Here is a 72,089-nt window from a genome sequence, read left to right on the forward strand (position 1 = left end):
GTTCTTCCTCTCATTTTCCTCCCTAGCATTAGTTGCTTTGGTGGGATTTGGGAGAGAAGGACTTGGGCACTCCGTGTGCCCTTGCCATTGCATTAGTTGCATCGTTTGAGTTCTCCACGGTGATACGTGGAAGTGAAGTTTGAGAAGCTTATTACCTTTGGTAGTTAGTACCCTAGATATTGTTCTTCGTGGATGCTTTGGCGTCCTAGAAGCTTGGTGGTGTCTCGGAGCTCAATCATTGTGGTGTAAAGCTCCGGGCAAGCGTCGGGGTCTCCAATTAGGTTGTGGAGATTGCCCCGAGCAATTTGTACGGGTATCGGTGACCGCCCCCAAGGTTTGCCATTTGTACGGGTTCGGTGACCGCCCTCAAGGGTCCCTTAGTGGAATCACGGCATCTTGCATTGTGCGAGAGCGTGAGGAGATTACGGTGGCCTTGGTGGCATCTTGGGGAGCATTGTGCCTCCACACCGCTCCAGCGGAGACTAGCATCCGCAAGGGTGTGAACTTCGGGATACATCATCGTCTCCACGTGCCTCGGTTATCTCTTACCCGAACCCTTTACTTATGCACTTTACTTTGTGATAGCCATATTGTTTATTGTCATATATCTTGCCATCACTTAATTGTTTATCTTGTTTAGCATAAGTTGTTGGTGCACATAGGTGAGCCTAGTTGTTGTAGTTTTTGTGCTTGACAAATTAAACGTTAGTTTTATTCCGCATTTGTTCAAGCCTAAACCGTAATTATTTTAAAGCGCCTATTCACCCCCCTCTAGGCGACATCCACGTCCTTTCAATTGGTATCAGAGCTAGGTCTCTCTTTATTAGGTTTAACCACTTAGAGAGTAAGGATGTCGACTAGGGGTTTAGGATTCACTAACACTCTTAGTTTCGATGGCACAAATTTTGATGTTTGGGTAATTCGCATGCTTAATCACTTTCGGGTCTTGGACCCAAATTTAGAGCGAATTGTAGATATGGATTTTTCTCCTCCAAAGGATTCTCAAAATATATCTTTAGAGGATGAGAAAAACTCTTATCTCAATGCTCAAGTTTTTAATGTGCTTTTTGATGCTTTGAGCAATGTAGTTATACTTCAACTCATGCCATTCCGGGATGCTCATGAGTTGTGGACAAAGCTTCAAGATAAATATGGTCTGTCCAAGATTTGTGGGAATGATTGTTCTCCCTCCACCTCCGGTCGTGTGGTCTTCTCAACTTCATCTACTTCACCTACATGTGGATTGCCACAAGGTAATGATATGGTGAGTAGTGGTGATAATTGCAACGATGATAGTGGGTTTATTGTTGTTGATCCTTCATCACTATATTATTGCAATGCTTCATCTTTGGGCATTAACACTTCGAGCACTCTAAATGTTTTACATGCTTGTGTTGATAGTCCTTGCATATCATGTAAAAACTGCTTGACTAAATCTCATGATGATATGCTTCCTATATCTTGTTGCCATGATAAAAATGTATATATTTCCTCGAGTTGTTGTGCTAACAATGTAGAGGAAATTCATCACTCCATGGAACAAGATGTGGCCTTGAATTATGCTTCAAGGGATCCTACATCATCATCTATTGTGACTCACTTTTGCCTTATGGCTAAGGCTTCAAAGGTATCTCCTACTTTAAATCCCAATATATCTCATGATGATGATGTTGATGATAATGGGGATGAGAATAATGATGAAGAGAGTGATAATATTGCATCCTTAAAAATTAAGGGTGAGATGATTTTTAAATCTATTTATAAGAATAAACTTGCTTGTTCCAACTTCTTGGAAATCATGTCTATTGCCACTAAGGGCAAGAAATACATTGAGGAGTTGGAAGCTCATCTCGAGGAGCATGAGGACACCATTGAGACAATGGAAGGTCATGAGCGTGAATACGCTAACGAGATCGCGGAGCTATCTCAAGCTCTTGAAAATGAACAAACCACCAAGGAATCTCTTGAGGAAACCTTTGCTATAGGATTATCTAGATTAAAGGAATCCCATGATAGGGCTCCCGAGGTGGCTAATGATTTTAGAACTAAAAACGATAAGCTTGAAGTTGCACATGCTAAACTCGTTGAGGACTATGAGCACCTCGAAAATGGCTCAAAGGATATTAAGAGTTCGCTCATCGAACTCACCGAGTCTCATGCTCAACTTGAAGCTTCATATGCTAAAGATCTTGCAAAGTTGCCTTCTCCTTTTATAGTTAATAATGATGCTTGTGCTACTAATTCTAATTCTTGTGAAGCATCCATTTTAAAGGAGAATGTTGAGCTAAGGGCTCAACTCGAGTTTCTATCTAGCAATTATGGGAAATTGGAAGAAAGTCATGTAATGCTCAAAAGCTCTCATGATGATCTTCTAGTATCCCATAATGTGCTAAAATTAGCTCATGAGGCTATTACTACCAAGGTAACATCGTGTGAGCCTCATGTGGACATTAGCACTACTTCTAGTCAAAAATCTATATTGCCATGTGCTAGTTCTCGTAATTCATCTACTCACAATGTTGCTACATCTTGTGATGAATTACTTTCCATGCCTTGTTGCTCTAACAATGAAGCTTATACTTCCTCTAGTACTTGTGTTGATACTAACCATGTAGAGGAAATCAAAGAGCTCAAGGCCCAAGTCACTTCCTTGAAGAAAGACTTGGAAAAGAGTCATGAAGGAACGACCACACTCAACAATGTCTTGTGTGGGCAAAAATCCCCCAAATGACAAATATGGACTTGGATTCAACTCCAACAAGAAGAATAAGTACAAAAGCTTCAAGAAGAAGGGCCAAGAACAAGTCAAGAATTCGGCCAAGATTATTTGCTTCAAGTGCAAAATTGAAGGGCACCATGTTAGATCTTGCCCACTAAAGAAGAAGCCCCAAAGTCACAAGCAACAAGGGAAGAGGCCACAAGTGCACTCACATACTCAACTACAAGTTGAAGAAAGGCCCCTTCCCAAGAATACCCAAGCCAACACTCCTCAAGTTGAGAAATCAATAGGGAAGAAATTAAAGGGTAGATGTTGCTACTTATGTCGTGAGAAGGGTCACTTCGCTTCTTCTTGCACGAGAGGTAATTTATCCAACCCAATCATTATTGATGATATCTATTCACTTGGGAAGGATAAGGTTGGCAATGTGTTTGCCAAGTTTGTTGGTACTCAACGTGGTGTCAAGAAAAGTAACATTTGGGTTGTCAAGCCTATTGTGACTAACCTCTTAGGACCCAACGTGATTGGGGACCAACAAGCTCAAACTTGATCAATAGGTGTTTGTGGAGGACATTAGAGACTTGGATACATAATGAAGAATTAAAGGGGCCTTCATCATTCATATTTTCTCAAGCCAAGTCATTTGGATTATCGAGTTTATATCATATATGCAATGTGCCTCCTTACGGTAACTTGTACTTAAACTGTTTACATTGTTAGTTTCTTGCCCCTTTGCATGTTGTGGTTTTGTACCTTGCATGTGTTTGTACATGTTGTGCTTCCAACTTGCTTATGTTGAGTAATCGAGTATGTGTATGTTGGTTTGCAAATCATGTACATATGAGCCTTGTATTGAGCCTTTTTGCATCTTGTTTGTATCTTTGTTGGCTCTTCTGAAAGATTAATGGATTATCCCATTTTGGGGGAGTGATGTGCTTTGCACACCTCACAATCCTATAATGTGTGTATACATGGGGAATACCACTTAGGATTGATATTTCAAGATTATCTAGTTTCTATGTGGTATGTCTTACTCATGAGAAATTCAAATTCTATATGGTCCATTAATTATCTCTTGTTGGTTTGAATTTGCCACTTGTTAATTTTGTTGGGTTATCACATTATGGGGGAGTAATATGCTATGTGCATATTACAAGCCTAGAGAATGTGTACATTTGAGGTATTGCCACTTAGTGTTGATATTGTAAATTATCTTGTTCCTTGGTGGCATGTTTGCTCTACAAGTGTCATTTGCTTGCGTTTTATGGGTAAAGATGATCTTGGAAATATTTGCGATCTACCAATGAGTATCATTTCCAAAATACTTCTTGTCCTTGACAATTGGTATTCCCATCATGTGGTAGGAATTGCTAATCGTCTTTACATTGGATTTTATGTTTCGTTTGTCTTCCTTGCCTCTTGTGGATCTATTTTAACATGTCTAGTGTTTTTATAGATATAGAGAAAGTGATGATCCCATCTTGTGCATTTTGTATTTAAATGCAAATTCTATATAATGCACGTCCCTTGGGGGAGCTATCCTATTTTATTTAGAACACTCTCTTTATTCACCCATCATAAAATCTTTTGATCCCCATCAAGTGTGTTTGGATGGGAGGCAAGTCTTGCTCTTTATGATGCTTTGTTCCATCATGAAAATTTGTCCAGGGTTTGGTTTGTTGGAACCTAGCTCTCTTTTGGAAATTAGACACCTCGTGTTTGTTTTCCTTCAATTGGTATCTTGTTTCCTTTTATTTGGCATGTGTCAATGGATATCTCATTCCTTGAGGTATCTTTTAATTTATATCCTTCAAGTGATAGTTTTTTTGTTTGGGATCTTATTATCACTTGATACCTTGTATTTTGGTGACTTATCAACTTTGTGTTGAGTTGATTCTTGAGAGTCTTGAGCATGCATATCTACTATATACAACTTCTTTTGCTTGCTTTCTTTCTTTGACCCAATATATAGGGGAAACTCTACCTTGTCATAAATTGGCTAAAGTGTGCATGAAATTAAAATTCATATCTATATGCACATATGTATGTGGAGTTTGTCCTATGTATTGTTGGTTTTCTAACTCTTTGGTCCCAATGAGTTTGGGCACCATTTTGTTTGTTTTGCTGTTCCAGGAACAACTGGAGATGCATTGGATGCTCGGCTCACCTATAAGGAAGGTGTTGAGACCATGTGATTATTGGAGCCAAGTAAGGATGATCAAAGAACAACTATCTACTACATCAATCTAATGTTATCTCGGTAACAAGTATCCACTTCATGCATTCTTTTCTTGCAAAGGCCCCAACATGTCTTTTCTTTTCCAGGTTGCATCATGGCATGAATCTCTTGATTCGTTCTTGTAGTACTTATTTCCTTTCTCAAAGCATCTGAACGATGATGTCTTACTACTAGTTGGGATGTCTTTGATGTTCGTATGTTGGAAGTTCATATTGTACAATAATAAAATATTAGGCCATGTGCTATGCTTCCAAGCAAAAGATCTTATTGATATATTTATGACTTCCTTTTGGATATCTAGTTTGTTCCTTCTTGTAACCATTTTGTGTGTACATCGTTCTTTGTGGAAATATATCATCATGATTGTCTTCTACTTAGAATCTTTTACACATGAGAGAAGTTACATCTCTAATTGATATCCTCTTTTCTTTCACGTCCACCGTTGCATTTCCTTTTTCAGTTTTTGGTGGCTTCGTGAAAGGATTTGTCTTAAGTGCGTATCTTATTTTCCTACATCTTGATGCACCCTTTGGCCGTGAAGATTATTTTTCCTCATGCTTGTCTTGATGAGGGTTTTGCCATTTCGATTGGTATCCCTCCTCTTGACAAGGTTCTTACTTCCTATCTTCGCCATGGGTTGTCACAAGCATTGGTTCTTATTTTCTTTATTAGTAAGCTTGTGAACCCATTTTCTCGTATGTGTGTGTGGGATTGATATGTCTTGCACTTTGTGTCTCATTTCATCAAGACTATGTTGATGAGTAATGCTCATCCTTATCTTAGTTTTCTCAAGTGATTTGCCATGACTCACACACATTACTTTGGTTGAGCCTATTCTTAAGTTGCTTCTTTTACATGTTGCTCAACCATTTGTTTTGTGCAATTGATATGCTTATTGTCTCATCTATCTTCTTGCACTCATTGTGTGTTCTTATTAATTTCGGGGGAGCAACGATCCTATTTTGTGCGCTTGTATCAAATACAAAAATCTCTTATTAGTACACAAATCATGAGGAGCTTCTCTAGTTTTGATAAAACACTCCTTTGCTTTTATCATAGTATCTTTTATTCATGTGGTTCGAAGGACCATGTGATTGTTTGTTCCATATGGTATCTTTTGATTGCTCGCTTCTATTTTATATGTCTTTGTGCCATACGATCCTTCTTTTTGCAATCTTTGGGTCCTCAATATAGTTTGTTTTCCTCCAACTACTTATCATTGTATTTGTGTATTTCTTTGCACTCATTTGCTGAGAAGTACACACTTTTTGGAGGACCACCTACTATATTGGCTTTCTAAACTTTTCATCCATTTTGGCAATCGATGCCAACGGGGGAGAAGTTTAGAGAGTTTACTTTGGATATGTTTAGAGGGTTTTGCTTTTATTGCGTAAGCATTTACATCTTGCACACATGCCTTATTGCTTTGTATGCGTACGCTTGGTTATGCTTAGCTCCTTACATAAACTCTCTTGAAGTGGTTGTCATCAATTACCAAAATGGGGGAGATTGTTAGAGCATATCCCTGCATATGTGGTTTTGGTAATTGATGACAATTCCTATGGACTAATGGTTGCCTTAAGTTATATTTATAGGATTTGTCCATATGCACTTCTTGAAGTCCATCTGTTGGGTTCAAGGAGTTTATATGATGACCAAGGTGGTATTCAAGGTATTATCCAAATAATGGTCATAGAGACACAAGGTTGATCAAGATCGTCGGACAAAGAGTAAATTAAGATGATCAACACACAAAGCGTACAAGATGTACCGAGAGGGATCATGTGATCCCATGGTATGTTAAGCATTGTCCAGTATGTATTTGTGTACTAACCCATGGTCTTCTTGAGAGTTCTATGTGGGGTTAGGTGTGTTTCCATGGGCTTGCGTCAAGAGGAATATCTCATACAACCCATGGAGGATGACGTCAAGTGATGGAGGATGGTGGCAATGGACTTGTGAAGATATGTTCAAGAGCGGCTCACCCATAGTGTGTATGGGGGAGCAATCAACTAGTCTTCATCAAGCCAACGCAAGCAAGAGTAATATCTCATACAACCCATGGAGGATGACGTCAAGTGATGGAGGATGGTGACAATGGACTTGTGAAGATATGGTGAAGAGCGGCTCACCCATAGTGTGTATGGGGGAGCAATCAACTAGTCTTCATCAAGCCAACGCAAGCAAGAAAGGTGGTCCATCTTGAGGAAGCCAAGATCATCGTCATCTAGCTCAAGAGGACGAGGTGCAAGGTATAGGTTTGCCCTTGATAGGTTTTCTCTTTTAGGATAGATTGTCGTACTGTCAAGGGGGGCTCTCAAGTGAGTAGCTTGATCGAATCATTCGTTGAGAACTCAAACCATTTGCATCCTTGCAACATACTTCTTGGTTCTTGTTTGGTGTTTCTCTTTGTGAGTTTTAGAGCTTATGTTCATCTTCATGACAAGCTCGAGTTCATCGAAAACGGAGTCCATATGCATCTTCTATGATGTTTTCGATGTTGGGAGTTTTTACTGGTCTTATTCCAAGAAGGGTTCTCACCATTTTCTTATGGAACTTTTCTCACTTGATTCTTATTGATATTTCTATCAATACTGTGTTAGCCCATGTCGTTAGCTTTCCAACAAACTTGGTTTCGTTGAATTCGGAGTCCGTATGCGAAAGTTACAACAGTTTCAGTATCCAGCGGTAGTACCGCTCCTGGTGCCAGCGGTAGTACCGCCCCCGGAGAGGTAGTACCGCTCCGTCGAACTGTTTTTGCATACTTTTTGACCTCAGCATGGTTGGTGAACCTACCGAGCGGTAGTACCACTCCATGAGCGGTAGTAGCGCTCTGTGCGGGCTGTGAGGCTTAACGGTTGGATTTTTCACCACCTATAAAAGGTGGTCTTCTTTGCTAACTCTCAATCCCTCCAATGATTCTTGTTAGTTCTTGAGGGAAAAGAGAGAGGAGATCTAGATCCACATTTCCACCAATCACTTTCTCCTCTAAGTGAGGTGAACCCCTTAGGTCTAGTTCTTGGAGTTCTTCGTGTTCTTCTTCGTTCTTCCTCTCATTTTCCTCCATAGCATTAGTTGCTTTGGTGAGATTTGGGAGAGAAGGACGTGGGCACTCCATGTGCCCTTGCCATTGCATTAGTTGCATCATTTGAGTTCTCCACGGTGATACGTGGAAGTGAAGTTTGAGAAGCTTATTACCTTTGGTACTTAGTACCCTAGATATTGTTCTTCGTGGATGCTTTGGCATCCTAGAAGCTTGGTTGTGTCTCGAAGCTCAATCATTGTGGTGTAAAGCTCCGGGCAAGCGTCGGGGTCTCCAATTAGGTTGTGGAGATTGCCCCGAGCAATTTGTACGGGTATCGGTGACCGCCCCCAAGGTTTGCCATTTGTACGGGTTCGGTGACCGCCCTCAAGGGTCCCTTAGTGGAATCACGACATCTTGCATTGTGCGAGAGCGTGAGGAGATTACGGTGGCCTTAGTGGCATCTTGGGGAGCATTGTGCCTCCACACCGCTCCAACGGAGATTAGCATCCGCAAGGGTGTGAACTTCAGGATACATCATCGTCTCCGCGTGCCTCGGTTATCTCTTACCCGAACCCTTCACTTTACTTTGTGATAGCCATATTGTTTATTGTCATATATCTTGCTATCACTTAATTGTTTATCTTGCTTAACATAAATTGTTGGTGCACATAGGTGAGCCTAGTTGTTGTAGGTTTTGTGCTTGACAAATTAAATGTTAGTTTTATTCCGCATTTGTTCAAGCCTAAACCGTAATTATTTTAAAGCGCCTATTCACCCCCCCCTCTAGGCGACATCCACGTCCTTTCACACACATTAGTATGTATTGTTTCCAATAAGTCGGTTGCTCTCTCCTTTATTCCTGAGAATGGAGTCTTAGTAATCTTGCCCATGAGGCACGGTTCGCATGTGTCAAATGATTCAAAGTCAAGAGACTCTAATAGTCCATCAGTATGGAGCTTCTTCATGCGCTTAACACCGATATGACCAAGGCGGCAGTGCAACAAGTATGTGGGACTATCATTATCAACTTTACATCTTTTGGTACTAACACTATGAATATGTGTAACTTCACGATCGAGATTCATCAAGAATAAACCATTCACCAGCGGAGCAGGACCATAAAACATATCACTCATATAAATAAAACAACCATTATTCTCTGACTTAAATGAGTAGCCGTCTCGCATTAAGCAAGACCCTGATACAATATTCATGCTCAAAGCTGGTACTAAATAACAATTATTAAGGTTAAAACTAATCCCGACGGTAGATGTAGAGGTAGCGTGCCGATGGCGATCACATCGACCTTGGAGCAATTCCCACTACAAGAAAACAGACTTGAAGTAACACAATCATGTAACAGATTGAAAAATGTGTTACAAGGAAAATTACGGTAACACAACATTTTGTGTCCAATGACAGGTAGTAACACAGACTATATAAAGCCACAATATGTGTTACATGAATATTATAATTGTAACATATAGATATGTGTTGGTCGAATGTGTTACATAGATTTTTATACGGTAACATATAAATATGTGTTACTGAAATGTGTTACGTGTTAGTAGCACATAATCATGGTTGCTACATAGTGTTACGGGCTCTATTATAGGAGGAACTAGGAAAACTAAAATCAACTACATACATAGATCAGAAATACTTTTGATACACAAGGCCCATGTGCCAACATGATATTTTATAAATATCTTGTTTTTGTAAATAGTGTTTTCATTCTTTGATAATATGGTATGAAAAAACAAAATAGAATATCATATTAACCATACTTTTAAGAAAATTTTAGGATGACTCGATGACCATAAATGTGAAATGCACACTTTAAAATGATCATATGAAATTAATTACTTGACGTCAATACTTACAAAGGAGTGGACGACCAAGGCATCGTCCCTAGTTTAGAGTTTGGTACGTATATATTCAACTAGTATTTCAAGCGAAACAGTCCTTTTATTATTTTTGTAAACATTTTTACTATCGAACGTTTAAAATTATTGACGTGTTATTCTTATGTAAACCATGCACTACATGCACGATTTTAAATCGCCATGATCACGCGCCACTATTTTTGTTGGAGAGCCTCGGCACTATGATAAGGCAGCCGCTACAAAATCCTCATGTGGCTCCCTCCAGCAGACAAGGCATCGGTGTTATCGCTTGGACGACACCAGGACGGGAGCACACAGACCGCTCGCCATCGATCCCCTTCAGAAGGCAACAAACCAAAACGACGACCGTGGAGGTGGCAGGGCGAGGCGTCATCACCAGCAACCATAACCACCAGGCAAGGCGAAGCATTTTGCTGACGATCGTGGCCGCGACCACGATGGGGCGCAGCGACCGTGGGGGCTGCAGGGGGATGCGCTGTTGCCAGCAACTATCATACGGCGAAGCGAGACGATGCACTAATGACTGTGGTCGCAACCACGACAGGTGCGTGGCACTGGCAACCTTCAAATAAGCAGCTTCCTCACATCGACCATCATACTCTAGAGGCTCGCTTGCGTGGGCAACATCCTGTTTGGTGTTGCGTGTGAAAAATGACCAGGTTGGAATGCTATCCAAGCAACAGTTTCAGTTGTATTTCCTTTACACTGGTATATATCTCCCAACAAAATACCCTTGTAAAGAATCACAGGCGGAAAATGTATCCGATATCCCAAGCAGGGCCTAAAGATCACAAGATCGGAAGCGAACAAGATATCAGGCTTGACCATCAGAAACAAGATCACAAGAGAACATGATATCAGGCTTGGCCATCAGAAACAAGATCACAAGAGAACATGCAGCAAAATATCATCAATCAAGAGACCAAATGCAATGATCGAAGAATCACTTGAGTGGCTGGCCTAGCCGTCTTACTTGGATCTTGATAACTCGCTCATTGATATTATAAATATATATCAAGAAAAACCATGGACGTTTATACAAAACTGTTTGTATGTAAAGAGTAACAGAATCTCAAATATGATGAGGACCTGCTGTGAACATGCTACGAATATGTATGTACATTTTTGCTGTCTGCTGCTGTTGTCGTCGCCACCAGAGCGGCTTATTGTCCGAGTCTAGCACTCGTGTAAAAAATAACTTCACGCACACACGCTGGATGATGACGATGATCTGCTGCTCTTGTTAAATCCTGGGGTCATCATTATTAGATGAGTGAGAAGAAATTGAAAAGCAATAATAAAAACAAAAGTTGGGTTTATATGTTGAGTGGAAGACCTCATTCTTTCGAGTTTTTGAAGGGTGTAAGCTCAGCCAACGATCTGCAAGAACATACAATGGTTCTTAGTGCCCTGCAAAATCAGCTTTGACTTCAGATAAAACTACAGTGTATATATAATCATGAAAATGCTGCTCGAACAGAGAAATACCTTTATATGATTTCCCTCCACTATTCTTCATCGATCAAAGCATTAGAAGTAGCATCCACAATTGTTCCCTCAATATCGGATCTTACCCAATGTTGATCTTTCCTTTTCTTTTTAAACATATCTATGAGGTGAGAAACATGGAATGGCTCAGCGTCTAAATCTCGTGTGCATTCATCATTTCCAGTGTCACATCTATCTCTAGGTAGCGTATAATGCATCACCACTGACCAACCTGGGTTCAGTTCGCCTTCTAGGTAAAAGACTTGATCGGCTTGGTTAGGCAAAATAAAAGGCTCATGTTCAATCTTGTCTCCTTTGTGCATCAAATGTGAGAAGTTAAAAAGTGTGTAGCCATACTTGTCCTTTTTAATTCCTTTTAGAGAAACATCAACCCGTTCACACTTAAATAAATCCACCAAAAATTGTCCAGAATAGTTCAACTTAATAATATCTCAATTATCCTGCCATAGTAAGTCACATCACCTAAAACAGGGACCGGATCACCTGGTGCAGCATATGTAGATGTTTTGGCACGTACATCTTTTCTATTTACCTTTCATTTGCGGGGGGACTACATCTCGGGCTGCAGTGACTTGCCAATTTATATTCCTAATCCTTCTGATGTTTGTGTATGCAGACCTTTTAATCTATGTTGGAAAGGTCTGATGAAAATGGAAGTACACTGCAGTTTGAAAATAAATCTTGGTAACGTTTATGGTCGGCTGTTTACTCAATATGTTTTCTCAAACTCTGCTACTGTTAGTGATAAACTGATAACAAGTTCATTAGTTCATATAGCAGTTCATAATTTGCAATTTTGGAACAGAATGACTTCAAAAGGTTTATGATCCCTATTTAACCTACGGATTATACATTATCTATCTAGCATCATAGGAATAATATCTGGTGTCTCTTCGTGATAGGTACATTGGTGATACATTTTTATTTTCATATTGTTTCCTTAGCAATATAGGATTAAATGCATGTCCCTCTGTTCAGATCCTGTTCTATTGTCTATCGACAAGGTGTTTGATGAAAGCCGAAGTAGGCCAGAAATCTTGCTTAAGTATATACAACCATCGCCTGACAATGTTTACTTACTCCGCTGCATAAATGTAAGGAGCGTACTAATTCAGAAATTTCTTCCTGATGCTAAATATGCTGACACACCATCAGGTGTCTGTCGTATGCCAACAGTCTTATTCCTGCTAATATATGGTTACACTACCCTATATCACTTTCACTATCATGTAGATTTGTGTTGCATCTCCCTAGTTCTATTTTCTAGTTCATGTGAGTGAATGATGCATTTTAACAACTCCGATTTGATTGTGCATTGCTACTGTTCTAGGTGTTCTGGTACTCTCTTTGAACATTTTGTTTCATTGATTAGTATTCTGGAGGATCAAGTTGGAAGGCTGAGGATGGTTAGATAATCGCGGCGGCTTGAACTTCAGGAAAATTCAGTAAAAAAGATTAGTACCTGCAGTTCTTATACAGAGTGAATAGCTTGAAAAGTTAGAAATTGATCCATTTAAACAGGGAATGGTAAGAAGTGTCCCAGTATATACGAATTATGATTCCCAAAGATGGTGGCATTGAAGGTCAACAATTTATGCATCAGATTCCTCAGGGTCAACAATTCAAAGTGTCATAGTATATATTCTAATTCATAGACTGTTGATGTAGGCTGCGTCCTTTATCTGAACCTTCTGCCTAATGTCTGAACTACAAAGGATGATCTCATGTTTGACTTTGCAATTCTCATCTCGGGACAAGTAAAAAGACAATCTCATCTTAGGATTCAGTAATGGAGGGGAGCAGCGCTACTTCGCCATTAGGAGAGCCCATAGTTGCAATGGCCACAAGATGTGCACCAGCACCATCACGTGAGAAATCCGTCTAAGAAAATATACGCCCTTATCAACTATCATATCCATGCCAAACCATAGGCACGGAACAAGTAAGGGCTAATGTGAACAACCGAGAGATTTCATGGTTGAAACTACAAGGTCCTGTTGTGTTCTATGAATGTCCACAACCTGTATTTAGTACTATTGGTCCTTATTTTAGCAGATAAGGCCACACGGGACAGGCACGAGAGCAGATAAGGGAGGAGGACGGAGAGCTGAGGACAGAAGAAGGAGGAGGGAGGAAGCATGTACCTTGCAGCGGACAGTCCGGCGACAAGGGCGAGCTAGGGGCAGCGACCAATGGTGGCAGCGATGGCGAGCTCGGGCGGCGACCAAGGGCGGCGGCGATGGCTACCAGGCGTCGGCGTAGCTGGACGAGGAGGAGAGGATCGAGGGGAGACGGAGAGGGCCTCGAAGGGGATTGCGAAGGCGCCAGCACCGGTGCCGGAGTCGAAGTGGATCAGGGAAGCGGCGGTGCTGGTCGTGGAGAAACAGATCGTGGGAGGCGAGGTGTGGTAAGGCAACACTTTACGGGGGGTCCTCGGTGGTATGACCCGGATTTTTTTTCTTTTGAGGAATCCAATTACAGTGTGCACATACCAAATAAAATTATTTTGGGGGTCACTATAAATAAAATTATTTTCACAAAGGAAATAGTATAAGTCTTTTTAAATATTTCACTATGGACTACATACGGATGTATATAGACATACTTTCGAGTGTAAATTCTTTCATTTTGCTCCATATGTAGTTTTTAGTAGAATCTCTATAAAGATTTATATTTAGAAATGGATGGGAGTATATTTTATTAAAAACACGGATTACAATGAGTACACACCATGCCACTGCAAGAGGTGTACATAGATGTCTTGCAGTATTGCATAAAAGACTCCACGAGAAGTAAAACTAGCATTTCACTCACGAAGAATCTTCCGCCACGCCGAAACGTCGCCCACCATCGTCTTCCACGGTCATCGAGGCAACACAGAAGAAGTAAAGGGGTTGCCTTCATACCCAAATATCACCAGATCCGAAGACCGACAAGAAGACCGAGCCACCTACTTCTCAGTGCCGCCCATTAGAACGACATTGAGATGGAGGAAGAGCAGAATCGGATTATTCCATTGCCGTCCCTTCTTCATTGTTGACGCAACACCTCTCACAGAAAACTGTGTCTATCTTATCTCCTAGAGAAGAGAAACTACGAGGGTGGTGAAGCGGCGGACGAAAATGACGAGGACCCATAGTGGCGCTCGAGTCGAGAGGAAAGGCAGAAGATCGCGTGCGATCACCTCTCTGGATCCGTTTCCACATAGGCATGTTTTTGTTGGTATTGTTTCACCGATTCGCTATGGGCTATGGCTACTTATATTTTCGTTCATGGACTCGATTGAACCATGGGTTTAGTAGTTATCCCCTCCCCTTATTCTCTGTCACCATGGGGATGAAAGGAAGGAGGACACTAGACTGATGTGATAGCCTCTCGGATATGGTCTTAAAAATTTGTCGACCATCAGTTGTAGTTGATGCATATCATCGTCGTCACTTTATAGCACCACCGCATGCGTTCTTAGAACCGATCAAAAGTCGCTGGTCACAACATACTCCCGGACTAGTCGTAACTTTTAGCATAGTCGTTACAACACCATGGACGATCGGTCGTAGCTGACGCGTATCGTTATCACCACTTTGTAGCACCACCCCATGCGCTCTCTCTCAGCACCAATCAAAAGTCATCGGCCTCGGTTGTCACAACATACACTCTGGTTGGTCACAGCTTATAGCATTGTCGGTCATAGATTTCTCCCACACCGGTCATAGTTTTCATGGACAGTTGTGTGGGAATGACGTGATGTTGATTGAGGCAACCGATCAAGGGTGATATCGGTCGGTCGAGTTACAATGTTTTTCTTTAACCAGCCAACGAGGTTGCAAGTTTCATTTTTTTTGGTACGAATGCAAGTATGGTCGATTTTTTGAACTGTGTGTACCTGGGATACCCTCCTGTTATGCTCTATCATCATCTAGGTGGAACAAAGGAGGAAACGATATTGATGTACCAACCTTTTGGATATGCCGTTACAGCACCATCGTTCGTCGGTCACAATTTTGTCCCACGCTAGTAGTAGTTTTCATGCGAAGTAGTGTGGAAATGACAGTTCAGATGACCGTTCATGAACGAGATGTTACGTAAAACAATTTTATAAAGTCATTACTATTTAGGTATATCTAATTTCCCTTTGAATCAATAATAAAATAAATATACTATTCTTTGCATGGGAAAAACACTTTTTGAAAAATATCCATGCCAAACAAATTAATATACTCTCTCAGTTTCTAAATATAAGACCTTTTAAAGATTACACTATGAACTAAATACAGATGTACGTAGGCATATTTTAGAGTGTAGGTTCACTTATTTTGCTTTGCATGTAATCTTCTAGTAAAATATCTAAGAGGTCTTATATTTACTAACGCTGGGAATACATAACCAAAACAATTTCCCTCTAGTTCTCCTTGATAAAAAATGGGGTAAATCCAAATTCCCCTCCTCTTCTCGATGGTCCTTTAGCGCAAAATTTACAACTTTCGCGCTTACTTTTCCCTCCAATTACTCAGAAAAGGCTAAATAAATTGGGTCCCACGCCCATCCACATCCAGCCCAACCGCCCATCGTTCGGCGGCTACCTCGCCGCACTCCAACGCCCAGCACGCCGAGCACGCTGCCCCTTCAGCGCCAAGCACGCCGCCCCTTCAGCACCCAGTGCGGCCGCCACCTGCAACCCCTTCCCATCCCAACCTCAGCCCCCATATCGATCTGCCGCTTCCTCAACTTGCCTGCTTTGGCGCCGTTTCCTCGATCTGCCTCGGCGTCGTTCGGATTGTTGCGCCGACGGCTTCATCGGTCTTCAGCTCTGGCACCTACATCCTGAAGGAATACGATCTCGTGGCTGGTATGAATTTGACGCTCACCCTTTCCTGATCTGTCTGTGAGATGCATGCTAGGTAAATCACCACCAGGGCCGGCCCAGAGGGGGGCGAGGGATGGAAGAAGAGGCCCCCGATATGTGCCATGTTTTGTCCATGTACGGATCGACCAGCTATCGTGGCTTGCCGCATGCAGCAAAGCAGCACAGTGAATGTATATTCTCCTCGGCTTCTATCCCCTCTTTTATACGCTGCTTCTGATTGTTCCTTAGTTCGTGAAGGTCATCCTAGTAGTCTCTCTATCAAACATATGCTCGCTTCGCTGCACCAGAAGATATGGCAAATAACCATTTATTTATTTTGACATCATTTTCAGCAAAAAGATGAATACAATTTGAGAAAATAATTGTTTCTGAACAATGAAAATATTATAATATATATTATATATTATACTATGGTAAAGGAGAGTATGAACTAAGGAAAGAAAAGATTCTTGCTGCCAGAGTCAGAAACCAAAAGGTAGATCAAAGTAGAAATCACAGTAAGCACTTTCATATTTGTAAGTTCAAAAGATAGAACAATATGTATGCATCAAGAAGAATTCAAATCTCACGGAAGTTCTATGCCATTTGCCGTTAGCCACCACATGGACAGTACATAACAAGATTTAGCTTAAACTGATAATACACATGTATGCAATTATAGCAATATAGTTTAACAGATCACTTATGGGAAACTAGAAGCTAATCTATGGCAGTGAACTGGAAAAGGAGGAGAAATTCAGAGTACTTTCTATGAATTGTTATTGTTGTCACCTTCAGTGGAATCCTTCTTCTTTAGTTGTCACTTTCTGCGAATAAGGAGCAAAGTTGACAAAATGACCAATTTCTTGGGGGTTTAGTTGGGATGGTTAATTGGAAAGCATGAGTACATGTATGAATCTGAAACGTGCTCATGTTATATTGATGCACAAGTTCTATACGTAAGCATAGACTCGCATTATCTTGAGACTCGGAGTTTGCTAATTCAAGTGCACAAGATTGCAGGCTATATCTATGGCACATAGTATCTTGTCTGCATAGGACTATTATTTTTCCTAGGCATGTTGGTGGCATAATAAAAATCAGAAACGAATTTCCATTTAACATAAACTCTAATATATATATCATGCGTACGTTTTATACATATGTATTTGTTCACCATAGAGCGGCTTCGTGTTGTTCCTACCTAAACTTTTTCTTAAAAAAATATAATTTATTGTAGCAAAAGCATAGTTGTTGACTGAAAGTCAGCTGTACACTCAACCTCAAATTTACAGGATGCAACAATATATTTTGAGTCAAGATAACAATGTCAATATTGCTAAAACCTGAGCGGAGAAACAAACTTGAGGCATAGGAAATCCAAACAGTAAGAGATGTAAGTATAGCTTTTTGGGTAAATATCCACCTGCATGCCTAGTGGACATGGTTTCGATATACTCATTAGCTCCCAAGAACGCATCGTCATTTAGTGGTGGGAGTGTCCTGATTAGTAATAATATAGGACAGAATCCTTCCGTATTTGTAGCAGCTTCCTCACAAAAGTATCAATGACAAATTCCAGCTAATCCTCCGTCCAGCATAAATATCCACGTGCTTTCATAGGTCCAAGTGTAAAATGGAGGTAGACACATGCTTCACTTCAGTACATTAAATTTACTTGTACATATATATTATCCAAAATCAATAAAATGGTTACTATAGCCATCTCATTTTTTGAGCTATGAAGACTGAAGACGATTGTTTTTGCAGCATGTTCAGGCACAAGGCAAACTGAGGAAAAACAATATCGCATTAATCGAATGCTGCTACTAAAGAGTAAAAGGTACATTTAAGAAAGCATAAACAATACTTATGTGACTTAAAACTAAAACATGTCCCATTAGGACAGTAATTTCAAATTATGCTACATGTAAACGGATAAAATAGGTTCAAAATTAAGTAAATAATCAGGTTAAAGGTCACACCGTCTAGGTTGCAAAGAGAGCTTTCACAAGACCTTTTCGGAAGTAATCTCACCAGCTCCTTAATGACTGGAAGCAACCCAGAATGCTGCACAGCGATACTTCGTGTAAGGAAGGGCAACATCAGTTCTGTAGGAGGTAAATATATATCTTCGTTGCTTAAATAGACTACAAAAAATCTGTTCAGTGCTACCCTTGTCTTAAAAGTTGAAATCAAGCATTGATGTCCACATCACATGGTGGTCGTATTTCCTTCTACTCAAGCTGAAACTAATGAATAGTTCAAACTTATGCTTCATAATAATTTGGAGATTAATATTCATCAAAATTAAGCAGGGATATGACCACCAAAGTACATGAGTATTACACCCAGATTTGTTTTTAAAAAGTAATGTACTCACATGAGAAGCGGTCTACTATATGCACCAAGAACTCCAGCCAATCAGGTCGGTAGAGTTCTGTTGGTATGGCAGCTACTGATTTCTTTGCTGAAGTGAGAACATTGATACCTTTTTGGAGTAATTATGTGCCTTTTGGAGAATTGTTATTTTTCTTGTACCAATTATTTCTGGATGTACCGATCATTATCATTCAATGTTAATATTGTTCATAATATAGGTTGATTCCAAAGTAGTTTTAAAGACTTCAATATATCCCAACAAGCGGAATGTTGCGTTTGGTACTATTCGGAGTACTGGTCCAAGAACCAAGGCTGGTGGTATCGAGTTAGGTGCTGAATTTTCCCTTGTGTGCATTGATCAACCTGTTATTGATAATGAGGAGTTGGTAAGGGAAGTTTCTGATTGCAAGGCAATTGGTGATGCTTTCTCTTAAGGATACTTAATTGCCTGGCCTTTAGCTTTTGTAAGTTAAAATCTTCTCTTCTGTATTTTGAAAACATATTTGTGCACATTTAGTCACATATATCTAAGGTGCAATTTTCTTTTACAGATTTGAGAGAAGGACAATTGAGTTGCAGCCGAATTCTTGGATCAAGAAGCATTTTTTCAAGAATTTAGCTACTAATAGTCATAGTTTTACATTGATAGACTCAAAAATGCAATGTCATCCACAAGATCTTTTTCTTTGTTCCAATTGATGCAACTACTATGTTGTAATATTCTCCATAGTTGTGTTTTATATGCTAAAAAAGATATGAATGGTATCTTTATTGTAATGCATATGTATCATACACTCTTGTATATTTGTAATAAATATCTTCATATTTCAAATTTATGTATGTGTTGTGGTTCAAATTTTATATTATTTTGATGTTGCCACATAATAATAATAATATGATTAACTATTTAAGAAATTGCATTTATTTATTAAATTAAATATATTTCATAAATTGGGTATTAAATTTTATGGTTAATAATAAAAACAAATACATTAATTATGTTACCTATTGATATTGTAGTAGTGTTATCGATGGTGTTACTATATTTACAAAATTTGTTACTAGAGTGCTTGATTAACTATAAATTATAGTGTTGCGGTATTTGGATATTATGTTACCGGTTGTCTTTTCATGCTAAAAAAATGTGTTACAATTTGTGTTACTATAGTTACAAAAACATGTTACCATAAATGTTTTACGTCTATGAAAACATGTTACTATGGTGTTACTATAATTACAAAAATGTGTTATCAATGTGTTTGGTAACACACAATACGCATGTTACTAGAATGTAATTGTAACATGTTTTTTAATATGTGGTAACATTTAATATGTGTGACAGTTAACATCACTTAGTAACACGGTCTAACGTAACACATTTCAAACTGTGTTACTATATGGCCTGGTAACACACTTTTGGGCATGTAGTAACACAAGGCGGTGTTACCAAAGCTCCGTTCTGTTGTAGTGTCCCGACGCGCATCGTCACCTCGTCCTTGGCTAGTCTCCGCTTATTCCGCAGTTCCTGCTTTGAGTTGCAAATGTGAGCAACAGCACCGGTATCAAATACCCAGGAGCTACTACGAGCGCTGGAAGGTACACATCAATAACATGTATATCACATATACCTTTAACGTTGCCGGCCTTCTTGTCCGCTAAGCACTTGGGGCTGTTCCGCTTCCAGTGACCTTTTCACTTACAATAGAAGCACTCAGTCTCGGGCTTGGGTCCATTCTTTTTATTCTTCCCGGCATCTGGCTTACCGGGCGCGGCAACGGCTTTGCCGTCTTTCTTGAAGTTCTTCTTACCCTTGCCCTTCTTGAAACTGGTGGTCTTGTTGACCATCAACACTTGATGCTCTTTCTTGATTTCTACTTCTGCAAACTTGAGCATCGAGTACAACTCGGGAATGGTCTTCTCCATCCCTTGCATGTTGTAGTTCAGCACAAAACCTTTATAGCTTGGTGGGAGAGACTGGAGGATTTTGTCAATTATAGCATCATCCGGAAGTTCAACTCCAAGTGAAGTTAGACGACCGTGTAACCCAGGCATTTTGAGTATGTGCTCACTGACGGAACTGTTCTCCTCCATCTTACAGCTAAAGAACTTGTCAGAGACTTCATATCTCTCGACACGGGCATGAGCTTGAAAAACCAGTTTCAGCTCTTGGAACATCTCATATGCACCGTGTTGCTCAAAACGTCTTTGGAGCCCCGTTTCCAAACTGTATAACATGCCACACCTAACCAGAGAGTAGTCATCACTCCGCGTTTGCCAGATGTTCAGAATGACCTGGGCTGCTGCGGGAGCGGGGGGGGGGGGGGGTCACCTAGCGGCGCATCAAGGACATAAGCATTTTTAGCTGCTTCAAGGATGACCTTCAAGTTGCGAACCCAGTCCGCATAGTTGCTACCATCATCTTTCAGCTTGTTTTTCTCTAGGAATGCGTTGAAATTGAGGTTGACGTTGGCCATCTACAATATTTATAAAGACAACTTTTAGACTAAGTTCATGACAATTAAGTTCGTTTAATCAAATTAAGTATGAACTCCCACTTAGATCGACATCCCTCTAGTCATCTAAGTGATACATGATCCATGTTGACTAACCCGTGTCCGATCATCACGTGAGACGGACTAGTCACCATGGTGAGCAACTTCATGCTGATCGTATTCAACCATACGACTCATGTTCGACCTCTCGGTCTCTTGTATTCGAAGTCATGTCCGTACATGCTAAGCTCGTCGAGTCAACCTAGGTGTTTCGCGTGTGTAAATCTGGCTTACACCCGTTGTATGCGAACATTAGAATCTATCACACCTGATCATCACGTGGTGCTTTGAGACAACGATCCTTCGCAACAGTGCACACCTAGGGGAATACGTTCTCGAAATTTTAAGAGGGATCATCTTATTATGCTACCATCGTTCTAAGCAATAAGATGAAAAACATGATAAACATCACAATGCAATCATATAGTGACATGATATGGCCAATGTCATCTTTTCTCTTTCGATCTCCATCTTCACGCATCGCATGATCATCATTGTCACCGGCGTGACACCATGATCTCCATCATCGTTTCTCCGTGAAGTCGTCATGCCAACTACTACTATCACTACTACTATAGCTAACCGTTAGCAATGAAGTAAAAGTAGTAAGCACATGGCGTTGCATCTCATACAATAAATTAAGACAACTCCTATGGCTCCTGCCGGTTGTCATATTCATCGACATGCAAGTCATGAAACCTATTACACTAACATGATCATCTCATACATCATACATGCAACATCACAACTTTGGCCATATCACATCACATATCAAACCCTGCAAAAACAAGTTAGACGTCCTCTAATTGTTGTTGCAAGTTTTACGTGGCTGATTTGGGTTTCTAGCAAGAACGCCTTCTTACCTACGTGACAGCCACAACGATGATATGCCAAAGCTATTTACCCTTCATAAGGTCCCTTTTCATCAAATCCAATCCGACTAGAGTAGGAGAGACAGACACCCGCTAGCCACCTTTATGCACGGTGTGCATGTCTGTCGGTGGAACCAGTCTCACGTAAGTGTACGTGTAAGGTTGGTCCGGGCCGCTTCATCCCACAATACCGCCGTAAAAGAATAAGACTAGTAGCGGCAAGCAATTGACAAATCATCGCCCACAACCTTTTGTGTTCTACTCGTGCATATAATCTATGCATAGAAAACTTGGCTCGGATGCCACTGTTGGGTAACGTAGCATAAATTCAAAACAATTCCTACACATATTCAGATCTTCCTATGAAGAGACCAGCAATGAGAGAGGGGTGAGTGCATCTTCATACCTTTGAAGATCGCTAAGCGGAAGTGTTGATAGAACTGGGTTGATGGAGTCGTACTCGCGGCGATTCAGATTGCGGTGAGATTCCGATCTAGTGCCGAACCACGACACCTCCGCGTTCAACACACGTGCAGCTCGGTGACGTCTCGTGCACCTTGATCGAGCAAGGAGGAGGGAGAGGTTGGGGAAGATCTCCGGTAGCACAATGGCGTGGTGTCGATGGAGAGACGAGGTCTCCCGGCACGGCTTCGCCAAGCACTGTGGGAGGAGGAGGAAGGAGGTGAGCAGGGCTGCGCCGAGAGGAGAAGAAACCGTGTGCAGAACAGCCCCAAACCCCTCTCTATTTATAGGAGGAGGGCAGGGGGTGCCACCCCTAGGGTTTCCCCCTAGGTGGTGCGGCAGACCCCCCCCAGATGGGAGGTGCGGCGGCCAGGGCAGGGGAAGGGGGTGGCGCACCCCTTAGGTGGGCCTTAGGCCCACCAGCGCCTAGGGTTTCCCCCCTTCTTTCCCTCCTGCGCCTTGGGCCTCTTGTGGGAGTCGCACCATCCCACTTTGGGCTGGTTGCCCTCCCCCTTTTGGCCCATTCTACCTCTTGGTCCTGGTGGCCCCTCCCGGTGGACCCCCGGGACCATTTCCGTTGGTCCCGGTGGTCCCGGTACGCTACCGGTGACGCCCGAAACATTTCCGATGTTCGAAACCATCCATCCTATATATCAATCATTACCTCCAGACCATTCCGGAGCTCCTCGTGACGTCAAGAATCTCATCCGGGACTCCGAACAACTTTCGGTAACCTCGTATAACAATTCCCTATAACCCTAGCGTCATCGAACCTTAAGTGTGTAGACCCTACGGGTTCGGGAAGCATGCAGACATGACCGAGACATTCTGTGGCCAATAACCATCAGCGGGATCTGGATACCTATGGTGGCTCCCACTTGCTTCACGATGATCTCATCGGATGAACCACGATGTCAAGGATTCAATCAATCCCGTATACAATTCCCTTTGTTTGTCGGTATAGAACTTGACCGAGATTCGATCGTCGGTATACGTGTACCTTGTTCAATCTCGTTATCGATAAGTCTCTTCACTCGTTCCGTAGCACGTCATCTTGTGACTAACTCCTTAGTCATATTGAGCTCATGATGATGTTTTACCGAGTGGGCCCAGAGATACCTCTCCGTCACACGGAGTGACAAAATCCCGATTTCGATTCGTACCAACCCAACAGACACTTTAAGAGGTACCCATAGTGCACCTTTATAGTCACCCAGTTACGTTGCGACGTTTGATACACCCAAAGCACTCCTACGGTATCCGGGAGTTGCACAATCTCACGGTCGAAGGAAAAGAGACTTGACATTAGAAAAATTTTAGCATACGAACAATACGATCTAGTGCTATGCTTAGGATTGGGTCTTGTGCATCACATCACTCTCCCAATGATGTGATCCCGTTATCAACGACATCTAATGTCCATGATCTAGAAACCATGATCATCTATTGATCAACGAGCTAGCCAACTAGAGGCTTGCTAGGGACACATTGTGATCTTTTTATTCACACATATATTACTGTAAATACAATTATAGCATGAACAATAGACGATTATCATGAACAAGGAAATATGATAATAACCATTTTATTATTGCCTCTAGGGCATATTTCCAACAAAAAATAGTCCGACGGAGCGGTACTACCGCTCCTGGAGTGGTACTACCGCTAGGGAGCGGTAGTAAAAAATTACTACCTCTCCGGGGGCGGTACTACCTCTCGGGGGCCGGTACTACCGCTACAGGAGCGGTACTACCGCTGGCACGAGGAGCGGTACTACCGGTGGATACTGAAACTGATGTAACTTTCGCATACGGACTCCGAATTCAACGAAACCAAGTTTGTTGGAAAGCTAACGACATGGGCTAACACAATCTTGATAGAAATATCAATAAGAAGCAAGTGAGAAAAGTCCATAAGAGAATGGTGAGAACCCTTCTTCTAATAAGACCGATAAAAGCTCCCAACATCGAAAACATCATAGAAGATGCATATGGACTCCGTTTTCGATGAACTTGAGCGTGTCATGAAGATGAACATAAGCTCTGAAACTCACAAAGAGAAATACCAAACAAGAACCAAGAAGTATGTTGCAAGGATGCAAATGGTTTGAGCTCTCAACGAACGATATGATCAAGCTACTCATTTGAGAGCCCCCATTGACAGTACGACAATATATCCTAAAACAGAAAACCTAACAAGGGCAAACCTATACCTTGCACCTTGTCCTCTTGAGCTAGATGTCGATGATCTTGGCTTCCTCAAGATGGACCACATTTCTTGCTTGCATTGGCTTGATGAAGACTAGTTGATTGCTCCCCCATACACACTATGGGTGAGCCGCTCTTCAGCATATCTTCACAAGTCCATTGCCACCATCCTCCATCACTAACCCGTGTTGACTAACCCGTGTCCGATCATCATGTGAGACGGACTAGTCACCATGGTGAGCAACTTCATGCTGATCGTATTCAACCATACGACTCATGTTCGACCTTTCGGTCTCTTGTATTCGAGGTCATGTCCGTACATGCTAAGCTCATCGAGTCAACCTAGGTGTTTCGCGTGTGTAAATCTGGCTTACACCCGCTGTATGCGAATGTTAGAATCTATCACACCCGATCATCACGTGGTGCTTCGAGACAACGATCCTTCGCAACGGTGTACACCTAGGGGAATACGTTCTCGAAATTTTAAGAGGGATTATCTTATTATGCTACCATCGTTCTAAGCAATAAGATGAAAACATGATAAACATCACAATGCAAGCATATAGTGACATGATATGGCCATTATCATCTTTGCTCTTTCGATCTCCATCTTCACGCATCGCATGATCATTATTGTCACCGGCGTGACACCATGATCTCCATCATCGTGTCTCCATGAAGTGGTCACGCCAACTACTACTATCACTACTACTATAGCTAACCGTTAGCAATGAAGTAAAAGTAGTAAGCACATGGCGTTGCATCTCATACAATAAATTAAGACAACTCCTATGGCTCCTGCCGGTTGTCATACTCATCGACATGCAAGTCATGAAACCTATTACAATAACATGATCATCTCATACATCATACATGCAACATCACAACTTTGGCCATATCACATCACATGTCAAACCCTGCAAAAACAAGTTAGACATCCTCTAATTGTTGTTGCAAGTTTTACGTGGCTGATTTGGGTTTCTAGCAAGAACGCCTTCTTACCTACGTGACAGCCACAACGATGATATGCCAAAGCTATTTACCCTTCATAAGGTCCCTTTTCATCAAATCCAATCCGACTAGAGTAGGAGAGACACACACCCGCTAGCCACCTTTATGCACGGTGTGCATGTTTGTCGGTGGAACCAGTCTCACATAAGCGTACGTGTAAGGTTGGTCCGGGCCGCTTCATCCCACAATACCGCCGTAAAAGAATAATACTAGTAGCGGCAAGCAATTGACAAATCATCGCCCACAACCTTTTGTGTTCTACTCGTGCATAGAATCTACGCATAGAAAACTTGGCTCGGATGCCACTGTTGGGTAACGTAGCATAAACTCAAAACAATTCCTACACATATTCAGATCTTCCTATGGAGAGACCAGCAACGAGAGAGGGGTGAGTACATCTTCATAACTTTGAAGATCGCTAAGCGGAAGCATTGATAGAACGCGGTTGATGGAGTCCTACTAGCGACGATTCAGATTGCGGTGAGATTCCGATCTAGTGCCGAACCACGGCACCTCCGCGTTCAACACACGTGCAGCTCGGTGACGTCTCGTGCACCTTGATCGAGCAAGGAGGATGGAGAGGTTGGGGAAGATCTCCGTAGCACAATGGCGTGGTGTCGATGGAGAAACGAGGTCTCCCGGCACGGCTTCGCCAAGCACTTTGGGAGGAGGAGGAAGGAGGTGAGCAGGGCTGCGCCGAGAGGAGAAGAAACTGTGTGCAAAACAGCCCCAAACCCCTCTCTATTTATAGGAGGAGGGGAGGGGGGGGGTGCTACCCCTAGGGTTTCCCCCCTAGGTGGTGTGGCAGCCCCCCCCCCAGATGGGAGGTGCGGCGGCCAGGGCAGGGGAAGGGGGTGGCGCACCCCTTAGGTGGGCCTTAGGCCCACCAGCGCCTAGGGTTTCCCCCCTTCTTTCCCTCCTGCGCCTTGGGCCTCTTGTGGGAGGTGCACCATCCCACTTTGGGCTGGTTGCCCTCCCCCTTTTGGCCCATGCACCTCTTGGGCCCGATGGCCCCTCCCGGTGGACCCCCGGGACTATTTCCGGTGGTCCCGGTGGTCCCGATACGCTACCGGTGACGCCCGAAACATTTCCGGTGTCCGAAACCATCCATCCTATATATCAATCATTACCTCCGGACCATTCCGGAGCTCCCCGTGACGTCAAGAATCTCATCCGGGACTCCGAACAACTTTCGGTAACCTCGTATAACAATTCCCTATAACCCTAGCGTCATCGAACCTTAAGTGTGTAGACCCTACGGGTTCGGGAAGCATGCAGACATGACCGAGACATTCTGTGGCAAATAACCATCCGCGGGATCTGGATACCCATGGTGGCTCCCACTTGCTCCACGATGATCTCATCGGATGAACCATGATGTCAAGGATTCAATCAATCCCGTATACAATTCCCTTTGTTTGTCGGTATAGAACTTGCCCGAGATTTGATCGTCGGTATACCTATACCTTATTCAATCTCGTTATCGATAAGTCTCTTTACTCGTTTCGTAGCACGTCATCTTGTGACTAACTCCTTAGTCACATTGAGCTCGTGATGATGTTCTACCGAGTGGGCCCAGAGATACCTCTCCGTCACACGGAGTGACAAATCCCGATTTCGATTCGTACCAACCCAACAGACACTTTAAGAGGTACCCTAGTGCACCTTTATAGTCACCGAGTTACATTGCGACGTTTGATACACCCAAAGCACTCCTACGGTATCCGGGAGTTGCACAATCTCACGGTCGAAGGAAAAGAGACTTGACATTAGAAAAGTTTTAGCATACGAACAATACGATCTAGTGCTATGCTTAGGATTGGGTCTTGTGCATCACATCACTCTCCCAATGATGTGATCCCGTTATCAATGACATCTAATGTCCATGATCAGGAAACCATGATCATCTATTGATCAACGAGCTAGCCAACTAGAGGCTTGCTAGGGACACATTGTGATCTATTTATTCACACATATATTGCTGTTAATACAATTATAGCATGAACAATAGACGATTATCATGAACAAGGAAATATGATAATAACCATTTTATTATTGCCTCTAGGGCATATTTCCAACAAAAAATAATCCGACGGAGCGGTACTACCGTTCCTGGAGTGGTACTACCGCTAGGGAGCGGTAGTAAAAAATTACTACCTCTCCGGGGGCGGTACTACCGCTCGCACGAGGAGCGGTACTACCGGTGGATACTGAAACTAATGTAACTTTCGCATACGGACTCAGAATTCAACGAAACCAAGTTTGTTGGAAAGCTAACGACATGGGCTAACAACATCTTGATAGAAATATCAATAAGAAGCAAGTGAGAAAAGTCCATAAGAGAATGGTGAGAACCCTTCTTCGAATAAGACCGATAAAAACTCCCAACATCGAAAACATCATAGAAGATGCATATGGACTCCGTTTTCGATGAACTTGAGCGTGTCATGAAGATGACCATAAGCTCTGAAACTCACAAAGAGAAATACCAAACAAGAACCAAGAAGTATGATGCAAGGATGCAAATTGTTTGAGCTCTCAACGAACGATACGATCAAGCTACTCACTTGAGAGCCCCCTTTGACAGTACGACAATCTATCCTAAAACAGAAAACCTATCAAGGGCAAACCTATACCTTGCACCTCGTCCTCTTGAGCTAGATGACGATGATCTTGGCTTCCTCAAGATGGACCACATTTCTTGCTTGCGTTGGCTTGATGAAGACTAGTTGATTGCTCCCCCATACACACTATGGGTGAGCCGTTCTTCAGCATATCTTCACAAGTCCATTGCCACCATCCTCCATCACTTAACGTTATCCTCCATGGGTTGTATGAGATATTCCTCTTGTATGACGCAAGCCCATGGAAACACACCTAACCCCACATAAAACTCTCAAGAAGACCATGGGTTAGTACACAAATACGTACTGGACAATGCTTACCATACCATGGGATCACTTGATCCCTCTCGGTACATCTTGTACGCTTTGTGTGTTGATCATCTTGATTTACTCTTTGTCTCACGATCTTGATCAACCTTGTGTCTCTATGACCATTCTTTGGATAATACCTTGAATACCACCTTGGTCATCATATAAACTCCTTGAACCCAACAGACGGACTTCAAGAAGTGCCTATGGACAAATCCTATAAATATAAATTAAGGCAACCATTAGTCCATAGGAATTTTCATCAATTATCAAAACCACATATGGAGATATATGCTCTAACATACATGGCATGAATGGATTATCTCTTTTTTTGCACCTTGAAATCTTTAGGAACTTCTCGAACGAAATACAAGAATTGCATCTTTTAATATGACATGGTGAGTGATGTTTATTTTAGAATTTTTTTCATTAAATTCCTCTTCATTACTTGGATGAAAGGAATTGTGGTTGTGATTTAGTTTCATATGATGTTCAGACACATAAACACTTGATGTGTTTGTGCTATTGACATACAGAAGATACAACTTTGGGTGTGGAAATTTTCATTTTGAATCCCTTGCTATGCTCATTAGAGTTTGACTGAATTTATGGTATTGTAAAAGTATTAGAATTTGACTAAATTTGATATATCAGAAAGTCTCATGGGTTACACAACATCTTGATTTCACTCTTTTCATAAAATTGGCCAACATTTGTCTCCATTATCATCCATCATTGGCATAGAGCAACCGTGTAGCCTAACTATATTTCCAGTGAGGGATATACAACTTCACATTTCAACAACAACAATCAACAATATCTATTTATAGTCACCAATACCTTGCCATGTACACTAGGACTCAATGTCACACTTAGACAAGACTTGACACGCACAACTATAGCAAATACAGATAACAACATGAGTAGTAACCAATCAAACAACAAAGGAACCAACACATAACCCTTTGTCCACAACACACAAAATCTCAACGAAACACGCCCGCCGCACGTATTCTATATTTGTAAAATAAGCATATGTTGCTAGGAATGTAAAAAAGGCACCTGTTGCACGGAACAACAAGTGTGTGCCCACCAAGAGAGAGGAGAGGTTTAGGCCAAATCAAATCACAATAAGTGTTTTCTGATTTTCCTGGTTTATACATATTGTAGATCTTCTTACATTCCTTTGTTTTATTGACATAAGACACCATAATAGTAAAAGAAAAGGTTGAAAACCTATATAGGTGGGGTGGTATCAACACAGTGCTACAATCTTCACGACACACGACATGTGTAATACAACATCCATTGATAGCATCATGGTCCATGCATCCTAGCTCAGTTACCTTTTTATGTTTCTGTAGGTTTAATTCTTTGGGGTTAGAATCAACGTCTTGTGCTTTTTGATAAACTGAAGCCTCATTGTAATATAAGCCCTAGCGGTTTGGGTAATGAAACTAGAACCTTCAGTTTAATTCAACCAAAATAAATGGTTGCTTTATGTAGTAAAATCTCACTTTTGAAAGTGCATTATTTGTCTATCCTAGCATAATTCCAACATAAGATGCACCATCCATGTTTTGTATCATGTTACAAACGCAACTACTCCCTCTATAAACTAATATGAGACCTGGGTACATTTTGAGTTAGTTTTATTCCGTAATATGCAAAAAAAAGACAACACGGGACATCAGATAGAGACCTCTTCAAATAGTGCGTTTTGTGGTCTTCTGGAATAAGAGAAAGAAACATTAATACACTACAGTTAAAACACAAAGCTCTGATTTCATATGATCAACCAAACCAATTATACAACGACGATTTAGAATGCCCGAGCAAATAAATGATGTCCAAACTAGCTACGAATCAAGTACTTGAAAAACTATAAGACAGATCTTCATTTTACCATGTATATGTAAATTCAACATATCGACACATTTCATCAGTGGCACACATCCAGTGAGCGGTCGAACAGGAATGCTACGAATTACTAGAAAATAAAAGGTTGTCATGCAATATCAGTATATATTCACTTTATCAACAAACGCTCCGACTTTTTCCTTTCAATAAAGCTTTTCAAGATTTCAATGTTTATACACACATCATGGGATAAAATATAAAGTGAACAAGCAAAAACCAAATAATCAATCAGATAAAGTTTAATATCATTGTACACAAATTTTTTGACATAATGTATCAGCCGCCGCGCGGGCATGGCTAGTATTAAGTTAAGGACAATAAAACTGAACCCTTTGCGAGGCCTCTCACGCGGAAAATCTTATTTGACGCTCTTTACGTTAAATAGGCAGGCAAACGTAGAGAAGCCTTTGGACCGGTCCTTTAGTACTTTCACTGATCCCAGTTTTGGGAACCTTTTAGAGGTTTTCAACCGGTGTTTTTGATTTTGGAAACTTTCTAAAAGATTACCTGAATCGTTTTTTTATTATTAAATTTTTTTGTTTCAGTTTTAAAAATAGTTTGGATTTTAAAAAAATGTTTGTGAATTTGGAAAAATGTTCCCGAATTTGAAAATTGTTCTAGAATTTTTAAAAATGTTCCAGAATTTTAAAAAATGTTTTGGAATTTGAAAAAATGTTCTAAAATTTTAAAAAATATTTCGATTTTTTATAAAAAATGTACCAAAATTTGACAAAATGTTCCAGAATTTAAAAATAAATGGAAAAACAATTATTAGAATTTTTGAAACTAAAAAATAAGTTGGGCCGACCCAGTTGGGGGCGAGCCGAAGGTGGGCTGGCCCAACAGTACGGACGTGATCGCTACATCATGGGCCGGCTCAGCCTAGATTCACTGCGTGCGTCAAGGGCTATTTGACGCAAAGGAGCTCCCCTCTCACGCACACACAAATTTAAGTCATCGGATCACGTGTTTGGGTTGTCCATGGACGTCCAAGGCACTTTTTCTCGTGCATGGGCTGTTACTGGCCGGTTAGGTTTGTCCTTGGACAACTATTCCCGAGGCCAAATCTAAAGCTTCTCATTCTCCAACGTTGGATGCGAAACTGATGATCGCGATTCTGCTCCGCCCTCTAAAAAAGATGGACGTGGCTAGGGAGCAACACGCTAGTTAGTTTTTTTAAACACACATGGCCCTCTCCTTCAGTGTATTTAATTATGTTCGTTTCTTTAAAAAAACAATATGTTTTGAACCGAGCGACAAAAATGAGATTCGTTTTCACAGGTGGCTTTCTTACAACGAGTTCTTCAAAAATAGATCCCATATGGATATATTTCGACAAACTTTATTTTTTGGCAATTTTAGGTGATATTGTGACAATTTTGGTGTTAAAAGAAAGCAACTTATTTTTTTGACCTAACTGGACTACATATTTGGTTGATTTTTGTAAAACGAGAAAATCGCACAAAATATAAGGTACATTTATTGCTACGTACAAGTAATTACATGCGGTTGATGCTTAATTGCCTACAAATACTATGAAGTTGCCAAACATTGATACTTAGTTGTCTATTAAATTATGATCAGTTGCCTACAAATACTGTGAAATTGCTCAATTTTGATGTTGAGTTGCCTATTACTAAGAATCAATTGCCTACGTTTGATGTTCATTTGTCTACCATTGATGCCGAGTTGCATGCTATTTGTAATTATTGTCATAATTACACTCGAGTATCACAAAAAATTAGCAACTTTCAGTTCGTTTTTACGCAACTGCAGTGCATTTAACAAGCAACTCATATGTGTACACACGATGCAATTCATCTAACATCAAAGTTGCTTCTGTTTAGCACAAAGGATGCCTCATCTAACAATAAAGTTGCTTTTGAAAGAAAAAAAATCTTCAAAATGTATTCATATGGGATCTCGTTTTGAAGAGTTCGTCACGAGGAATCCAACGATGAAAACATATCATAATTCCAACACATAGTTTAGCTTTTTGAATTTTTCCGTACAGGAATTAACGCACATCCAACGCATGAGAAGCCAAATATGCATATCAAACGCATAATTTAACTATTTCAGTTTGGAAATAGCTGACGACATCTGCTGTGTGGTTGCTAAAGGGTGAAGTTAGTTAATCTTCAAGTCATGTTAGATAACTTTGAAGAAATTTTCATTGATAGACGGTCATACTACGCACATTAATCAGAAGTTTCTTTTTTTTAATTACTAAAGTTGCTCAATATCATCCCAAAGTTGTTCAAAAAATACGTTTGTCGGAACCTATCCATATGGGATCTAATTTTGAAGTACTCGTCGCGACAAACACAATGGTGAAAACGGATTTGAAATTCGATGCTAGAATCAAAAGTTATGGATTAAAAAAAAATAAAGCCTCAAATAAATGCATGCGTGTGAAATTGTAGATGGGTAAGATGCATGCACTCGGAGAGGCTTAAAAGTGCATCTGCATTTTTAAGTTTTTAGAAGAAAAAGTGATTTGTGTCTTCGTAGCCCAATCCACTCCCTCTCCCCTTTCCGCACTCCACAGCCCCGACCCGCCCCCGCTGCCGTCGTCAACGCAGAGAGAGAAAGAGAGAGCGCTGACGATGGCAACCGGCCAAACAGAGTACCAAGCATATCATGCGAAGTGGAGCCACTTGAATCTCTGCCCTTGATCAAGTCTCCGAATCTCGCACAAAAAAAGGGATCATGGCGATGGCGGCGGCCGGAGTCACTTCCTACATCATCGACAGGGTTGTGTATCTCTCCTCCTTCTATGCATCCCCTGTTTTCTACGAATTGCTTACTCGATCTGGTTTCTGGGATGGTCAAACCAGAGAGGAAGAGGAGAGGCCGAGCACATGTGTGTCACTGTCGCGCAGGAAGATGATGTATCGAGCGTGCTGTTGGGGAACGTCGCATGGGAAACAAAAATTTTCCTACGCGCACGAAGACCTATCATGGTGATGTCCATCTACGAGAGGGGATGAGTGATCTACATATCCTTGTAGACCGTACAGCAGAAGCGTTAGTGAACGCGGTTGATGTAGTGGAACGTCCTCACGTCCCTCGATCCGCCCCGCGAACAATCCCGCGATCAGTCCCACGATCTAGTACCGAACGGACGGCACCTCCGCGTTCAGCACACGTACAGCTCGACGACGATCTCGGCCTTCTTGATCCAGCAAGAGAGACGGAGAGGTAGAAGAGTTCTCCGGCAGCGTGACGACGCTCCGGAGGTTGGTGATGATCTTGTCTTAGCAGGGCTCCGCCCGAGCTCCGCAGAAACGCGATCTAGAGGAAAACCGTGGAGGTATGTGGTCGGGCTGCCGTGGAAAAGTCGTCTCAAATCAGCCCTAAAACCTCCGTATATATAGGTGGGAGAGGGGGGGCCTTGCCTTGGGGCTCAAGGAGCCCCAAGGGGGTCGGCCGAGCCAAGGGGGGAAGGTCTCCCCCCCAAATAGAGTTGGACTTGGTTTGGTGGGTGGGAGTCCTTCCTTCCCTTCCCACCTCCTCCTTTTTTTTTCTCTTTGATTTTTCTTCCAATGCGCATAGGGCCCTTTTGGGCTCTCCCACCAGCCCACTAAGGGCTGGTGCGCCACCCTCAAGGCCTATGGGCTTCCCCGGGGTGCGTTGCCCCCCCGGTGAACTCCCGGAACCCATTTGTCATTCCCGGTACATTCCCGGTAACTCTGAAAACCTTCCGGTAATCAAATGAGGTCATCCTATATATCAATCTTCGTTTCCGGACCATTCCGGAAACCCTCGTGATGTCCGTGATCTCATCCGGGACTCCGAACAACATTCGGTAACCAACCATATAACTCAAATACGCATAAAACAACGTCGAACCTTAAGTGTGCAGACCCTGCGGGTTCGAGAACTATGTAGACATGACCCGAGAGACTCCTCGGTCAATATCCAATAGCGGGACCTGGATGCCCATATTGGATCCTACATATTCTACGAAGATCTTATCGTTTGAACCTCAGTGCCAAGGATTCATATAATCACGTATGTCATTCCCTTTGTCCTTCGGTATGTTACTTGCCCGAGATTCGATCGTCAGTATCCCCATACCTATTTCAATCTCGTTTACCGGCAAGTCTCTTTACTCGTTCCGTAATACAAGATCCCACAACTTACACTAAGTCACATTGCTTGCAAGGCTTATGTGTGATGTTGTATTACCGAGTGGGCCCCGAGATACCTCTCCGTCACACGGAGTGACAAATCCCAGTCTTGATCCATACTAACTCAACGAACACCTTCGGAGATACCTGTAGAGCATCTTTATAGTCACCCAATTACGTTGCGACGTTTGATACACACAAAGTATTCCTCCGGTGTTAGTGAGTTGTATGATCTCATGGTCATAGGAACAAATACTTGACACGCAGAAAACAGTAGCAACAAAATGACACGATCAACATGTTACGTCTATTAGTTTGGGTCTAGTCCATCACGTGATTCTCCTAATGATGTGATCCAGTTATCAAGCAACAACACCTTGTTCATAATCAGAAGACACTGACTATCTTTGATCAACTGGCTAAGCCAACTAGAGGCTTGCTAGGGACAGTGTTTTGTCTATGTATCCACACATGTAAATGAGTCTTCATTCAATACAATTATAGCATGGATAATAAACGATTATCTTGATATAGGAATTATAATAATAACTATATTTATTATTGCCTCTAGGGCATAATTCAAACAGTGTCCCACTTGCACTAGAGTCAATAATCTAATCCTCACATCATCATGCGAATTACATTGTAATAAGTCTAACACCCATACAGTTCTGGTGTTGATCATGCTTAGCCCATGGAAGAGGTTTAGCCAGCGGGCCTGCTACATTCAGATCCGTGTGCACTTTGCATATATTCACGTCCTCCCCTTCGACGTAGTTGCGGATGAGGTTGAAGCGTCGTTTGATGTGTCTGGACTTCTTGTGAAACCGTGGTTCCTTTGCTAAGGCAATGGCACCCGTGTTGTCACATAACAAGGTTATTGGATTCAGTGCGCTTGGCACCACTCCAAGATCCATCATGAATTGCTTCATCCAAACACCCTCCTTAGCCGCCTCCGAGGCAGCCATGTACTCCGCTTCACATGTAGAATCTGCTACGACGCTTTGCTTGGAACTGCACCAGCTTACCGCACCCTCATTAAGAATAAATACGTATCCGGTTTGCGACTTAGAGTCATCCGGATCTGTGTCAAAGCTTGCATCGACGTAACCTTTTACGGCGAGCTCTTCGTCACCTCCATATACGAGAAACATCTCCTTAGTCCTTTTCAGGTACTTCAGGATATTCTTGACCGCCGTCCAGTGATCCACTCCTGGATTACTCTGGAACCTACCTGCCATACTTATGGCCAGGCTAACATCCGGTCTAGTGCACAACATTGCATACATGATAGAACCTATGGCTGAAGCATAAGGGACGGAGCGCATATGCTCTCTATCTTCATCAGTTGCTGGGCACCGAGTCTTACTCAATCTCGTACCTTGTAAAACTGGCAAGAACCCTTTCTTGGACTGTTCCATTTTGAACCTCTTCAAAACTTTATCAAGGTATGTGCTTTGTGAAAGTCCTATCAGGCGTTTTGATCTATCCCTATATATCTTAATGCCTAGAATGTAAGCAGCTTCTCCTAGGTCCTTCATAGAGAAACTTTTATTCAAGTAATCCTTTATGCTCTCCAAAAACTCCACATTGTTTCCAATCAGCAATATGTCATCCACATATAATATTAGAAATGCCACAGAGCTCCCACTCACTTTCTTGTAAATACAAGATTCTCCAACCACTTGTATAAACCCAAATGCTTTGATCACCTCATCAAAACGTTTGTTCCAACTCCGAGATGCTCGCACCAGTCCATAAATGGATCGCTGGAGCTTGCACACCTTGTTAGCATTCTTAGGATCGACAAAACCTTCGGGTTGCATCATATACAATTCCTCCTTAAGGAAACCGTTAAGGAACGCCGTTTTGACATCCATCTGCCAGATTTCATAATCGAAAAATGCAGCTATTGCTAACATGATTCTGACAAACTTTAAGCATCGCTACGGGTGAGAATGTCTCATCGTAGTCAACTCCTTGAACTTGTGAAAAACCCTTTGCCACAAGTCGAACTTTATAAACGGTCACATTGCCGTCAGCGTCCGTCTTCCTCTTAAAGATCCATTGGTTCTGAATAGCCTTGCGGCCCTCAGGCAGTACCTCCAAAGTCCACACTTTGTTCTCATACATGGATCCTATCTCGGACTTCATGGCTTCTAGCCATTTGTTGGAATCTGGGCCCACCATTGCTTCTTCATAATTTGCAGGTTCATTGTTGTCCAACAACATGATTGACAAGACGGGATTACCGTACCACTCTGGATCAGCACGTGGTCTCGTCGACCTGCGTGGTTCGACAGAAACTTGAACCGGAGTTTCATGATCATCATCATTAACTTCCTCCTCAACCGGCGTCGCAACAACAGAGGTTTCCCCTTGCCCTGCACCACCATCCAGAGGGATGAGAGGTTCGACAACCTCGTCAAGTTCTATCTTCCTCCCACTCAATTCTCTCGAAAGAAACTCCTTCTCGAGAAAAGCTCCGTTTTTAGCAACAAACACTTTGCCCTCGGATTTGAGATAGAAGGTGTACCCAACTGTCTCTTTTGGGTAACCTATGAAGATTCACTTTTCCGCTTTGGGTTCCAGCTTTTCAGGCTGAAGCTTTTTGACATAAGCATCACATCCCCAAACTTTAAGAAACGACAACTTTGGCCTTTTGCCATACCACAGTTCGTATGGTGTCGTCTCAACGAATTTTGATGGTGCCCTATTTAAAGTGAATGCAGCTGTTTCTAATGCATAACCCCAAAACGATAACGGCAAATCGGTAAGAGACATCATAGATCGCACCATCTCTAATAAAGTACGATTACGACGTTCGGACACACCATTACGCTGTGGTGTTCCAGGCGGTGTCAACTGTGAAACAATTCCACATTGTCTTAAGTGAGCACCAAACTCGAAACTCAGATATTCACCCCCACGATCAGACTATAGGAACTTGATCTTCTTGTTATGATGATTTTCAACTTCACTCTGAAATTGCTTGAACTTTTCAAATGTTTCAGACTTGTGCTTCATCAAGTAGACATAACCATATCTACTCAAATCGTCAGTGAAGGTGAGAAAATAACGATATCCGCCGCGTGCCTCCACGCTCAGCGGACCACACACATCGGTATGTATGATTTCAAACAAGTCACTTGCACGCTCCATTGTTCCGGAGCACGGAGTCTTAGTCATCTTGTCCATGAGGCATGGTTCGCACGTGTCAAGTGAATCAAAGTCAAGTGACTCCAAAAGTCCATCAGCATGGAGTTTCTTCATGCGCTTTACACCAATATGACCTAAGCGGCAGTGCCACAAAAATATGGCGCTATCATTGTTAACTCTAACTCTTTTGGTCTCATTGTTATGTATGTGTGTATCGCTATCAAGATTCAATATGAACAATCCTCTCACATTGGGTGCATGACCATAAAAGATGTTACTCATAGAAATATAACAACCATTATTCTCTGACTTAAAAGAGTAACCGTCTCGCAATAAACAAGATCCAGATATAATGTTCATGCTCAACGCAGGCACTAAATAACAATGATTTAAGTTCATAAGTAATCCTGATGGTAACTGAAGTGAAACTGTGCCGACGGCGATTGCATCAACCTTGGAACCATTTCCTACGCGCATCGTCACTTCATCTTTCGCCAGCCTACGTCTATTCCGCAGTTCCTGTTTTGAGTTGCAAATATGAGCAACAGAACCGGTATCGAATACCCAGGCACTACTACGAGAGCCGGTTAAGTACACATCAATAACTTGTATATCAAATATACGTGATTTTTCTTTGGCCGCCTTCTTATCTGCCAGATACTTGGGGCAATTGCGCTTCCAGTGACCCATACCCTTGCAATAGTAACACTCCGTTTCAGGCTTAGGTCCAGCTTTGGGTTTCTTTGTCGGATTGGCAACAGGCTTGCCACTCTTCTTTGAATTACCCTTCTTGCCTTTGCCGTTTCTCTTGAAACTAGTGGTCTTATTCACCATCAACACTTGATGCTCTTTACGGAGTTCAGACTCTGCAACTTTCAGCATCGCAAACAACTCGCCGGGAGACTTGTTCATCCCTTGCATGTTGTAGTTCAACACAAAGACTTTATAGCTTGGCGGCAGTGACTGAAGGATTCTGTCAATGATAGCCTCTTGCGGGAGTTCAATCCCCAGCTCAGCTAGACGGTTTGAGTACCCAGACATTTTGAGCACATGTTCACTGATAGACGAGTTTTCCTCCATCTTGCAAGCATAGAATTTATCGGAGGTCTCATACCTCTCGATCCAGGCGTTCTTCTGAAAGATAAACTTCAACTCCTGGAACATCTCAAATGCTCCATGATGCTCAAAGCGACGTTGAAGTCCCGGTTCTAAGCCATACAAGACTGCACATTCAACTACTGAGTAGTCCTCCTTACGTGCTAACCAAGCGTTCTTAACATCCTGATCAGCCGTAGCGGGTGGTTCATCTCCTAGCGCAGCATTAAGGACATAATCCTTCTTCCCAGCTTGTAAGATTAGCTTAAGATTACGAGCCCAGTCTACAAAGTTGCTTCCATCATCTTTCAACTTAGCTTTCTCTAGGAACGTATTAAAATTCAGGATGACTGTCGCGTGAGCCATGATCTACAACACAAATATATTCAAAGTGGACTTAGACTATGTTCAAGATAATTAGAGTTTAACTTAATCAAAATTATACACTAAACTCCCACTCAAAAAGTACATCTCTCTAGTCATTTGAGTGGTCCGTTGTATGTGAACGTTGAGTCTATCACACCCGATCATCACGTGGTGTCTCGAAACGACGAACTGTAGCAACGGTGCACAGTCGGGGAGAACACAATTTCGTCTTGAAATTTTAGTGAGAGATCACCTCATAATGCTACCGTCGTTCTAAGCAAAATAAGGTGCATAAAAGGATTAACATCACATGCAATTCATAAGTGACATGATATGGCCATCATCATGTGCTTCTTGATCTCCATCACCAAAAGCACCGGCACGATCTTCTTGTCACCGGCGCCACACCATGATCTCCATCAACATGTTGCCATCGAGGTTGTCGTGCTACTCATGCTATTACTACTAAAGCTACATCCTAGCAAAATAGTAAATGTATCTGCAAGCACAAACATTAGTATAAAGACAACCCTATGGATCCTGCCGGTGGCCGTACCATCGACGTTCAAGTCGATATTATCTATTACAACATGATCATCTCATACATCCAATATATCACATCACATCGTTGGTCATATCACATCACAAGCATACCCTGCAAAAACAAGTTAGACGTCCTCTAATTTTGTTGTCACATGTTTTACGTGGTGACCACGGGTATCTAGTAGGATCGCATCTTACTTATGCAAACACCACAACGGAGATATATGAGTTGCTATTTAACCTCATCCAAGGACCTCCTCAGTCAAATCCGATTCAACTAAAGTTGGAGAAACCGACACTTGCCAGTCATCTTTGAGCAACGGGGTTACTCGTAGCGATGAAACCAATCTCTCGTAAGCGTACGAGTAATGTCGGTCCAAGCCGCTTCAATCCAACAATACCGCAGAATCAAGAAAAGACTAAGGAGGGCAGCAAAACGCACATCACCGCCCACAAAAACTTTTGTGTTCTACTCGAGAAGACATCTACGCATGAACCTAGCTCATGATGCCACTGTTGGGGAACGTCGCATGGGAAACAAAAAATTTCCTACGCGCACGAAGACCTATCATGGTGATGTCCATCTACGAGAGGGGATGAGTGATCTACATACCCTTGTAGACCGTACAGTAGAAGCGTTGGTGAACGCGATTGATGTAGTGGAACGTCCTCACGTCCCTCGATCCGCCCCGCGAACAATCCCGTGATCAGTCCCACGATCTAGTACTGAACGGACGGCACCTCCGCGTTCAGCACACGTACAGCTCGATGATGATCTCGGCCTTCTTGATCCAGCAAGAGAGACGGAGAGGTAGAAGAGTTCTCCGGCAGCGTGACGGCGCTCCGGAGGTTGGTGATGATCTTGTCTCAGCAGGGCTCCGCCCGAGCTCCGCAGAAACGCGATCTAGAGGAAAAACCGTGGAGGTATGTGGTCGGGATGCCATGGAAAAGTCATCTCAAATCAGCCCTAAAACCTCCGTATATATAGGTGGGAGAGGGGGGGCCTGGCCTTGGGGCTCAAGGAGCCCCAAGGGGGTCGGCCGAGCCAAGGGGGGAAGGTCTCCCCCCCAAACCGAGTTGGACTTGGTTTGGTGGGTGGGAGTCCTTCCTTCCCTTCCCACCTCCTCCTTTTTTTTCTCTTTGATTTTTCTTCCAGTGCGCATAGGGCCCTTTTGGGCTGTCCCACAAGCCCACTAAGGGCTGGTGTGCCACCCTCAAGGCCTATGGGCTTCCCCGGGGTGGGTTGCCCCCCCGGTGAACTCCCGGAACCCATTCGTCATTCCCAGTACATTCCCGTAACTCCGAAAACCTTCCGGTAATCAAATGAGGTCATCCTATATATCAATCTTCATTTCCGGACCATTCCGGAAACCGTCGTGACGTCCATGATCTCATACAGGACTCCGAACAACATTCGGTAACCAACCATATAACTCAAATACGCATAAAACAACGTCGAACCTTAAGTGTGTAGACCCTGCGGGTTCGAAAACTATGTAGACATGACCCGAGAGACTCCTCGGTCAATATCCAATAGCGGGACCTGGATGCCCATATTGGATCCTACATATTCTACGAAGATCTTATCGTTTGAACCTCAGTGCCAAGGATTCATATAATCACGTATGTCATTCCCTTTGTCCTTCGGTATGTTACTTGCCCGAGATTCGATCGTCAGTATCCCCATACCTATTTCAATCTCGTTTACCGGCAAGTCTCTTTACTCGTTCCGTAATACAAGATCCCACAACTTACACTAAGTCACATTGCTTGCAAGGCTTATGTGTGATGTTGTATTACCGAGTGGGCCCCGAGATACCTCTCCGTCACACGGAGTGACAAATCCCAGTCTTGATCCATACTAACTCAACGAACACCTTCGGAGATACCTGTAGAGCATCTTTATAGTCACCCAATTACGTTGCGACGTTTGATACACACAAAGTATTCCTCCGGTGTTAGTGAGTTGTATATCTCATGGTCATAGGAACAAATACTTGACACGCAGAAAACAGTAGCAACAAAATGACACGATCAACATGTTATGTCTATTAGTTTGGGTCTAGTCCATCACATGATTCTCCTAATGACGTGATCCAGTTATCAAGCAACAACACCTTGTTCATAATCAGAAGACACTGACTATCTTTGATCAACTGGCTAGCCAACTAGAGGCTTGCTAGGGACAGTGTTTTGTCTATGTATCCACACATGTAAATGAGTCTTCATTCAATACAATTATAGCATGGATAATAAACGATTATCTTGATACAGGAATTATAATAATAACTATATTTATTATTGCCTCTAGGGCATAATTCAAACAGTCTCCCACTTGCACTAGAGTCAATAATCTAATCCTCACATCATCATGCGAATTACATTGTAATAAGTCTAACACCCATACAGTTCTGGTGTTGATCATGCTTAGCCCATGGAAGAGGTTTAGCCAGCGGGTCTGCTACATTCAGATCCGTGTGCACTTTGCATATATTCACGTCCTCCCCTTCGACGTAGTCGCGGATGAGGTTGAAGTGTCGTTTGAACCTCAGTGCCAAGGATTCATATAATCCCGTATGTCATTCCCTTTGTCCTTCGGTATGTTACTTGCCCGAGATTCGATCGTGAGTATCCCCATACCTATTTCAATCTCGTTTACCGGCAAGTCTCTTTACTCGTTCCGTAATACAAGATCCCGCAACTTACACTAAGTCACATTGCTTGCAAGGCTTATGTGTGATGTTGTATTACCGAGTGGGCCCCGAGATACCTCTCCGTCACACGGAGTGACAAATCCCAGTCTTGATCCATACTAACTCAACGAACACCTTCGGAGATACCTGTAGAGCATCTTTATAGTCACCCAATTACGTTGCGACGTTTGATACACACAAAGTATTCCTCCGGTGTTAGTGAGTTATATGATCTCATGGTCATAGGAACAAATACTTGACATGCAGAAAACAGTAGCAACAAAATGACACGATCAACATGCTACGTCTATTAGTTTGGGTCTAGTCCATCACGTGATTCTCCTAATGACGTGATCCAGTTATCAAGCAACAACACCTTGTTCATAATCAGAAGACACTGACTATCTTTGATCAACTGGCTAGCCCACTAGAGGCTTGCTAGGGACAGTGTTTTGTCTATGTATCCACACATGTAAATGAGTCTTCATTCAATACAATTATAGCATGGATAATAAACGATTATCTTGATACAGGAATTATAATAATAACTATATTTATTATTGCCTCTAGGGCATAATTCCAACACCTGCCGCCGCCACCCCCACGCAGGAAGATGCGCCCTCAGATGTTGCCACAGCACGACGCTAAATTTGACAGATTCCAAGTCATCAAGTCTTCCACACATCTATCAATTCCCAGGGACCACGAAGAAGTTTTTCTGCCTCCATGCATCTGCTGCGAAGGGAAATGGCGAAGGCAGACGGTGGACTAGTGCGTGACGGGTGACGAGACCAGGGTGCTCGATGGCGATGCACACGAGGTTGGCAACGGTGGCTGCTCAGTTGGCTTTTCTGGCTACAAGGAGGTAATAAAACAAAATTGTCCCAGCAGATTCCCCCCCCCTTTATCTTGTACTGATCAACTCTGTACGTGTGCATAAAACTGAACCAATGTGTATAAGGATAGTTCTTGTCAGTGTTAATAAGAACTACTCTCCTTCCCTGTGTTTTAGTCATCTCTGTAGTATATACTTGTCCGTAAAACTGAACCTCATCCGATTGTCTGTTTAGCTTATCATGCACTGATAGTCTTTCTATATATGCATAAAACTTACACCATGGGTCTAAGTGAATCCAATATTATCAAAAAATGGAGAATTCAACTCATCCATAAGGAGCAAAACCCGCTCCCTGTTCTATTATCAGGGTCAATTTCGGCTAATGCTAATGCATATATAGTCATATATACTCTGTTTACAAACAGCCTGCCTGACTGCTGATTTGCTTGGAGCCACAAATTCGTTCATGTTACTAACATAGAAGATGTGATTTCTGGAACCTTTGGGATTTTTAGAAACCATGTAATATGATGACAACTGACGTTGCTATGGTGCTATGGCACAACAGTAGGACAATATTACATTGTTCTTATATGGTGCAAAAAAATGGCTCCGATAACAAACAAATGCTCTACGGATCCAAAAGCCCCGCCGTCTGGCAGGCAAGTAAATAAGGAATTTTTCTATCTATTTAAGCTCGGCAGCAATGTCGTTTTCTCTTGGTGTGGCAAAAAATGTGTTGGATTTAGAGAATAGCACATTCTTCACAGTGGTAACATGAGATCCGATCATGTAATGTGGTTTCTTTTAATACAAGAAGTCATGATTTGTGAGGAATAGCCATGCCTTCTTGATGTTTCAAACCGTGTGCATAAATAGAAACATAAATTTCCAAGTTTAGTCTGGTCAGTATGTAACTTCTTAGCATCTTTCCTGCAAAAAAAATCTTTGCCATCTGAATAATGAAGCTCGAAGTTTTGGAGGCAACAGATTCCCTTTTGCCATATTTGTGCCACAATAGTTTGGCTTTTCAATTCTTTCCACGTGCTATAGATACTTCTTATATCATCTATCATTTCTTGAAATTATCATCTCCTCCAGCTAACTTTTGTGGGTATAGTCCATACAAGTTTAAAAATGAGTGGTAGGATTCTTTTTGCCAACTTGTGAACTGAAATTGGCAAGGAATGACAAGAACCATCATTATTACTTTATATCTGAGTCATATTCTCATTTTGCAGTCATGCTAGCAGAGAGTTGAAGCTATTGAACTATAGTGAAGAGATGTGAAATTTACATCAAATGGTTCAAGAACTAGGATCTGAAGTATATTAAGATACCGATTTATAGGAATTCAGTACTGCACACTACTTTCATGTTTGTCAAGTTTACACGAAATAGTTCAAGTCTGCTACCTCGATACTCAGCCGACATCCCTATCTCCTCACTCCATGGAGTGGAGTTGCAGCGTGCAGTTCTTGTCGTGCTCCCTGTGACCCGCCTACTCATCTTGATTAGAAAATCAGGGGTGATTGTAAATTTGTAATGTAGTTCCTCTCCTCGTGGAAGTTATAGTTCATCTATCCTCTCAGCCGAGCCTATGCATGTGAGCTATAGCATTGTGTTATATTCCACATGTGTTGTGTTTGAATACTACGCAAAATATTCATGAGACACTTTCTGTTAGTAAAATTTGGAAAGACACACACATGAATGCTGAACTGTAATGGAGCATGATGTCATAGACGCAACACATTGGAGTTGAGAACTCTTGGCATAAGACTTGAAAATGTAACCTATCCTGAATCTCTTCCTATGATCTGATTCGGTTTGTGATGTGAATTGACAAAGTATGTATTTTTAAGATTTACATCGATTATCACGGAATACTACATAGATATAAATTTTGTAGTCATGAAATTGTCCATCAAACAAATACTTGAACTTATTAGGATACTTACATGAAGAATATGTCACATGAACTACATCAACCTTATTGGTTTTGTGAAGTGTTTTTCAGTAAGTTGTCCTTGCAAAATGGTCGTTTGCACTCCAGTTTGTGACCTTATTTAATATCACACGTATTATGTATTGAGCTCATGGAGGATGAGACACTCGTGCGTGTTTCCTTCTCCTCACGCATGATCTTTCTAGGAGCACCATTGCAACCATTGCCTATGGATCATCACCCCTTCCCGTTGGCCATGGCTCCAGCATAATGTTTGCCTGCTCTACAAGTCGATGACAAAGCATGACATGTTCCTCAAGTAACGATATTCACTCACAAAATCAATCTATATATAGATCCTACACCGGCTACTCTTTGTATTGACACAATCGACTCAATCCTCAACAACGACCTGCCTCCTCTACATCCCCATAGGTTAGAAAAGCTTACACCTAAACCCAATAAGCACTTTCTTTGTGTCTTACATTCAAGCTTATACTCTTCTGCAAACAAAAATTATTCCAGTTCATATGCCACATAGCTCCTTGAACAACTAAAGCAACTATACCAAATTCTTAAGGATTTACGGATGTACTTGTGTTTTCTGCTTGAAATCGTCCGACCAGTTAAGTTCTGTGCTAAAACCTTCCAGCATTATTTGGCTCCAATTAATGTATACTTCTCTTTTTAGGCTGAAATCATTCAGTCAATAAAGCTCAGTACTAAAACTTTAGGATTGTCACCACTATTTGCATAGACAGATTTTATGTTGATAAGAATTTGTAAGTTTGTTTTAACAAATCCAACTTAAAAGGAATTTTGACAACTAATTAGATGCATTTTTCTTCATGTTGCTACTAGAAGATACAGTCTTGCCGGTTTTCTACATAAAAGTTGGCTTGTCATTTTTATATTGATGTTTGGGCGCAAGTCGCATGATCGATGAATTATACGGTCATACTCGTAGAATTCGTGATAGAATTGTGAAGATGCTGACACAAGAAGGTTGAATACGGATGATCTAAGATTTTTATTTTATGTAAACTGATTTTTTTGACATCAAGCAATGTAGAGTTCAGGGTTAGCCTTATTTTCGTAAGACAAACAAAAGAACCTCAGTAACCAGCGAATATTCGCTCTGGAACATGGCAATTGCGAACATTTTGTATGCGAGCATCTTCGCAGAACACATGGCAACCTCTGACAAAGAAAGGATTTTATGCGAAAATTATTGTGTTCGCTTGAAAAACTTTGTCATGTTATCAAAACGTAAGTTGATGCTCAAACCGTTTGTTTTTCCATGCAGCTCAGTGAACATTCGTCGAAAAACATTGCCAGACAATGCCAATTAAACCCCAACAAGGAGAGCAACGAGGGACTGAGATCCAGTGACTTTATGAAGTGAAGTCATGCTGCGACTTTAGCCATCTAATCTCCCTCCAAGACACATCCAACGGTCTACATGTGATTCGTCTTTGTCATAGTACATATTTGTTCTAGATCATGTATTTGGTAGTCCTAATCTTTCAATTCGTGCCTCGTTTTTTGTCTGAATGGTGACAGACAAGAAAATGTTTAGTTATTCATCAGGATAATTTGGTTCAAAATTTCTAGATAACTCACTTTACTAAACTGAAAATGATTTATTTTACTGATATGTAAGTAAAACTACATCTTCATCGTACTAACTAAACTTTTTAGCATACAAATATTGTCACTAACTGAACTTTTTGTATATAGATTAGATGGCTAAATGCTTAAGTTTTTGCATGTGTCTCATATAAAACGTGTTTTGGATGGAGATTAGATGACTAAATTCGCAACGGTGACTTCACGAAGTGAAGTCACTGGATCGAGATTATATGGTTAAAGTCGATGTATCTCAGTCCGGAGGGAGGCACCCCTATGAAGTGAAAAATTGAGCAGTGTCGGTAGGTCCAGCCATTCAACCAGCGACACCTCACACCGTATGTGTACTTATGCATTGTATAGAAAGGTCTTCTATGTTTATAAGATATTGGTATTTCAACAGTTACCGCACCATTAGTGTACTTTACATGCACAACTGACAACAATGTGGGAGACTCAATCTCTCTCTTCTCCCATGCAATAAATTCAACCTTTTATTTCACTTTAGCTGATTTAAAATATCCATATCTTTTAATTAATATATTCATTTTTATTTTTTTATACTTGAACTCCTTGTTTCTTAACCTTTAAAATGAGACCAAATTTGGATATGTTTTGACAACATTTAAATTTGAACGTACATTTCACATTTTTGAAGTAACACATTTCACCCTTTCGAAAAGACTATTACAAATTTTCAAATAATCAGTTTCACAAGTTTACATTTTACATTTCACATTTCATTGTGTTGTTTCACAAAATACATCTATTTCAATTGCACATTTGTTAAATGAACTACTTCACTCTTTTTAAATAAATCATTTCACATTTTCAAATAATCAATTTCACAAATACGATGCATTATAATTTCATTATCTCTTATTAGTATTTCACAACTGAGGAAATACATTTCACTTTTCACTAGGCTATTTAACAAAAGATACATCTATTTCAATTACATATTTTCCAAATAGCATGCTTCACTCATTTGAAATAAACGGTTTCAGATTTCTAAATAATATGTTTCATAGTTTTTCATCTTAGTTTGATATTTGAGTTAATATGGATTTCGAATGCAATAGGTTGATTTCACATATTTCTAATGAAATAGGTTTTTGCCTATTTTTCTAGTGAAATGGCTTGAAATGTGAAATGTTGAAATTTAGAAGTGTTTGACTATAGGTTTTGGCACCACGAGTTCAAACATATAAATTATTTCACAAATAAATTTATAGTTTAATTAATAAAATTGATTTAATGTAGCCTATGTGAAATAAAAAGGATGGGTTTATGTCTGGGAGAAGAGAGAGAGCAGTGTCTCCATCAAGAACATGATGGGGGCCAATAATGGTATTAGGTATGGTATTCAATTTGTATAGCAAAAAAGAGAGGAATACTAGATGTCCACAACTCAAATTTTAAAGCAACTCGTGGATGGTGAGATGACCACCGGTAGGTATCGTTAACGTTTAAAGTGACTTTCTCGGTGCCCCTATGTCTCTTTTTAAGTGAGCACGGGAAAAGGCTCGTGTCGGGGGAACCTAGATAGGCCGACCCAACCGCACCGAAGGTCACAACCTGTTTTTTTGCTGTTATCTTTTTTGCTTTATTTTTGTATTTATATTTATATTTTAAAATATTCTTCATATATATACAAAAAACACTCTTCAAAAACACATCCGAAAAATATTGAATACGTATTAGAAAAAGTAAACAAGTATTTGAAAATTTTAAATAAGTACTATAATTGTTGAACAAATATTTGAAAAACGTTGAATAAGTATCTAAAAGTGTTGAATAAGTATTAAATTTTTCGAGGAAGTATGTGAGAATTGTTGAACAAGTACTAAAGAATTTGAACAAGTATTTAGAAAATGTTGAATAAATATTTAAGAATGTCGAACAAGTATTTGAAAAATGTTGAACATGCATTTAAAAATATTGAATAACCGTTCGAACAATGTTAAACGTGTATACAAAAAATGTCGATCACTTAAGAAAAAATATTTTTAATATATACAAAAATGTGGAGTAAAAACGAAAACAAACATAAGAAAAAAGTGAAGAAGAAAAAAGAATGTGAAAGAAACATGAAGAAGAAGAAATACAAAACGAAAATAAAGAAAGAAAGAAAAATCAATGAAATGAGAGAAAAAACTAGAAAAAAACGGAGAATAAACAGTGAAAAACCCTGTCTTGTGTCGTGTTAAGAACAATCCTTATCCATCACAAACAAGAGCCTGGCACAATGGAGTCACATTTCCTATGAAACAGGGAGAGCAGGATTTGAAAGAATATCCTATTTGATATTCTTTGCGTCAAACTGTCGGGCAAACACATAGGAGAAAAGCAAGCGAGGATGATATGGGCCGGTCTATTAACAGTTGCGGAGGATACCGGTTTTGGGAACCTTCTAAATTTCCTGAGCCGGTTTTTTTCGATTTTGGGAACTTTTAAGAAGATTCCCTAAATCGTTTTTTTCTTTATTCTTTCTGTTTCTTTTATTTATGTTTCTGTTTAAAAAATATCTTGATATTTTAAAAAATGTTTCGGAATTTGAAAAAATATTTCTGAATTTTTTTTGGAAATTGAAAAATGTTCTGAATTTTTAAAAAATGTTCTGGAATTTGAAAATGTGTTCTGGAATTTGAAAAAATGTTCTGTAATTTTTATAAAAATATTTTGGATTTTCAGAAAAATGTTCTGGAATTTGGAAAATGTCTAGAATTTGAAAAAATATTCCAGAATTTGAAAAGATGTTCCGGAATTTGAAAAATGTCCCTAAATTTTTATAAAAATGTTTCAGATTTCCAAATAAATGTACCAGAATTTGAATAATGTTCCGGAATTTGAAAAATGTTACGATATTTGAAAAAATGTTCTGAAATTTGAACAAATGTTCTGAAATTTGAAAAGAATGTTCCGGAATTTGAAAAGGTGTTTATATCTGGTGTCGTGGTTAGTTTTTAAAGTTTAGCGCTGCTTTTTACCAGTGTATTATCGTCGAGTGCCTTGGTTAGTGACACCGCATTCTAACGTGATGGCATGCGGTTGGATTTGTGGTGAGGGAGCTTGTTATTTTGGACTTTTACGTTGTGGCATAGTACGAGCGGGGCAAACGCGCGAGCATACTAATGGGCCAGCCCATTCGGGGCTTACTGTATGTTTTGCGACCCCAATTTGACGTAGAACGTGTCAAGTAGGAGCTCCAGAATTTAAATCCCATGGACACTAACATTTCTCCTCTTTTTCGTTCATTAACCCACATGAATGGGCCGACTCAATTAGTAGACCCCTTTAGCGTGAGTTTTCTTCTCGCCTCGCTTAAGGCAACAAATAATTGTTGCGCCATGAGAGGGTCATCCACACAATAATAGCAATTGCATTATGAAAAGAACCGTGAGGGCCCAACATGCGAAGGACATATTTGGCTAGCCGTTGATCGAAAACGCGAGTTAGAAAATCGTTCGGGAGCAAAGCTTCTCGATTTAGAAAACCGATTTAGGGTGTTCGACCCAACTTCAACCACAAAGTTGAAGAAGAAGGCTGCTGGAGGATTGCCAAGGAGGCCCAAAGTGACACAACCCTAGGTTAGATCTTGTCACGGCCGCATCTGATTTACTGAAACTTCTTGCATCAATATTAATATTTGTACTAGCAAACATGTTCATGCATTGCTACGGGTTGATTTAATTTGTTTATTTTGACCATGGAGAATTTACTCAAAGTCCAATCTTCATTTTGGTTAAATTAGCCCATTTAAATTTTCATTCTTCAAAGCATGGTGTAAAAATATAAAGAACCATACTCATTTGCTCTGGTGATACCCTAGGCTCGAAGATGAGTTGTGCATGAAAGAGGTTTTAAGTGGGAGAAACAAATGGTGAAGGGGTTGCGGTTGGAGAGGAAGGGACCCATGGAGGACTTCAACCGGATGCCTACTTTTTTGACTTTGAAGCATATTCTTCGAGAGTTTAATTACTATTCCAAAGGATTTTTCATATATTATTAAAGTATGAGCATTGGCATATACATGTTGTCTTCTGTCTGACTTAGGTACGAAGATGTAGATAGGATCGTCGATGCATGGACATTAACCATCATACTCACAATAAAAATGTTGTATACACAACACTTATATTGAGTTACTATATTAGACAGTAAAAATGTTGTATACTTGGTCGGGTGTCCATACATATATACTCATGTTGTGTGTGTGCTAACCATGAAGTCCCATAGCAATTAAATTTTTGCATTGTGTGTTGCGCTTCAATTCACGGTTAGCTGTAATTTGCTTTATTCTAGCTGTTTTTGTTCTGGCTGCATATTTGCATATTTTTGCCTTTCTCGTGCACATTTTTTGCCTTTTGTGTTGCCTCCATATTTGCACATTTTTTCCTTCTTTGTGTGCATTTTTTCAACTAGATTGTATCTTTTTTTGCTTTGTTGATAGGCTTTACTACGCCTTTTAGTTTTTTCTGTTTTTTATTGGTCATCCATGCATGCTGTTCTTTGTCTTTTCTTCTTCTTTGTTCATTGGCATCCATGACTCGGGTCGTGACGGTTGGAAATACGCCCTAGAGGCAATAATAAAATAGTTATTATCATATTTCCTTGTTCATGATAATCGTCTATTGTTCATGCTATAATTGTATTAACAGGAACAATAATACATGTGTGAATAAATAGATTACATTGTGTCCCTAGCAAGCCTCTAGATTGGCTAGCTCGTTGATCAATAGATGATCATGTTTTCCTGATCATGGACATTGGATGTCATTGATAACAGGATCACATCATTGGGAGAATGATGTGATGGACAAGACCCATTCCTAAGCATAGCACTAGATCGTATTGTTCGTATGCTAAAGCTTTTCTAATGTCAAGTGTCTTTTCCTTCGACCGTGAGATTGTGCAACTCCCGGATACTGTAGGAGTGCTTTGGGTGTATCAAACGTCACAACGTAACTGGGTGACTATAAAGGTGCACTACGGGTATCTCCGAAGGTGTCTGTTGGGTTGGTACAAATCGAGATCGGGATTTGTCACTTCGTGTGACGGAGAGGTATCTCTGGGCCCACTCGGTAGAACATCATCATAATGAGCTCAATGTGACTAAGGAGTTAGTCACATGATGATGTGCTACGGAACGAGTAAAGAGACTTACCGGTAACGAGATTGAACAAGGTATAGGTATACCGACGATCGAATCTCGGGCAAGTTCAATACCGATAGACAAAGGGAATTGTATACGGGATTGATTGAATCCTTGACATCGTGGTTCATCCAATGGGATCATCGTGGAACATGTGGGAACCACCATGGGTATCCAGATCCCGCTGATGGTTATTGGCCGGAGAGTGTCTCGGTCATGTCTGCATGATTCCCGAACCCGTAGGGTCTACACATTTAAGGTTCGATGACGCTAGGGTTATAGGGAATTGTTATATGAGGTTACCGAAGGATGTTCGGAGTCCCGTATGAGATCCCGGACGTCACGAGAAGCTCCGGAATGGTCGAGTGGTAAAGATTGATATATAGGATGGATGGGTTTGGATGCCGGAAATGTTTCGGGCACCACCGGTAAAGTGCCGGGACCACCAGAAGGGTTCCGGAGGCCCACCGGGAGGGGCCACAAGCCCCGGAAGGCTACATGGGCCAAGTGCGGGAGGGAACCAGCCCCTAGGTGGGCTGGTGCACCCCCACACTCAGCCCAGGTGCACCATAAAGGGAGGGAGGGGAAACCCTAGGCGCTGGTGGGCCTAAGGCCCACCTAGGGGTGCGCCACCCCCCTCTCCTCCCTGGTCCCCGCCCCCTCTCCCATCTAGGGCTGCCGCCCCCTCAAGGGGGAAACCCTAAAGGGGGCGCCAGCCCTCCCTCCCCCCTATATATAGTGGGGTTTTGGCGTTTGGAGATACGGTTTTCCATCTCTCTCTCGGCGCAACCCTGCTCTTCTTCTTCCTCCTCTCCCACGGTGCTTGGCGAAGCCCTGCCAGGAGACCTCGTCTCTACATCGACACCACGCCGTCGTGCTGCCGTATATCTTCCCCAACCTCTCCCTCCTCCTTGCTGGATCAAGGTGCGGGAGACGTCACCGGGCCGCACGAGTGTTGAACGCGGAGGTGTCGTGGTTCGGCACTAGATCGGAATCACACCGCGATCTGAATCGCCGCGAGTACGACTCCATCAACCGCGTTCTTGCAACGCTTTCGTTTAGAAATCTTCAAAGGTATGAAGATGTGGAAGGACCACGATGACGCCTAGAGGGGGGGGGGGGTGAATAGGCTATTTAAAAACTTCTTCGGATTTGGCTTAAACCTAATGCGGAAATAAACTAAGAGGATACTTTTCAAGCACAAAGCCTAAATGCAATAGGCACCGCAACGTGCACCAACAACACGATCTACCAAGATGGACAGAACACAATTACTAACAATCACAAGTAAGTTACACAAACTTACTTGAGCTATATCACACGACGAGTAGGTGAACGACACAAGATACTAGATCACACTATAGCAAACGATATATCAAAAGCTGCAAGTGTGAACGTGTGGATATAGAGGGTATGCTTGAACGATTAATCTTGTACAAAGAAATAGCCAACACAATATAATGAGCACAAACAATATGCAATGTATGCATGCTCAAGTAACACAAGTAAACCACAAGTAAGGATTTAGGGTTAAGGATAACCAAGGTCACTGAGACAAAGATGTATCCCGATGTTCACTTCCTTGGAGGGAAGCTAGTCACCGTTAGAGAGGTGGATGTTACCACGAAGGCACACCAACGCCACGAAGTCTCACCCTATTCTCCCTTTGAGATAACACCACGAAAGCGTTTCTCAACCACTAGTGGTAAGCCTTTGAGGTGGCTTCCAAACCCTGACAAAATTTTCCGGGGGTAATCACACGGATTGATTACTCTCCGAAGAACTCCTACCGCCTAGGAGTCTCCAATCTCCAAGAGTAACAATATCACGGGGAATGCTCAAAACTTGCTCAAATCTCAAATAGCTTGGGTTGAGAGGAGGAGAGAGAGACGATCTATCTTTTGATTGGGTCAACTCTCAAAGGGGCTCACAAATGCTCTTGGGATCTAAGATTTGGTGTGAGCAAATGTGTGTGAGGTAGAAATGTGTTCTTATGAAGATATGGCCCTGTTGGACCCCCTCTCACGAAGTGGGAGAGAGGTATATATAGTGGGGAGACTAAAGTAACCGTTGGGGTCACTTAAGTCTGACAGTGGTCGGACGTCCGACGGTTTCCGGACGTCCGACAGGCGTCGGACGACCGAACGAGTGTTCATATCAGTTTGCCACTGTGCAGTCGAACAGGGACCGGACGTCCGAAGAGAAGCTCGGATGTCCGAGAGTTCAGCTCTTTTCAAGGGCACCGGATTTCCGAAAGTGGTCGGACGTCCGTCCCTCGGACGATAGGTGGAGGCCGGAAGTCCGAGTTATTTGATTCTGGTGCAAGGTTCCGGTTTTCCGAAGTGGTTGGGCGTTCGGCCCTCGGACGTCCGGAGGAAGCCGGATGTCCGAGGCATTGGTTCTGTTTTGGGATCAAAGCAGAGGAGTGGAGATGTGGCATGAGCAGAAAAGTAAAGATGTAGTTTGAGCAAATCTATCGCAATACCCACTAATCCCCTCTTAATAGTGCGGGATCCCTAAAGACTCAAGAATCATAAAAAGAAGGGGTACCGATGATCTATACTTGCGTGTATACTTTTATTCGCTGATCATCACTCCGCACCACTAACGTCAAAGGAACTGATACCTTTGAGTTAGCCTTTCACTTGAGCTTGGTGTTGTTCCTTCTTGACTCAAGTTGAAAGTAAGACATGATGAAGTCTTCAAGAAGCTCTCCCATACACAATGTGGAAAGCCTAGCTTTTGTATTCATCTTCATCTGTCCACCATGTGAGCATCCACAAGATTCAAGCATGTAGTACTCAGGAATTCTTATCTTGATCTTGTCCTTGTTAGCACATGAGCTTGTCCTTATCAACACATGATCATTAACATCAACTTAAAGGGGATTAGTGATTAGGTATCTATATGTGTGTTGTCAGCAACACCAAAACACGATTAAGGGCATGACTACACTTTCAATCTCCCCCTTTTTGGTAGTTGATGACAACATACATATAGCTCTCCAACATAGTAATAAACATGTGTGGCTTCGGAGAGATTTGTTACGAGGCTTCCCCTGATTATATGCATGGTAAGAATGAATGGGAGAGTGAGAGTTTTGTCGAAACTCCCCCTGATTATATGCATGGTAAAACAGGTAAATGCGGGAGCACCCCCTTAATATGTGTATCGAAGAAATCATATGGCAACAGATCATCACATGGAGTAATAGAACAAAACATAATAGCATACGATGATGCATGACATTCATACATGGTACATCATAGTTGTCTATCCATACATTATCGTAGTTCCACCATGCAAATGAGTTCAAAAGCTAAAACTCCAAAGACTAAAACTAGGATACATTTCTCCCCTTTGGCATCAAGTACCGAAAAGGGAGGCATCAGAAACATCCACAATGCTCAGAGATCATCAGCACCATCATCCTCATCATCTTCATCCTCAGGCAAGCCACTACCACCAGCCTCGTCAAGAAAATCAGCCCACTCAGGACCAGATGGGAAGCCAAAATCAGAAGGAGGAATAGCAGGAAGAGCCTCATCATCACTGACATCAAGATTGCCCGAGTCTCTCAGACGAGCCTTGAGGGCATTCTTGGAGATGATGAGGCGCAAAACCACATCGTGGTTCTGAGCGCACTAGAAGGAGAACACCTTCATCATGGCAGAATGGGCTTTGCCAATGAATTTGGCAAAGCGACTGAGAGGGGCAGAGCTGGATGAAGGAGTGTCTGACTGGGAAGCAACACGACGAGTGGAGGTGGATGGGGTTTTCCTAGGAGCATAGTCATCCGCCATATGAGTGGGGATGACCCACTTGTGGTGCGTGTGAGTAGGAGCAAGCGGGAAAGCAACAATAAAGTTGATGAAGGCCTGGATGAAGGGGGCATGAGGGAAGGCTCGCTTGTATTGAAGACTAGCGAGCCGAATCTCATGCCACAAAAAATGAGGCACATTTAGCTTGCGCTTTGGGAAAATCATGCAAGTGTGAGATGATATCAATGCAGTAGCCGCTGCAGGTTCCCCTGTCACCCATCTTGGGGTAGATGGTGCGGATAAGGCATTGAAAGATGATAAAGTATGGAGACCGCCAGATAGACACTTGGTTGAGATCTTTCTGTTTTTCATCAGCATCAAGTTCATGACGTGGTTTGAGAAGAGAACCACATGCTGCAGTGGATTTGGGAGCATGGTTAGGGACACTTTTGTGAATTTTGAAACCGGTGTCGGGAAAACCCAGAGCGGCAACAAACTCCGCATAAGTGGCCCTAAACTCCGTATCAGAGGTTATCCAGCTAACGGAGTCATCAGAATGAAAGTAACAAGTGGCATAGAATTGGTGGATGGCGCACTGTGAAAATCGCACTTAAAGGCAAGGGGAGCAGCTAGCCCCGAGGACTCAAGAAGCCCAATGGCACCCGGATATTTCGCCGGGTGAGTGCGGATGTCCTCGAGGTCAATGCAGTGATGAACTGAAATACCTTTAGGAACTATGACAGTAGAGAAAATGTCCGCTTGGACAGTTGTGCGAAACTGTGAATCCAGAGAATCACGTTCGGCATCGAATTGGTTGACATCTCTACGGAAAGTAAAATAGGCGGATTTGGGTTTTTTTGTGAAGTCCGTGACTTCACGACCCAAGGAGGGAGGAGGCTCTAAGGAGATACGGCGAGCATCACCTGCTGGCTGTTTAGGAGGAGGTGATGGCATATATGAGGGCCTGCGAGTCCCCGGCTTCGGCACAGTGTTCCGAACGGCAACGTATTCAGCACGTTCCTCCGCTGCAAGCTCATCCTCGAAGTCAGACCCATCAGATGAAGAGCTAGGCTGTGGAGGAGGACGTCGGGCGAGCCGTTTGAAGGGACGGCGTGGTACATCGGTGTCATCCGACCCCGTGCCAGGAGTGGCACGAGCGGATGAGCCAGGAGAGTTCTTCCGGGCAGTGTGCTTAATCTTGGGCATGATTGGAAGGCCTACACGATTGGAAACCCAATGGGGAACGGTCATGTTCAAGACACATGAACGAACACATGAACTAGTGAGAAGGGGAACCAATCAAGAGGGAAACCGAGATTTACGTGCAGATCGGAAGGAGAAAGGGGTGGAATCAGCCAAGGGTATGGCCGGAAGAAGGATCCCGCGGAGGAAGAGGGTAACCGGAAGAAGAAATCACGGGGTACATCTCCTATGGCGGCTGGCGGCGGCTGTGGAGGGAGAGGGCGCGTGGTGGCTAGGGAAAGGCCCAGCCCGCGCCCCTCTATTTATAGAGGCTCCCGATGCGTCGGACGTCCAGAGGGCATCAGCCGTCGGATGACCGACAGGTGCCGGACGTCCGGAGTGTGTCAGCTGTCGGACGTCCGAGGAACGTCGGACGTCCGAGGAACGTCGGGCGTCCGAGAGGGAAGTAGGCAGAGGCAATTTCTGGAATCTTGATGATGAGTTGATTTGAGTGAATCGAGCGGAGGTAGCATCCAACAGTTATTTCATATAGTAACTATTCCTTCCCATCGCTCGAACAATGGAGTATGTGGTGGGTTTAACCACCAAGTTCAAGTGCTACATCGAGACAGGGACACTTAAGCATTTTCTGTCATGCTCATGATGGTGAAGTGATAAGGAGCATTTTCGCGTGTGTAGCAACCAAGAGCCTCTCAACAAACATATTTTGGACATGGTATGCTGTAAATCTTCTAACTCGATTACTATGATAAGTGTGGGTCCAAAATACGGTCAGACGCATGAGTGCATAGTGTTATGCACAAGTTAACCTATTATAAGAGCAAGGCACATACCACAAGGGCCATGGCACAAATTTGTCTCATACATATGACCATGAAGAGCTAAGAGAGCACCAACACTAAGCATTTCATCAGTGTGATTGACAAGGACATGCATGAAATTACATAGTGGAAAAAGTATTATGTTCATGCGATGATGCAACCTACACAGGGTTGACTCTAATGTTATACATGCATGAAGTAAATACTTTTTACCGAAAAGCATTGATATGGCGTAGAAGTAGCGGAGTCCTGTCTTGACTCTAATTTCTTCGTGACCAGCACCACCAACTTCTTCTGAGAATAAGTCAAGATAGAAATACTTCTCCAAAGTACCTAAACCGCCATTCAAGTACAATATGGTCCCCAAACTCATTGGGTCTGAAGTAGTTAGTCCAACTACCATATATATCGGGTAAAATCACTTAATTATGTGCTCCTAGATATAACTTTTACTTTCATGCACACCTTAACCTATTAATGGATATGTCAGATTTACCATATACATATATTGGATCAAAGATACGATAGACAAGGCATGTGAATCTACACATAGTTGATATGCCTACACAAGCCTATCAAAAACCAAGAATATACAAATTGGACAAATGAACACATAACTGTTAATTACGGAACATTCATGTTGTCCAAGATGGATCGTGGTGACAAATCAACATATGATAGCACCCCAAGTTCAACACATGAACCGATAAAAGCATCACACCATGTAAGGTATGCATTTTGCATAAACTTACATGCATGTCTCACTCCAATAGATATATCAATGTAGGTAATACGATTATAACTCCCACAGCATTATAAAGTAAATAATACAACCTGAAACACATGCATGGGAGATTACCGGAAGACACATTAATTTCTCGGCAAGTTGTGTAGGTCAAATGGAGGAAAGGTCGAAATAGGATGACCATGAGAACACTACCAAGCAAGAGATACCATGTGTGAGTGAACACAATGGTATTTGGAATTATCAGTGATGGTAGATGCCAAATGAGCACACAGATCGTTTTATACTCACACAAGTGTGATACGGGAGTTTAGCCATAAGCATAATGTTTAGATACCATACGTTAACATCCCAATTAGCTAGATCATAGTGTAGAGAAATAATTTGAAAGGCTTGCATCATATATGCCCTTCCTTCAAGTAAGATCTAGCGACTAAGCCATGAGTATAGGTGTAGTAGAATGTCATACTCACGCACATCTAAGGGATTTAAACACCAAAAGGGTTATTATGCGAATTAAGTCACGTGGAGCACGACAAGCCACGCAGTTATAGGATAACCCCATGTGGTAGATTCTGAGTGGCATACATCAGATGTTTATATTACCAAGGGTTGTGACGTGCACAAAGCATATCACGCTCCCTTAATGTGATAATCCATGTATTTATCATACAAGGCAATCAATCGTCCAACTAAGCTGATAAGTGGATGCCAATTTGAACTTCGGATGGCTTTGACATCCAACGAAATGATTAGATAATCTTGCACCGTGGATACTAGATGGAGTCCAATACATATATACACATTTTGGGTTAGTGATGTGCGTAGAGCAGAACACTCCCCCTTAATGTGATGAGCTATTAATGTCTCAAAAGACCCACACAACGGTGCAACTAGGATGCAAGTAATGATCAGGACTACACACAACTATATGAAATACATAACGACCTACACATGATAGATAACACATAACAATCATACTAGTAGGCGCAACATGTCAAAGTACATGCTAGGTACCAAACCTAGACATGAGAAGGAGTGGGGCAGGCAACTTTCAATGTAAACAATTTAAGTACAAGTTACCGCAAAGAGGCACATTGGATATGGGATATGAGCTCGATAATCCAAATGACTTGGCTTGAGATAATACAAATGATGAAGAGTCCTCAAATCTTAATTGTGTATCCAAGTCTCCAATGTCCTCCAAAGTCACCTATTGATTAAGTTTGAGCTTGTTGGTCCCCAACTACGTTGGGTCCTAAGAGGTTAGTCACAATAGGCTTGGCAACCCAAATGGTTCTTTTCTTGACACCATTTTGAGTACCAACAAACTTGGCAAACATATTGCCAACCTTATCCTTCCCAAGGGAATAGATATCATCAACAGTGATTGGGTTGGATAAGTTACCTCTCGTGCAAGACGAAGCGACGTGACCCTTCTCACGACATAAGTAGCAACATCTACCCTTTGCTTTCTTCCCAGTTGATTTCTCACCTCGGGGAGTGTTGGCTTGGGTCTTATTGGGAAGAGGCCTTCCTTCAACTTGTAGCTGAGTATGTGATTGAGTTTGTGGCCGCTTCCCTTGTTGCTTGTGACTTTGAGACTTCGTCTTCAGAGGGCAAGATCTAACATGGTGCCCTTTAACTTTGCACTTGAAGCAAATGATTTTGGCCGAATTCTTGACTTGTTCTAGGCCCCTCTTGTTCTTGTTTGAGTTTACTCCAACATCATTTTTTTCATTCGGAGATGTTTGCTCACACAGGACGTTGTTGAGTGTGGACATCCCTTCATGACACTGTTCCAATTCTTTCTTCAAAGAAGTGACTTGGGCCTTGAGCTCTTCGATTTCCTCTGCATGGTTAGTATCAACGCAAGTACTAGAGGAAGTGTAAGCTTCAATGTTAGAGCAACAAGGCAAGGAAAGTAATTCAACACACGAGGTAGCAACATTATGAGTAGACGAATTACGAGGACTAACACATGGAGATATAGTACTTTGACTAGAAGTAGTGCCATTGTCCACATGAGGCTCACTTGCTGTTACCTTGGTGATGATAGCCTCATGAGCTAACTTTTGCACATTATGGGATGTTAGAAGATCGACATGAGAGCTTGTGAGCATTACATGGTTTTCTTCCAACTTCCCATAATTGCTAGTTAGTAAATCAAGTTGAGCACGTAGCTCAACATTCTCCTTCAATGTTAATACTTCAAATGAGGTAGAGTTAGATGTACAAGTATCATCAACAATATGAGAGGAGTAAGTAGCAAATAGAGACTTCTCATGAGTGGATTGAAGCTCCTCATAGATCTTAGAGGTTTTGATGAGCTCTCCCTTGACATTATTGCATTCAAGGAGAAGGACCTCAAAATCCTTTTTAAGATTATCATGAGCAACTTCAATCTCTCCTTTTGAAGATCTTAAGTCTCTACATGCTTGATGACTCTTCTCAAGTTCATGTTCAAGTTGTTCACTTTTAGCTTGTTCATGATTAAGTGAATCATTACAATTCTCAAAGTAAGCAAGAACATCTTGGAATCTTTGAAGAGCGTTATTTTTAGCTTTATGAATAATTTTACTGATCACATAGATATTTTCAGTCAAGTCATCATCATCACCCTCATCGCAAATATCATCGTTATTGCACAGGGAAGATGATACCTCATTATTACCTCTTGCCATGAGGCACATGTGAACTGGAGGAGTTGATGATGATTCTTTTGGTGAATCAGATTCATCATTAGTCAAAAGTACTTCATATTTCTTGATTTCCCCTAAATGATTAGTCATAGAGCAACTAGGGAGAAACAAGATATTTTGATCAAGAGGACACGGGAAAGCAGGCATATCACCAGAGACATTTGTCGAGGGATCTTTAGGTGAAATGCATGACCTATCAGCACAATAATTTACACTATGTGTGGTGCTAGATATGCTCGTGTCCATAGAGGCTATGACATTTTCATCAACATATATTTCTTCACTCACCATGTCATTACCTTGTGAGATTGAAGATGCTGAGGTGTGCAAGCAATCGGATATGGAAGTAGTGGTGGACTCTTTATGATCGAAAAGAGTGAAGAGCTCATGCACCAACTCCTTCATCATAATATCGTCTTCATCAAGATTGGACCCACCATATATATCTTCAAGTTTAGTCCAAACTTCATGAGCTGACTTGCAAGTCGAGATAGACTTAAACACTTTAGGACTTATGGTTCGATGAATGGCAAGAAAAGCCTCACAATCAAGATACATTTCATTAGTAGATGAAGATGCATCATCCTTTTTGTCGGCAATCCCTACAAGAACAATTCGTAAAGTATTTGGGCCCATGGCCCAAAAGTGATGGAGCATACGAATTCTCCATAGGGTATAATTTCTGCCATCAAAGTCAAAGGTGTCATTGTGCACTAGTCCAATAGTCGACATCGATACTCTCTAGGTCGTGAAACCTAATTAAAGAGAGACCTTGCTCTGATACCAATTGAAAGGACCACGATGACGCCTAGAGGGGGGTGGTGAATAGGCTATTTAAAAACTTCTTTGGATTTGGCTTAAACCTAATGCAGAAATAAACTAAGAGGATACTTTTCAAGCACAAATCCTAAATGCAATAGGCACCGAACGTGCACTAACAACACGATCTACCAAGATGGACACAACACGGTTACTAACAAGCACAAGTAAGTTACACAAACTTACTTGAGCTATGTCACACGACGAGTAGGTGAACGACACAAGATACTAGATCACACTATAGCACACGATATATCAAAAGCTGCAAGTGTGAACGTGTGGATATAGAGGGTATGCTTGAACGATTAATCTTGTACAAAGAAATAGCCAACACAATATAATGAGCACAAACAATATGCAATGTATGTATGCTCAAGTAACACAAGTAAACCACAAGTAAGGAGTTAGGGTTAAGGATAACCAAGGTCACTGAGACAAAGATGTATCCCGATGTTCACTTCCTTGGAGGGAAGCTAGTCACCGTTAGAGAGGTGGATGTTATCACGAAGGCACACCAACGCCACGAAGGCTCACCCTATTCTCCCTTTGAGATAACACCACGAAGGAGTTTCTCAACCACTAGTGGTAAGCCTTTGAGGTGGCTTCCAAACCCTCACAAACTTTTCCGGGGGTAATCACATGGATTGATTCCTCTTCGAAGAACTCCTACCGCCTAGGAGTCTCCAACCTCCAAGAGTAACAAGATCACGGGGAATGCTCAAAACTTGCTCAGATCTCAAATAGCTTGGGTTGAGAGGAGGAGAGGGAGACGATCTATCTTTTGATTGGATCAACTCTCAAAGGGGCTCACAAATGCTCTTGGGATCTAATATTTGGTGTGAGCAAATGTGTGTGAGGTAGAAATGTGTTCTTATGAAGATATGGCTCTGTTGGACCCCCTCTCACGAAGTGGGAGGGGGTATAAATAGTGGGGAGACTAAAGTAACCGTTGGGGTCACTTAAGTATGACAGTGGTCGAACGACCGAAGGAGTGTTCATATCAGTTTGCCACTGTGCAGTCGAATAGGGACCGGGCGCCCGAAGAGAAGGTCGGATGTCCAAGAGTTTAGCTCTGTTCAAGGGCACCGGATTTCCGAAAGTGGTCGGACGTCCGTCCCTCGGACGACAGGTGGAGGCCAGAAGTCCGAGTTATTTGATTCTGGTGCAAGGTTCCGGTTTTCCGAAGTGGTCGGGCGTTCGGCCCTTGGACGTCCGGAGGAAGCCGGATGTCCGAGGTATTGGTTCTATTTTGGGATCAAAGCAGAGCAGTGGAGATGTGGCATGAGCAGAAAAGTAAAGATGTAGTTTGAGCAAATTTATCGCAATACCCGATGATCCCCTCTTAATAGTGCGGGATCCCTAAAGACTCAAGAATCATGAAAATAAGGGGTACCGATGATCTATACTTGCGTGTATACTTTTATTCGCTGATCATCACTCCGCACCACTAACGTCAAAGGAACTGATACCTTTGAGTTAGCCTTTCACTTGAGCTTGGTGTTGTTCCTTCTTGACTCAAGTTGAAAGCAAGACATGATGAAGTCTTCAAGAAGCTCTCCCATACACAATGTGGAAAGCCTAGCTTGTGTATTCATCTTCTTCTGTCCACCATGTGAGCATCCACAAGATTCAAGCATGTAGTACTCAGGAATGCTTATCTTGATCTTGTCCTTGTTAGCACATGAGCTTGTCCTTATCAACACATGATCATTAACAACAACTTAAAGGGGATTAGTGATTAGTTATCTATATGTGTGTTGTCAGCAACACCAAAACACGATTAAGGGCATGACTGCACTTTCAAGATGCACTCACCCCTCTCTCGTTGCTGGTCTCTCCATAGGAAGATCTGAATATGGCGTAGGAATTTTTTTGAATTTATGCTACGTTACCCAAAAGTGGTATCAGAGCCAGGTTTTCTATACGTAGATTCTATGCACAAGTAGAACACAAAAGATTGTGGGCGCTGATTTGTCAATTGCTTGCCGCTACTAGTCTTATTCTTTTCCAGCGGTATTGTGGGATGAAGCGGCCCGGACCGACCTTACACGTACGCTTACGTGAGTCAGGTTCCACCGGCACACATGCACACCGTGCATAAAGGTGGCTAGCGGGTGTTTGTCTGTCCCACTCTAGTCGGATTGGATTTGATGAAAATGGTCCTTATGAAGGGTAAATACCTTTGGCATATCATCATTGTGGCTGCCACGTAGGTAAGAAGGCGTTCTTGCTAGAAACCCAAATCAGCCACGTAAAACTTGCAATAACAATTAGAGGACGTCTAACTTGTTTTTGCAGGGTTTGACATGTGATGTGATATGCCAAAGTTGTGATGTTACATGTGTGATGTATGAGATGTTCATGTTATTGTAATAGGATTCACGACTTCCATGTCGATGAGTATGATAACTGGCAGGAGCCATAGGAGTTGTCTTAATTTATTGTATGAGATGCAACACCATGTGTTTACTACATTTACTTCATTGCTAACGGTTAGCTATACTGGTAGTGGTAGTAGTAGTTGGCGTGACGACTTCACGGAGACTAGATGATGGAGATCATGATGATGGAGATCATGGTGTCTGATACGTCTCCGTCGTATCTACTTTTCCGAACTCTTTTGCCTTGTTTTGGACTCTAATTTGCATGATTTGAATGGAACTAACCCAGACTAACGCTGTTTTCAGTAGAATTGCCATGGTGTTGTTTTTCTGCAGAAATAAAAGTCCTCGGCATGACCTGAAAATTTACGGAGATTTTTTTTGGAATTAATGAAAAATACCTACACAAAGATCCACCGGAGGAGGTGAGCTAGTGGGCCACAAGCCCAGGAGGCGCGACCACCCCCTGGCTGCGCCTGGCAGGCTTGTGGGGCCCACAGAGCTCCACCGCCTCCAATCTCAGCTCTATATATTCTATTTCGCCCAGAAAAAAAATCAAGGAGAAGGATTCATCGCGTTTTACGATACGGAGGCGCCGCCAACTCCTGTTCTTCATCTGGAGGGCAGATCTAGAGTCCGTTCTAGGCTCCCAAGAGGGGAAATCGTCGCCATCGTCATCATCAACCTTCCTTCATCGCCAATTCCATGATGCTCTTCACCGTTCGTGAGTAATCTCATCGTAGGCTTGCTGGACGGTGATGAGTTGGATGAGATCTATCATGTAATCGAGTTAATTTTGACGGGGATTGATCCCTAGTATCCACTATGTTCTGAGATTGATGTTGCTACTACTTTGCCATGCTTAATGCTTGTCACTAGGGCCCGAGTGCCATGATTTCAGATCTGAACCTATTATGTTGTCGCCAATATATGTGTGTTTTAGATCCTATCTTGCAAGTTGTAGTCACCTACTATGTGTTATGACCCGGCAACCCCGGAGTGACAATAGCCGGAACCACTCCCGGAGATGACCATAGTATGTGGAGTTCATGTATTCACCAAGTGTTAATGCGTTGGTCCGGTTCTTTATTAAAAGGAGGACCTTAATATCCCGTAGTGTCCATTAGGGCCCCGCTGCCACATGACGGATGGACAATAGATGTCATGCAAGTTCTTTTCCCTAAGCATGTATGACTACATACGGAATACATGCCTACATTAGATTGATGAAGGGGAGCTAGTTACTTATCTCTCCGTGTTATAGCTGTTACATGATGAATCACATCCGGCATAATCATCCATCACCGATCCAATGCCTACGAGTCTTCTACTACTGGTCCTTGCTACGTTACTTTGCCGCTACTACTGTTGCTGCTGATGTTGTTACTCTGCTGCTACTGGTTACTGTTGCTAGTGCTGCTATCATACTACCTTGCTACTGATACTTTGCTGCGGACACTAAATATTTCAGGTGTCGTTGAATTGACAACTCAGATGCTAATACTTGAGAATATTATTTCGCTTCCCCTTGAGTCAAATCAATAAATTTGGGTTGAATAATCTACCCTCGAAAACTGTTGCGACCCCCTATACTTGTGGGTTATCAAGACAATTTTCTAGCACCGTTGCCGGGGAGGCACAGCTATATTCTCTGAGTCACTTGGGATTGACGTCTGCTGGTCACTATGAGGAATCCGAAAGATCCAAGAACTGAAATCTTGCCTTCCACTACGAGGACAGGTAAGGAACTGCCATCTAGCTCTGCACTTGATTCACCTTCAGTTATGAGTAAGTTTGCGACATCACCTCTTGCTAGAAATCTTGATATGTCGCCTGTGCTTGATGATGCTACTTCTGCTGCCCATGATGCTTATGATGATGATATGCTTGATACCATGCCTGAGGATGCTATGCTTTATAGTACTTTGCCTGGTGATGTTATGCTTGATACTGCTTTGCCACTAGGTGCATTCCTTGATGCACAAATTGCTAGAGTTGCTGCTAGATGTGATGATACTTCTGAAACAGATGATACTATTGAAGTAGAACCTGCTATTATGCCTGAATTGCCTGTTATGCCTGAGCGTTATGGTATGGAGGGAGAGATAGCTGAGGACTTTCTTGCATGTAAGGATAGCTACGATGTTGAGAAATTACTACGCAAGTGGAAAGAAAAATCTCTGAACGCTAGGATGAAATACGACCCGAAGTTTGCTACTTCGCCTATCTTTGTGACCGATAAGGATTATGAATTCTCTGTCGACCCTGAGTTAATCACTCTGGTTGAATCTGATCATTTTCATGGTTATGAGTCTGAAACGGTTGTAGCCCATCTTACCAAACTGCACGATATAGCCACCCTATTCACTAGTGAGGAAAAGATCCGTCACTACTATATCCTCGAGCTGTTTCCTTTCTTGCTAAAGGATGATGCTAAGACTTGGTTCACTTCTCTTGCTCCTGGTTGTGTGCGTAGCCCCCAGGATATGGTCTACTACTTCTCTGAAAAATATTTCCCTGCCCATAAGAAGCAAGCTGCCTTGCAGGAAATATACAACTTTGCTCAAGCTGAAGAAGAGAGTCTCCCACAAGCTTGGGGGAGGCTTGTCCAGCTACTGAATGCTTTGCCTGATCACCCTCTTGAGAAGAACGAAATACTTGATATCTTCTATAATGGACTTACCGACGCTTCTAAAGACCACCTAGATAGTTGTGTCGGTTGTGTTTTTATGGAACGAACCGTAGAACAAGCTGGGATTCTACTGAATAACATCTTGTAAAATGAGAATGCTTGGACTATTCCCGAACCACCTCCTAAGCCAACTCCGAAGAAAAGAGGTATTCTATTCCTTAGTCCTGAAGATATGTATGAAGCCAAGAAATCTATGCGAGAAAAAGGCATTAAATCTGAAGATGTCAAAAATCTACCACCTATCGAAGAGATCCATGGTCTTGATAACCTGATACAGGTAGTAGAAGTAAATTCTCTGCGTAGGTTTGATGAGAGTGATATTCCTTTTGATAAACCTAATAGCTTACGCCTAGATGAATTTGATAACTTTGTTGCCAAACAACAGAGCTTCAATGATTATGTTAGCAGACAATTGGAACAGAATGCTCGTATGCTTAGTCATTTAAGTGCTTGTGTGGACAGAAATGTCAATGATCTTAAGCTTCTGAGTAAACATGCCTCTATGGTTACCACTCAGGTAGAACAAGTACTTAAAGCTCAAAATGACTTGCTCAATGAGTTGAATGACAATTCTGTCAGAGTCGTCACTAGAGGCGGTAGAATGACCCAGGAACCTTTGTATCCTGAGGGTCATCTGAAGAGAATTGAACAAGATTCTCAAGGAGTTAGAACTGATGCACCTAGTCATCCTAGAAAGAAGAAGACAGATGATAGGAACCTGCACGCTAGCAACCCTGTTGCTGCTACACCTGAGAGTCCAAACGATGCCTCGGTCTCTGATGCCGAAACACAATCTGGTGATGAACATGAGCCTAATGATAATATCAATAGTGATGTTCATGTTGATACTCAACCTAGCAATGATAAGGATGTGGAGATTGAACCTGTTGATCTTGATAACCCACAGCCTAAGACTAAGAGATACGATAAGAATGACTTCACTGCTAGGAAGCATGGTAAAGAAAGGGAACCATGGGTTCAGAAACCTATGCCCTTTCCTCCCAAACCATCCAAGAAAAAGGATGATGAGGATTTTGAGCGCTTCGTTGAAATGATCAGACCTGTCTTTCTGCAAATGCATTTGACAGATATGCTCAAGATGTCCCCGTATGCTAAGTACATGAAAGATATTGTGACTAATAAGAGGAGGATACGTGAGGTTGATATTTCCACCATGCTCGCTAATTATACCTTCAAGGGTGGAACTCCTAAGAAACTAGGTGATCCCGGTGTGCCCACTATACCTTGCTCCATTAAAGGCAACTACGTTAGAACTGCTTTATGCGACCTTGGAGCCGGTGTTAGTGTTATGCCTCTCTCTCTTTATCGTAGACTTGAACTGGATAAGTTGACACCCACTGAAATCTCTCTGCAAATGGACGACAAATCAACTGCTTTCCCTATCGGCATTTGCGAGGACGTGCCTGTTGTGGTTGCTAACGTCACTATCTTAACAAACTTTGTTATCTTGGATATTCCCGAGGACGATGCCATGGCTGTCATCCTCGGAAGACCCTTTTTAAACACTCTAGGGGCTGTTATAGATTGCAACAAAGGCAATGTAACTTTCCATGTCAACGGTAATGAGCATACGGTGCACTTCTCGAAGAAAAAATATCGATTACATTGCATCAATGCTATCGAAAAAACTTCATCGATTCTTATTGGGAGCTTTGAATGCCTTATTCCTCGTATCAATATGAAGTATGATTTGCTTGTTGGGGAGATACACATCCCAATTGAGGTGACCTAGTGACTATTCGAAAATTCTCCATTCTCTTTTGCGATTCAAAAAGGTTTGTGGAGGAGACTTGATCAACCTCATTGACGGATTTCCTTCGATGACCATGAGATGGATGAATCGAGGAGTCACAAACCTCTGTTCCAAGCTTTCACCTTCGGTTACTTAGAAGAAAAATGATAGATTTAGTTTAGTTTTCCCTATTTTCTGTTTTAGCGTCCCGTGGAAAGGTACCCAAAAAATAAAAGTTCTCCGAACGTCCTGAAAATAAAGTATGATTTTTTCTGGAATTTTTGAAAAATACTGAGACGAAGAGCTTGTCTGGGGGTTGCACCAGTGGGCCACAAGCCCTAGAGGCGCGGGCACCCCCCTGACCGCGCCACCCAGGCTTTTGGGGCCCACAGGCACCCCCTTCACTCATTCTTGCTCTTATTTGGTTCTCCTACCTCCAGAAAAAATTGTTTCGCAGCTCAAACCCGTGTTCTTGCTCCTCTTGCTGGGATTTTTGATCTCTTTGCTCAAAGCACCATTCTCCGAACTGTTTTGGGGAAATTACCCCTTGGTAAGTGACTCCTCCATTGGTCCAATTAGTTTTTGCTCTAGTGCCTTATACTTCGCGTATTTTTGCTACCTTGGTGACCATGTTCTTGAGCTTTGCATGCTAATTATAGCTGGTCCCAATTAGTTTTGATGCGTAATATGGCCTCTAGGCACTTGTTGGAGTAGTTTCTACGAGTTTAGTTGAGCCTTGTTCACTTTTCCTTTGGGTCACTGAGAATTTCAGAAAAGGAAGATGTTCCGGAGAAACTATCATGGTGGTTCCTCAAGCAAGAGAGGTCCCCGTCTTGCGATTCGGGAACCCGATCCTTACCAACCAAGGAACGCGGAGGTACAACCATGTGAATGGACTTCTGATGAATTTATGATTGAGGCAGGTTTCAAAGATGAGTTTGATGCACTTGTTCGCAACGTCGGACTCGAAGAATTCATCTCCGATAAATGTGAACAGTATGTTGCTCTCACTGCCTCTTTTGTTTGTAGATTCAAATTTTCAGCTGGCCGTGATACATCGGTACTGTTTGATCTCTATGATAAATCGTATACCATGGATTTAGAGGATTTCAATAGAATTTGCAAGATACCTATTTGGGGTAGTCTCAATGATCCTCCTAAATCTTCGGTTAGAGATTTTTCTCTGGTATAACTGTTGGAGAAACTAGAGATATTACGCAGGCTACCATGGGGAGCATTCATTTTCCTGCCTTGCATTATTTTGCCCTCTTCATAGGCAGATGCATTAATGGCAAGATTGAGCATTGTCACCTGTGCACACCTGACCTTAGTATCCTTAAGAGCGCAGTAACAGGTGATAAAAGTTTCAACATGGGAGCTATTATAGCAAGGAGGCTGAATAATAATGCTAATGAAGGGGATTTCTTTGGTGGGATCTATGCCACTCGCATAGCAAATTTTCTTGGAGTACCCATCCGCGAAGGAGATCCCCCGCTCCATACAGCTTTCCTTGACCGCGTCGCTTTGACACGCTACCAGTTCCTTGAGAGGGATGATGAATCCCTCCTATACCGTTTGATATTTAACCGACAGCGTGTTTTCCATATTACCCTTCCTGCTCCTGCCTTCTTTGACTTTCAGGTAAAACGAAGATATTACATAACCAGAGGAGAGGCAGAAGAGTATGAGAGGGAGGCAAAGGTTGCTCGTCTTCGTGAGGCAGCTATTCAGGCAGTGGCTGCAACGCTCCCGTATAACCGTCATTATGATTTTGGGTATCGCCTGTACCATCCTTGGGAGTAGACCAACTTAGGCCAAAAGCCTAAGCTTGGGGGAGTACGTGTTTCTCACCGACTTTACATTCTTGCTTATGCTTTCACTTTGTTCATCGGTGTTCACACTTTGCCACTTTATCATCCATGCTAGTTTATTTTCTTTTTCTCGTTTTCTTTTCGTGTGTCTGTCTAGTTTGAGAAAACCCCAAAAGATTTCCTTTTTCTTCTTCTGCTTGTTGGGAGATTTCCCGTGCAAATAGTTTTCTTTTTCTTTGGGTCAAGGTAGAACACCATGGTTACAATGTTTAATGGCTCTCGCATGCATACGTCTTTAGCTGTCATAGAGCCATATTACTTTGTCTTCTCCTTTGTGTTTGCCTGCAGATTCCAGCTTTAGTCAAGTGCACGAGCACTCTTATTATTGTTCACATCATTCGATCGTGCAAGTGAAAGGCAATAATGACGATATATGATGAAGTGACTGGGCCTGGAAAAGCTGGTATGAACTCGATCTATTTTGTTTTTATAAATACGACTAGCTCATCATGCCTGATTCAGCTTTGTTGTGAGGGAAACATGTTTGCAATGACAACTTAGAGATCATAGTTTCTTATGCCATGCTTACTTAGCTAGGAGCTTATAATGGTTTGTCTTGGATGCCCACATGAATTTTGAGATGACTCTGTTGTAGTATGATAGGATGGTATCCTCCTTTGAATGTTTCAAGTGGCTTGACTTGGCGCATGTTCATGCATGTAGTTGAAACAAAATCAACATAGCCTCTATGATATTCATGTTCATTGTGATTTATGTCCTACTCATGCTTGCACTCAACGTTAGTTAATCTCATTGCATTTTGATGACTGTTGTCGCTCTCTAGTTGGTCGCTTCCCAGTCTTTTGCTAGCCTTCACTTGTACTAAGTGGGAATACTGCTTGTGCATCCACTTCCATAAACCCAAAGTTGTTCCATATGAGTCCACCATACCTACCTATATGCGGTATCTACCTTCTGTTCCAAGTAAATTTGCATGTGCCAATCTCTAAACCTTCAAGAAATAATCTGTTTTGCATGCCCGAACCGCTCATGTGGTGACAGGGGGCTATCAGTATCTTCCATGCTAGGCGTGTTATCCTCGATATGTGTTTATTCACTACCATTCACGAGAAAGGGGTCGGTAATTGGAATTCCCAGTTCCATGCTCAAATCGAAAAGATAATTGCAAACAAAACTCCCCCAGGATTGATGTTGGTATGGACGGTACCCGAGGATTCGGCTAGCCGTGGAGTGTGAT

General features: G+C 42.0%; 2 long non-coding RNA genes across 6 annotated transcripts; one reads left to right on the forward strand and one right to left on the reverse strand.

Annotated features, from left to right (window-relative positions):
• Nucleotides 1–10,863: 10,863 nt before the first annotated feature.
• Nucleotides 10,864–13,841, reverse strand: LOC123443395. Of its 2 annotated transcripts, XR_006630649.1 has the most exons (4): nt 13,544–13,841; nt 11,379–11,499; nt 11,227–11,270; nt 10,864–11,140 (listed from the first exon to the last, which is right to left on the reverse strand). It is a non-coding gene; the product is annotated as an uncharacterized LOC123443395 (long non-coding RNA). The 2 variants fall into 2 exon arrangements; XR_006630650.1 differs by lacking the exon at nt 13,544–13,841 and having other exon boundaries at nt 11,227–11,300; nt 11,379–11,406.
• Nucleotides 13,842–15,822: 1,981 nt separating this feature from the next.
• LOC123443396 lies at nt 15,823–19,460 on the forward strand. Of its 4 annotated transcripts, none has more exons than XR_006630653.1 (5): nt 15,864–16,433; nt 18,013–18,085; nt 18,221–18,362; nt 18,843–19,088; nt 19,176–19,460. It is a non-coding gene; the product is annotated as an uncharacterized LOC123443396 (long non-coding RNA). The 4 variants fall into 4 exon arrangements; XR_006630651.1 differs by having other exon boundaries at nt 15,873–16,433; nt 18,235–18,362; XR_006630652.1 differs by having other exon boundaries at nt 15,823–16,433; nt 18,214–19,088.
• Nucleotides 19,461–72,089: the final 52,629 nt, after the last annotated feature.

This window comes from Hordeum vulgare, chromosome 3H, assembly GCF_904849725.1.
Source record: "Hordeum vulgare subsp. vulgare chromosome 3H, MorexV3_pseudomolecules_assembly, whole genome shotgun sequence".
NCBI lineage: Eukaryota > Viridiplantae > Streptophyta > Magnoliopsida > Poales > Poaceae > Hordeum > Hordeum vulgare.